Here is a 72,089-nt window from a genome sequence, read left to right on the forward strand (position 1 = left end):
AAGCCCTGCAACAGATCGTCAAAGTGCTAGAGGGCCAAAGGAAATTCGTTAATGGTCAGGGTGAGATTGAAAAGGCCCGAATCACCGACCGCCAACCTGTTCTGCTGAGACCGATCTCCGAGCAAGTGGTGTGGTGCAAAACAAGAATTGGTCCAGGGGAAAGAGACTACGAGGCTCTGGTGGAACCCTGTGACTGGGATGGACAACAGCCGTTCGCTGTGGCGAGGACACTATCCAAAGTGGTACGCGGGAGGGTACCAGTCCGTCTTCTGAACCCACACTCGTACGCCATCAGACTCTATAAGTACTGCCCGGTGGCAAAGGTCAGTTGGATCGACTTCCAAGACATCGTGGGACAGGGTGTAACCGTGGCTCAATCAGGAGTGGCAGACGGAGAAACGTCTGCGACTGAGGAAGAACCCCCATGGTGGGCCAAGATCCAGATCGGTGATGTTGACACCCCCACCGATAAAAGAGATGGAGTATTACAGATTGTGCGACGCAACGCTGCTCCGTTCAGCCAACACTCTTCTGATTTTGGGCAAGCGGACGAAGTGTATCATCACATGCCCACTGGGACAACCCCTCCTATCAAGGAACGACACCGACTCCTCCTCCCAGCCATGTACCAGCCAGTGAGGAACATGATCGCAGAGATGAAAGAGGCTGGAGTTATCCGTGCATCTTGACCGACCAAGGCCCTGCCTTTGAGTCGCAGCTGTTTCACTGTCGCAGCTGTTTCAGTGTTCCTACTACGGCTGTCGAAAAGCTCGGAAAACAGCCTATCACCCGCAGGGGAATGGATTGTGTGAACGAGCTAACCAGACCCTCATCGGGATGCTCCGGAGCCTGCCGGCAGAAGATCGCACCAAGTGGCCGACCGTACTCCCCGAATTAACCTATCTCTACAACAACACTGAGCATTGCTCCACCGGCTTCACGCCGTACTACCTCATGTTTTGCCGACGCGGCAAATTACCCCAGGACCTGGAATTAGCCCCTGCTGTGGCCCTGCCCGTCGACCCAAAGACCGACTGGGTCCGTGAGCACCAGCGGAGGATAGAAGCTGCCCGAGAAATTGTAACAAAAAGAGTGAGCATGCCCAGCATCGCCAGGAGGCAAACTACAATGCCCACATCCGACCTGAAGCACTGAAGACTGGAGACCTTGTCTGGAAGAAACGGAATCACTGCACCAGCAAGCTTGACGTTATGTGGGAGAGTTGCCCGTACGTCGTGGTCAGTGTTCCCGAGGGCGAACGATATACCTACAAAATCCGTAAGGGCCTGGAAAGTCCGGTCAGCATTGTACAGAGAGACCAACTCAAGCTCTGTACCGGAGAGTTACCGACGAGAAGCGCAGATCCACCTGTAACAGAGGGACAGGAGACCCTGGGGGGCATACCCTTACGCGATCCCATGGAGCTCTCAGTGTTCATGGGTGGCTGTCACGATCCGGGTATCTGGACGCCATTTCTTACCCATCAGATGCCTCCTAAGGCTGGCTCAGCGCTCCAGGACCGGATCCCATCTGTTATCCTAATGTTCACATTCCTGCATCCTCTCCTGTCTCTCTGAGACGCTGTCACAGTAACGCCTTATTACATCTGGCATGGCGTCTCCCGCGGCCTCCGCCGCCGTCCCTGAGCTTCTGCATGCAGAGTGTCAGAGTGGCGATTACGTCAGCCGCGGCCTCCGCTGTGTCCGCGTGGTTGGATGTGCACTTGTCAGCCTGGCGTCTCCTGTCTCCAGTGGCCGGCGCCGCCATTACTGTTTTCATTACCACATGGATTACAAACCAAACTTCCCTCCAAGTGTCTGCATGGGCGCAGCCATCTTGGATTCTGTCAGCTGATCATTTCCTCCAATCTGTTGTCAGTATTTTTAATCTGCATAATTGCCAAGCCAATCCCTTCCTTGCTGCAGGTATAAATACACTGTGCCTGAGCAAGGAAGGCGTCAGTGCTTTGGTTGTCAAACCTAGTTCCTGTTTGTCTCTCTCCTGTGATTGTCTTCCAGGTTCCAGCTCCTGTCTCAAGACTTCCACCATAGAGACCCGCACCAGCATTCCACCTGCGGTGTAGCCTGACTCTCCAATCCATTGTGGATTCATCTGTTTCCAGCTACAACATTACCTGCTTCCAGCTCAGCTTCCAGCAGAGTACAGCTTCCCTTAAAGGGCCGGTGTCCTTTCTACACTTTACCACTCTCCACCGGTATTATTATTTCTCCGCTCTCAAGTTCTACATTTCAGTTCATATTTCATCGCTCCCAAGTTCATTTATTATTTAACTGGTTCCAGCCAGTATCCACTCCGTGCTAACAACAGTCTGGTTCCAGCCAGTATCCACAGCAGCTGTTTTATCTTCAGCAACCCAGCTTTTCCTGGAACACCAGCTGGCACAATCCTGGGTTATCTCCATTGCTACAGTCGGGCCTGGTAAGGACTTTCCATCTAGAAGATCATAAGAACTATCTCACACTACCAGTGCCCTGTGGCTCCTGCCATCCTGTAGTACCCAGGAACTGTATTTATTCTTTGCTGACTTTTACGTTTTCTTTTACTGCTGCTGTGTTGCGGAGTTGTCATAATAAACATCATTGACTTTTATCCAAGTTGTCGTGGTCACGCCTTCGGGCAGTTATTATTCATGTTACTTACATGTCCAGGGGTCTGATACAACCTCCCAGGTTCCGGTACATCTCAGCCCCTACAACTGAGGCTGCCTCCCGTCAGCTCAGGCCCTCAGTTGTGACAGTAAGCACTGACCTAATGAATCCAGCCGGAGACCAGGATCAAGCGGCCAGGCCGATGCAAGAACTGGCAGCCCGACTTGAACATCAGGAGGCTGCACAGGGCCACATCATCCGCTGTCTCCAGGATCTCTCTACTCGGCTGGATGGGATTCAGACAACTCTCCGTGGATCAGGCGCGTCTGGTGCGTCAACCACAGTGACTCCAGCTATAACCCCACCCACCTTACCCATTTCTGCTCCACGTCTTCATCTTCCAACGCCAGCAAAATTTGACGGATCTCCAAGATTCTGCAGGGGATTTCTCAACCAGTGTGAGATTCAGTTTGAGCTACAACCTGGCAATTTTCCCAGTGACCGTACAAAAATTGCCTACATTATTTCTCTTCTCAGTGGCTCAGCCCTTGATTGGGCATCACCGTTATGGGAGAGGTCCGACACCCTGCTATCTTCCTACACTGCCTTCGTGTCAACATTCAGGCGCATCTTCGACGAGCCAGGCCGGGTAACCTCAGCTTCATCCGAGATTCTCCGTTTACGCCAGGGGTCACGTACTGTAGGACAATATCTGATTCAGTTCCAGATCCTGGCATCCGAACTGGCATGGAACGACGAAGCCCTGTATGCTGCATTCTGGCATGGCTTATCTGAGCGTATTAAAGATGAGTTAGCTACCAGAGACTTACCTTCTAAGTTAGATGAGCTAATCTCACTCTGCACGAAAGTGGATTTACGTTTCAGAGAGAGAGCAACTGAGCGTGGAAGATCATCTGCTCCAAAATCTTCCGCTCCTCCTCCTCGTCAACTGTCACCATCTAAAGATGAGCCCATGCAACTTGGCCGTTCCCGTTTAACTCCTGCTGAGCGCCGAAGACGTCTCTCCGAGTTTCTCTGTCTCTATTGTGCAGCTCCGTCTCACACCATTAATGCCTGTCCCAAACGTCCGGGAAACTCCAAATCCTAGCTCGCCAAGGAGAGGGCCGGCTAGGAGTAATGATCTCCTCTCCATCTCCTCAAGATTGTAATCTCCCAGTCTCGCTTCAAGTTGCTCAACGTTATCGGAACGTCATTGCCCTCCTTGATTCCGGAGCAGCTGGGAACTTTATTACCGAAGCCTATGTTAAACGGTGGTCCCTACCCACCGAGAGACTTCCTTCGTCCATTTCTTTAACTGCCGTGGATGGCAGCAAAATTTTTGATGCAGTTATTTCTTTAAGGACTCTACCAGTTCGTCTGAGAGTGGGAGTTCTTCATTCCGAACTTATTTCTTTTTTAGTGATTCCAAGAGCCACACATCCTGTGGTCCTGGGCCTTCCATGGCTCCGTCTTCACAATCCTACAATTGATTGGACGACTACGCAAATCCTGGCATGGGGTTCCTCCTGTGCTGAGACATGTTTGTTTAAAGTATTGCCTGTCTGTTCTTCCTCCCCCAGGTCGTCTGATGTTCCACCTCCTCCATATCAAGATTTCACGGATGTGTTCAGTAAAGCTTCTGCTGATATCCTTCCTCCTCATAGAGAATGGGACTGTCCGATTGATCTCGTTCCAGGGAAGGTTCCACCTCGAGGCCGAACTTATCCGTTGTCTCTGCCTGAGACGCATTCTATGGAGGAATATATTAAAGAGAACCTAGCAAAGGGGTTCATTCGACCTTCTTCTTCTCCAGCCGGCGCAGGCTTCTTTTTTGTAAAAAAGAAAGATGGTGGTCTGCGGCCGTGCATCGACTACAGAGGTTTGAACGACATTACCATCAAGAACCGTTATCCTTTACCCCTGATTACTGAGCTCTTTGACAGAGTTAGCGGAGCTACCATCTTTACAAAGCTGGACTTGCGAGGTGCATACAATCTCATCCGGATCCGTGAGGGTGACGAGTGGAAGACCGCCTTTAACACCCGTGACGGACATTATGAGTACCTCGTCATGCCCTTCGGATTGAGCAATGCTCCAGCTGTCTTCCAGCATTTTGTCAATGAGATCTTCAGAGACATTCTATACCGTCATGTCGTGGTCTATCTAGACGATATCCTCATTTTTGCCAACGATTTAGAGGAACATCGTTTTTGGGTTAAAGAGGTTCTGTCCCGTCTCCGTGTCAATCATCTCTATTGCAAATTAGAAAAATGCGTCTTTGAAGTCAAGTCCATTCCGTTTCTAGGGTACATTGTGTCCGGTTCCGGACTAGAGATGGATCCTGAGAAACTACAAGCAATCCAAAATTGTCCGGTACCCTTAACCCTCAAAGGGGTCCAGAGGTTCTTAGGGTTCGCCAACTATTACCGAAAGTTTATACGAGACTTTTCCACCATTGTGGCGCCTATTACTGCTTTCACTAAGAAGGGTGCTAACCCGTCCAAGTGGTCTGAAGAAGCCATGCAAGCATTTCATCTTTTAAAACAAAGGTTCATCTCTGCACCTGTTCTGAAACAGCCTGACATCGACTCTCCTTTCATCTTAGAGGTGGATGCCTCCTCCGTTGGAGTAGGAGCGGTGTTATCTCAGAGGGCTAAAGATGGCCATTTACACCCTTGCAGTTTCTTCTCCCGGAAGTTCTCCCCAGCTGAGCGCAACTATGCCATTGGCGACCAGGAGTTGCTAGCCATCAAGCTCGCTCTAGAAGAGTGGAGGTATCTGTTGGAGGGAGCTTCTCATTCAATCACCATACTTACAGACCACAAGAACCTTTTATACCTGAAGGGCGCACAATGTCTCAACCCTCGTCAGGCCAGATGGGCACTTTTCTTTTCCAGGTTCGACTTTAAACTCCAGTTCTGTCCGGGCTCTCAGAATCGCAAGGCCGATGCCCTTTCCCGCTCATGGGAGCAAGAAAATGAGTCAGAGTCTTCAGACAAGCATCCTATTATAAATCCGTTGGCATTCTCCACGGTAGGGATGGACTCTACGCCCCCATCAGGGAAAAGTTTTGTGAAGCCGATGCTAAGGAAGAAGCTCATGCATTGGGCCCATGCTTCCCGTTTTGCCGGACATACAGGTATCCAAAAAACCCTGGAGTTTATCTCTAGGTCCTATTGGTGGCCAACTCTGAAAAAGGACGTCTTGGAGTTTATTGCATCTTGCCCAAAGTGTGCCCAACATAAAGTATCCCGCCAGTCGCCTGCGGGGCAACTGGTTCCACTATCCGTTCCCCGTCGACCATGGACCCACTTGTCGATGGATTTCATTACAGACTTACCCATGTGCAACAAGTTCAATACCATCTGGGTGGTAGTTGACCGGTTCACCAAGATGGCACACTTCATTCCTCTCACCGGTCTTCCGTCAGCTTCCAAGTTGGCTCAAGTATTCATACAAGAGATCTTCCGACTCCATGGTCTTCCTGAAGAAATTATATCAGATCGAGGAGTTCAATTCACAGCCAAATTCTGGCGAAGTTTATGTCAAGTCCTCCAAGTCAAGCTAAAGTTTTCCACGGCTTACCATCCTCAGACCAATGGTCAAACCGAGAGGGTGAATCAGGACTTGGAGGCCTTCCTCCGCATCTATGTGTCCTCCTCTCAAGATGACTGGGTTCAATTACTTCCCTGGGCCGAGTTCTGTCATAACAACCAGTATCATTCTTCATCTGCTTCAACACCATTCTTCACTAACTTTGGATTCCATCCTAAAGTCCCTGAGTTCCAACCGCTTCCAGCAACTTCTGTTCCCGCAGTGGATATCACCTTGCATCAGTTTGCCAATATCTGGAAGAGCGTACGATCAGCTCTGCTCAAGGCATCGTTCAGGTACAAGAAGTTTGCGGATAAGAAGCGTCGAGCAGTTCCTGCTCTCAAGGTGGGTGATCGGGTATGGTTATCCACGAAGAATTTGAGGTTAAGAGTTCCCTGTATGAAGTTTGCACCTCGCTATATCGGTCCTTTCAAGATTGAACAAGTCATCAATCCTGTTGCTTACAGACTCCAGTTGCCTCCCTTCTTAAAAATACCCAGGACATTCCATGTTTCCCTGTTGAAACCGCTGATCTTGAATCGGTTTCATTCCTCACTTCCTCCAACTCCGAAAGTCCAAACTCAACGAGGCGTTGAGTATGAAGTGGCCAAGATCCTGGACTCACGTCACCGTTACGGTCAACTACAATATCTTATTGACTGGAAGGGTTATGGTCCTGAGGAACGTTCATGGACCAATGCTTCTGATGTCCATGCTCCTGCCTTGGTCCGGAGATTCCATTCTAAGTTTCCTCAAAAGCCAAAGAAGTGTCCTGGGGCCACTCCTAAAGGGGGGGGTGCTGTCACGATCCGGGATTCTGGACGCCATTTCTTACCCATCAGATGCCTCCTAAGGCTGGCTCAGCGCTCCAGGACCGGATCCCATCTGTTATCCTAATGTTCACATTCCTGCATCCTCTCCTGTCTCTCTGAGACGCTGTCACAGTAACGCCTTATTACATCTGGCATGGCGTCTCCCGCGGCCTCCGCCGCCGTCCCTGAGCTTCTGCATGCAGAGTGTCAGAGTGGCGATTACGTCAGCCGCGGCCTCCGCTGTGTCCGCGTGGTTGGATGTGCACTTGTCAGCCTGGCGTCTCCTGTCTCCAGTGGCCGGCGCCGCCATTACTGTTTTCATTACCACATGGATTACAAACCAAACTTCCCTCCAAGTGTCTGCATGGGCGCAGCCATCTTGGATTCTGTCAGCTGATCATTTCCACCAATCTGTTGTCAGTATTTTTAATCTGCATAATTGCCAAGCAAATCCCTTCCTTGCTGCAGGTATAAATACACTGTGCCTGAGCAAGGAAGGCGTCAGTGCTTTGGTTGTCAAACCTAGTTCCTGTTTGTCTCTCTCCTGTGATTGTCTTCCAGGTTCCAGCTCCTGTCTCAAGACTTCCACCATAGAGACCCGCACCAGCATTCCACCTGCGGTGTAGCCTGACTCTCCAATCCATTGTGGATTCATCTGTTTCCAGCTACAACATTACCTGCTTCCAGCTCAGCTTCCAGCAGAGTACAGCTTCCCTTAAAGGGCCGGTGTCCTTTCTACACTTTACCACTCTCCACCGGTATTATTATTTCTCCGCTCTCAAGTTCTACATTTCAGTTCATATTTCATCGCTCCCAAGTTCATTTATTATTTAACTGGTTCCAGCCAGTATCCACTCCGTGCTAACAACAGTCTGGTTCCAGCCAGTATCCACAGCAGCTGTTTTATCTTCAGCAACCCAGCTTTTCCTGGAACACCAGCTGGCACAATCCTGGGTTATCTCCATTGCTACAGTCGGGCCTGGTAAGGACTTTCCATCTAGAAGATCATAAGAACTATCTCACACTACCAGTGCCCTGTGGCTCCTGCCATCCTGTAGTACCCAGGAACTGTATTTATTCTTTGCTGACTTTTACGTTTTCTTTTACTGCTGCTGTGTTGCGGAGTTGTCATAATAAACATCATTGACTTTTATCCAAGTTGTCGTGGTCACGCCTTCGGGCAGTTATTATTCATGTTACTTACATGTCCAGGGGTCTGATACAACCTCCCAGGTTCCGGTACATCTCAGCCCCTACAACTGAGGCTGCCTCCCGTCAGCTCAGGCCCTCAGTTGTGACAGTGGCCTACCACCACCACATTCAGCTCCACCCGTAGCTCCAGACCCGGTGTTTGACAGGCCTGTTGAAAGCCTGGATCGGCCTAGCCTAGTTACCGCTCCTAGCGGGAGCGACATTCCTGTAGTCGAGACCAGAAGGTCGGGACGTAGCACACAAGGCATTCCGCCTTTAAGGTATAGAGAGTGAATTGTTAACTGTTTTACAATGTATACTTATACCTGATTCGTTTACATTTGTTTAATGTTATTTTTGAATTGAGACTCATGTTAGAGACTTTGGCTCCTTGACCCATGCGTGAGGACACGCATTCTTCCACCAGGGGCACGTGGTACCCGAGTGTGGGATACCCCTACTGTCCCCCTCCTAGTGCTAATAACAGCCAGTGCTAACTGCGGGGACCCGGCAGCTACACAGGCGCTGACAGCATTGAGATCCCTTGCCCCGTTGCCTAGCAACGACATCCGGGAAGGGCCGAGATGGAGGGCACCAGGACCTAAGAGAGCCGTACTGGCGGCTTGCCCAGCCGCGGGAACCCGGAGCGTCAGGATTGGACGGGAGAGCCACACGCCAAGAGAGGAGGAGGAGACAGGGAGGAGAGCACCTGAAGGGAGCCGCTAGCCGGGGCTGGAGATCCATAGAAGGAGCTGCAGGAGGAGCGGTGCGAGACCAGAAGCACTGCAGCGTGGAAGACGGGGAAGACGCGGCCAGCCACAGTGCAGCACAGGGCTCAGCTGCTGCGCCAGGGGGGAGAGCGGAACGTCCAGCCAGCCTTTACCCACAAGAATCTTGAGACTCCCCACAGCCTGCCGACCTACAGGAGAAGCATCCGTAGCAGCCACTGGAAACAGGTACCAAGTCTCCCTGCACTCCAGCAGACGTGCCTGTTATAGGGACTCTCACTGACAGTGTCCCCCGGTTAAACAAAGGGAATGCCACTGACCCTCAAAGAGCCAATATAGGTCTGCTCAAGTTCCCCCCGTTTGTCTCCCTCCAAGCAGAACTCTGGTCTCTCCCCATCCATGTATATAGGTGGGCAAGGGAAATCTGATAGAGTGCTGAGCCTTAGAGAGAGATAGTCGCACTCATGCTGACCCCTGTATGAACACTGAGGCATGTAATCCAATAATCACCTTACCTTTCTGTGGATACCAAAACCTCTCCAGTCATAGAGGCGCCTGAAATTGACGAACTACTTACCTTTCCGTGGATACAAATACGGTTAGTACCGTTATTCATTGTCGCTGTGTTATATTGCAAATAATCCAACCTGCACACCTGCCCACAAATACTTACCTCACGTCCACTGATGCCTTCCCAGAAGTTCTCTATTAAAGTGCAAGTAATCTTTTAACAGGAGACATTTACCCACAACGTCAACTGAGGCGCAGGAACTGAATGTTAGTGTATGAGGTGCAGCACCATCCTATGGACAGTTTAGGAACAGTATCCAAATTACTATCAGGACATTTATTACCCTAAATTATAGTGACATACCGAATGATTACTGTTGCATGTAATGTATTTGATTGTTTGACCAAGTTATTATCATGCCTTGGAGCCATATATGAGTTGTGGTAAATGCTATAGACAGGGAAAGACTCAGGGTAATGTAGTAATGTTCAACCTATGCAACTGCATTTAATGAGCATTGAATTATAGCGGTGACTGACTCTTTCAGTTCAATAAATGGTTGTCACCGTCTCCATGTATAGTGGTCCTTGAGCATATTGTGTTTGAGTTGTCCTCCCGGGGGTTCTCCTGGTCCATCTGCCCCAGCCTTACATGTGACGGGAAGAATAGTCGCTGGCCTCGACATCGTTGAAGAGTGAGATACGGCCGGCCATGAAAACGACAGAGTTTCAGGTACGAACCCACTTCATAGCGATATTACACTTGGCGTCACGAACAGGATCGTTTCAAGATGTCGAACTCTGACATTCCTGAGTCATCCTTGGGACAGGGACAACCACCAGCAGCACCCAGAAACCCGACAGGGACAACGGCATCACCTATCACCATGCCATATTACTTTAGGGCCCCATGGTTGCCGACATACGCAGGAAAACAAGTCCCTGGCTCAAGTACTTTCAAGGCATTCAAAGACAAAATGCTCTCCATGTTTCGCCTATATACGCTCACGGAAGAATAAAAAGTAGAGATCCTAAAGGGACAATTAACAGGCCCAGCACTGAGAGAAGTAGAAGCATGGGAGGATAATGAGAAGAAGAGTGCAGATTGCATACTCCAGAAGTTAAGGAACAGATTTGAATGCAAAACGGTAGCAGAACTAAAGAGCCGTCTGTATGCGAGAAAGCAATGACCAGGTGAATCTCTACGGGAATTTGCACTAGGCCTACAGGAAGCTTCGAGGGCTGTACGAGCACTGGACCCACTGGATGTCGGACTGACTGATGACACCCTAATTAATTTATTTATTGAGGGAGCGCAAGGCGAAGCAATTCGGTCACAATTATGAATGTGGAGACGCCAAAAGCCAGACAGTTCTTTCTCTGCGTTTAAAGAAGATGTTCTACAGATATTAGGATTGAATCAGGGTGACAGGACTGAAGACGATGAGGCACCAAGGAAAGTGGACGAAGAAAGCCTCCAGAGCATCAATCCGTACAAAAATGTAGATGCAACCACCCGAGCGGGGGCAGTCCTTCAGCAGGCACAGGCCCCACCAGGGCCAGACCCTATCGAAGCCCTGAATCGACAGATGTCAGAAGTGACGCTCAGCCTGTTGCGGATGAGCCAGAGGCTAGAAGAACTCGGCAAAGAACCAAGTGGAAGCCGACGCAGAGAATGGCATCAGGAACGCGGTGGAAGAAGCCACCCTCGATGGGAAGTCACGAGAGAATCAGGCCGACGGCCTATCGATCGGTTTGACCCACGGTTTGTAGGGGATGTCACCAGAGTGGACACATCGAACGGAACTGCCCGCTTGACCCTTTAAATGGGGGGACCCCGAGGCGAGGGACCGACCCTAGGGAGGAGAACCACTGACAGGTCCGCCGTCACCGGAGTGGTGGCCCCAGTATGTAGGAGAGTGCCCCCACCTGAACATCTGCATCAATGGGATCGAGATACCGGCTCTCTTGGATACGGGCTCACAAGTCTCTACAATCCGACTCACGGAGTTCCTTCAATACTGGGACGAAGCCACCATTGTGTCCCCACCCGCTACATGGCTCCACCTGCTAGCCAGCAATGGACAACCCATCGCCTTCCAGGGCTACTGGGAAGCCGATGTGGAAGTAGGAAATGCCGCCTTGACCCGCCAAGGATACCTCATCACCACCGCGCCCTTACCACACGTGATGCTAGGCATGAACATTCTGAGAAATTGTCCAGAAGAGCTAGTAGAAGCCCTACGGCACGAGATGAAAGCCGCGGCCCCTATAGAACGAAAAGCCCTGCAACAGACCGTCAAAGTGCTAGAGGGCCAAAGGAAATTCGTTAATGGTCAGGGTGAGATTGGAAAGGCCCGAATCACCGACGGCCAACCTGTTCTGCTGAGACCGATCTCCGAGCAAGTGGTGTGGTGCAAAACAAGAATTGGTCCGGGGGAAAGAGACTACGAGGCTCTGGTGGAACCCTGTGACTGGGATGGACAACAGCCATTCGCTGTGGCGAGGACACTAGCCAAAGTGGTACACGGGAGGGTACCAGTCCGTCTTCTGAACCCACACTTGTACGCCATCAGACTCTATAAGTACTGCCCGGTGGCAAAGGTCAGTTGGATCGACTTCCAAGACATCGTGAGACAGGGTGTAACCGTGGCTCAATCAGGAGTGGCAGATGGAGAAACGTCGGCGACTGAGGAAGAACCCCCATGGTGGGCCAAGATCCAGATCGGTGATGTTGACACCCCCACCGATAAAAGAGACAGAGTATTACAGATTGTGCGACGCAATGCTGCTCCGTTCAGCCAACACTCTTCTGATTTTGGGCAAGCGGACGAAGTGTATCATCACATCCCCACTGGGACAACCCCTCCTATCAAGGAACGACACCGACCCCTCCCCCCAGCCATGTACCAGCCAGTGAGGAACATGATCGCAGAGATGAAAGAGGCTGGAGTTATCCGTGCATCTTGACCGACCAAGGCCCTGCCTTTGAGTCGCATCTGTTTCACGAACTGTGTTCCTACTACGGCTGTCGAAAAGCTCGGACAACAGCCTATCACCCGCAGGGGAATGGATTGTGTGAACGAGCTAACCAGACCCTCATCGGGATGCTCCGGAGCCTGGCGGCAGAAGATCACACCAAGTGGCCGACCGTACTCCCCGAATTAACCTATCTCTACAACAACACTGAGCATTGCTCCACCGGCTTCACGCCGTACTACCTCATGTTTGGCCGACGCGGCAAATTACCCCAGGACCTGGAATTAGCCCCTGCTGTGGCCCTGCCCGTCGACCCAAAGACCGACTGGGTCCGTGAGCACCAGCGGAGGATAGAAGCTGCCCGAGAAATTGTAACAAAAAGAGTGAGCATGCCCAGCATCGCCAGGAGGCAAACTACAATGCCCACATCCGACCTGAAGCACTGAAGACTGGAGACCTTGTCTGGAAGAAACGGAATCACTGCACCAGCAAGCTTGACGTTATGTGGGAGAGTTGCCCGTACGTCGTGGTCAGTGTTCCCGAGGGCGAACGATATACCTACAAAATCCGTAAGGGCCTGGAAAGTCCGGTCAGCATTGTACCGAGAGACCAACTCAAGCTCTGTACCGGAGAGTTACCGACGAGAAGCGCAGATCCACCTGTAACAGAGGGACAGGAGACTCTAGGGGGCATACCCTTACGCGATCCCATGGAGCTCTCAGTGTTCATGGGTGGCCTACCACCACCACATTCAGCTCCACCCGTAGCTCCAGACCCGGTGTTTGACAGGCCTGTTGAAAGCCTGGATCGGCCTAGCCTAGTTACCGCTCCTAGCGGGAGCAACATTCCTGTAGTCGAGACCAGAAGGTCGGGACGTAGCACACAAGGCATCCCGCCTTTAAGGTATAGAGAGTGAATTGTTAACTGTTTTACAATGTATACTTATACCTGATTCGTTTACATTTGTTTAATGTTATTTTTGAATTGAGACTCATGTTAGAGACTTTGGCTCCTTGACCCATGTGTGAGGACACGCATTCTTCCACCAGGGGCACATGTGGTACCCGAGTGTGGGATACCCCTACTGTCCCCCTAGTGCTAATAACAGCCAGTGCTGCCTGCGGGGACCCGGCAGCTACACTGGCGCTGACAGCATTGAGATCCCTTGCCCCGTTGCCTAGCAACGACATCCGGGAAGGGCCGAGATGGAGGGCACCAGGACCTAAGAGAGCCGTACTGGCGGCTTGCCCAGCCACGGGAACCCGAAGCGTCAGGATTGGACACGAGAGCTGCGCGCCAAGAGAGGAGGAGGAGACAGGGAGGAGAGCACCTGAAGGGAGCCGCTAGCCGGGGCTGGAGATCCATAGAAGGAGCTGCAGGAGGAGAGGTGCGAGACCAGAAGCACTGCAGCGTGGAAGTCGGGGGAAGACGCGGCCAGCCACAGCGTAGCACAGGGCTCTGCTGCTGCACCAGGGGGGAGAGCGGGACATACAGCCAGCCCTTACCCACAAGAATCTTGAGACTCCCCACAGCCTGCCGACCTACAGGAGAAGCAGCCGTAGCAGCCACTGGAAACAGGTACCAAGTCTCCCTGCACTCCAGCAGACGTGCCTGGTATAGGGACTCTCACTGACAGTGTCCCCGGCTAAACAAAGGGAATGCCACTGACCCTCAAAGAGTCCAATATAGGTCTGCTCAAGTTCCCCCCGTTTGTCTCCCTCCAAGCAGAACTCTGGTCTCTCCCCATCCATGTATATAGGTGGGCAAGGGAAATCTGATAGAGTGCTGAGCCTTAGAGAGAGATAGTCGCACTCATGCTGACCCCTGTATGAACACTGAGGCATGTAATCCAATAATCACCTTACCTTTCCGTGGATACCAAAACCTCTCCAGTCATAGAGGCGCCTGAGGTTGCCGAACTACTTACCTTTCCGTGGATACAAATACGGTTAGTACCGGTATTCATTCATTGTCGCTGTGTTATATTGCAAATAATCCAACCTGAACACCTGCCCACAAATACTTACCTCACGTCCACTGATGCCTTCCCAGAAGTTCTCTATTAAAGTGCGAGTAATCTTTTAACAGGAGACATTTACCCACAAAGTCAACTAAGGCGCAGGAACTGAATGTTAGTGTATGAGGTGCAGCACCATCCTATGGACAGTTTAGGAACAGTATCCAAATTACTATCAGGACATTTATTACCCTTAATTATAGTGACATACCGAATGATTACTGTAGCATGTAATGTATTTGATTGTTTGACCAAGTTATTGTCATGCCTTGGAGCCATATATGAGTTGTGGTAAATGCTATAGACAGGGAAAGACTCAGGGTAATGTAGTAATGTTCAACCTATGCAACTGCTTTTAATGAGCATTGAATTATAGCGGTGACTGACTCTTTCAGCTCAATAAATGGTTGTCACCGTCTCCATGTATAGTGGTCCTTGAGCATATTGTGTTTGAGTTGTCCTCCCGGGGGTTCTCCTGGTCCTTCTGCCCCAACATTACAGGTGATGGGAAGAATAGTCGCTGGCCTCGACATCGTTGAAAAGTGGATACCGCCGACCACGAAAACGACAGAGTTTCAGGTACGAACCCACTTCATAGCGATAGTACATACTCGTATAGCTGTGTAGTGCCCAGTGTACTCGTATAGCTGTGTAGTGTCCAGTACAGTGTACTCGTATAGCTGTGTAGTGCCCAGCCCAGTGTACTCGTATAGCTGTGTAGTGCCCAGCCCAGTGTACTCGTATAGCTGTGTAGTGCCCAGCCCAGTGTACTCGTGTAGCTGTGTAGTGCCCAGTGTACTCGTATAGCTGTGTAGTGCCCAGCCCAGTGTACTCGTATAGCTGTGTAGTGCCCAGCACGGTGTATAGCTGTGTAGTGCCCAGCCCAGTGTACTCGTATAGCTGTGTAGTGCCCAGCACGGTGTATAGCTGTGTAGTGCCCAGCCCAGTGTACTCGTATAGCTGTATAGTGCCCAGCATGGTGTATAGCTGTGTAGTGCCCAGCCCAGTGTACTCGTATAGCTGTGTAGTGCCCAGCACGGTGTATAGCTGTGTAGTGCCCAGCCCAGTGTACTCGTATAGCTGTATAGTGCCCAGCATGGTGTATAGCTGTGTAGTGCCCAGCCCAGTGTACTCGTATAGCTGTATAGTGCCCAGCATGGTGTATAGCTGTGTAGTGCCCAGCCCAGTGTACTCGTATAGCTGTGTAGTGCCGAGCACGGTGTATAGCTGTGTAGTGCCCAGCCCAGTGTTCTCGTGTAGCTGTGTAGTGCCCAGCCCAGTGTACTCGTATAGCTGTGTAGTGCCCAGCCCAGTGTACTCGTATAGCTGTGTAGTGCCCAGCCCAGTGTACTCGTATAGTGGTGTAGTGCCCAGCACGGTGTATAGCTGTGTAGTGCCCAGCCCAGTGTACTCGTATAGCTGTGTAGTGCCCAGCTCAGTGTACTCGTATAGCTGTGTAGTGCCCAGCCCAGTGTACTCGTGTAGCTGTGTAGTGCCCAGTGTACTCGTATAGCTGTGTAGTGCCCAGCCCAGTGTACTCGTATAGCTGTGTAGTGCCCAGCCCAGTGTACTCGTATAGCTATGTAGTGCCCAGCCCAGTGTACTCGTGTAGCTGTGTAGTGCCCAGCCCAGTGTACTCGTATAGCTGTGTAGTGCCCAGTGTACTCGTATAGCTATGTAGTGCCCAGCCCAGTGTACTCGTGTAGCTCCCAGCCCAGTGTACTCGTGTAGCTGTGTAGTGCCCAGTGTACTCGTATAGCTATGTAGTGCCCAGCCCAGTGTACTCGTGTAGCTGTGTAGTGCCCAGTGTACTCGTATAGCTGTGTAGTGCCCAGCCCAGTGTACTCGTGTAGCTGTGTAGTGCCCAGCCCAGTGTACTCGTATAGCTGTGTAGTGCCCAGTGTACTCGTATAGCTGTGTAGTGCCCAGCCCAGTGTACTCGTGTAGCTGTGTAGTGCCCAGCTCAGTGTACTCGTGTAGCTGTGTAGTGCCCAGCCCAGTGTACTCGTGTAGCTGTGTAGTGCCCAGCCCAGTGTACTCGTATAGCTGTGTAGTGCCCAGCCCAGTGTACTCGTATAGTGGTGTAGTGCCCAGCACGGTGTATAGCTATGTAGTGCCCAGCCCAGTGTACTCGTATAGCTGTGTAGTGCCCAGCCCAGTGTACTCGTATAGCTGTGTAGTGCCCAGCCCAGTGTACTCGTGTAGCTGTGTAGTGCCCAGTGTACTCGTATAGCTGTGTAGTGCCCAGTGTACTCGTGTAGCTGTGTAGTGCCCAGCACAGTGTACTCGTGTAGCTGTGTGGTGCCCAGCCCAGTGTACTCGTGTAGCTGTGTAGTGCCCAGCCCAGTGTACTCGTGTAGCTGTGTAGTGCCCAGCTCAGTGTACTCGTATAGTGGTGTAGTGCCCAGCACGGTGTATAGCTATGTAGTGTCCAGCCCAGTGTACTCGTATAGCTGTGTAGTGCCCAGCCCAGTGTACTCGTATAGCTATGTAGTGCCCAGCTCAGTGTACTCGTATAGCTGTGTAGTGCCCAGTGTACTCGTATAGCTGTGTAGTGCCCAGCCCAGTGTACTCGTATAGCTATGTAGTGCCCAGCCCAGTGTACTCGTATAGCTATGTAGTGCCCAGCCCAGTGTACTCGTGTAGCTGTGTAGTGCCCAGCCCAGTGTACTCGTGTAGCTGTGTAGTGCCCAGCCCAGTGTACTCGTATAGTGGTGTAGTGCCCAGCCCAGTGTACTCGTATAGTGGTGTAGTGCCCAGCCCAGTGTACTCGTATAGTGGTGTAGTGCCCAGCACGGTGTATAGCTGTGTAGTGCCCAGCCCAGTGTACTCGTATAGCTGTGTAGTGCCCAGCTCAGTGTACTCGTATAGCTGTGTAGTGCCCAGCCCAGTGTACTCGTATAGTGGTGTAGTGCCCAGCCCAGTGTACTCGTATAGTGGTGTAGTGCCCAGCACGGTGTATAGCTGTGTAGTGCCCAGCCCAGTGTACTCGTATAGCTATGTAGTGCCCAGCTCAGTGTACTCGTATAGCTGTGTAGTGCCCAGCCCAGTGTACTCGTATAGCTATGTAGTGCCCAGCCCAGTGTACTCGTATAGCTATGTAGTGCCCAGCCCAGTGTACTCGTGTAGCTGTGTAGTGCCCAGCCCAGTGTACTCGTGTAGCTGTGTAGTGCCCAGCCCAGTGTACTCGTATAGTGGTGTAGTGCCCAGCACGGTGTATAGCTATGTAGTGCCCAGCCCAGTGTACTCGTATAGCTGTGTAGTGCCCAGCTCAGTGTACTCGTATAGCTGTGTAGTGCCCAGCCCAGTGTACTCGTATAGTGGTGTAGTGCCCAGCCCAGTGTACTCGTATAGTGGTGTAGTGCCCAGCACGGTGTATAGCTGTGTAGTGCCCAGCCCAGTGTACTCGTATAGCTATGTAGTGCCCAGCCCAGTGTACTCGTGTAGCTGTGTAGTGCCCAGCACGGTGTATAGCTGTGTAGTGCCCAGCTCAGTGTACTCGTATAGCTGTGTAGTGCCCAGCTCAGTGTACTCGTATAGCTGTGTAGTGCCCAGCCCAGTGTACTCGTATAGCTGTGTAGTGCCCAGCCCAGTGTACTCGTATAGTGGTGTAGTGCCCAGCACGGTGTATAGCTGTGTAGTGCCCAGCCCAGTGTACTCGTATAGCTATGTAGTGCCCAGCTCAGTATACTCGTATAGCTGTGTAGTGCCCAGCCCAGTGTACTCGTGTAGCTGTGTAGTGCCCAGCCCAGTGTACTCGTGTAGCTGTGTAGTGCCCAGCCCAGTGTACTCGTATAGTGGTGTAGTGCCCAGCACGGTGTATAGCTATGTAGTGCCCAGCCCAGTGTACTCGTATAGCTGTGTAGTGCCCAGCTCAGTGTACTCGTATAGCTGTGTAGTGCCCAGCCCAGTGTACTCGTATAGTGGTGTAGTGCCCAGCCCAGTGTACTCGTATAGTGGTGTAGTGCCCAGCACGTTGTATAGCTGTGTAGTACCCAGCCCAGTGTACTCGTATAGCTATGTAGTGCCCAGCTCAGTGTACTCGTATAGCTGTGTAGTGCCCATCCCAGTGTACTCGTATAGCTATGTAGTGCCCAGCCCAGTGTACTCGTGTAGCTGTGTAGTGCCCTGCCCAGTGTACTCGTGTAGCTGTGTAGTGCCCAGCCCAGTGTACTCGTGTAGCTGTGTAGTGCCCAGCCCAGTGTACTCGTATAGTGGTGTAGTGCCCAGCACGGTGTATAGCTATGTAGTGCCCAGCCCAGTGTACTCGTATAGCTGTGTAGTGCCCAGCTCAGTGTACTCGTATAGCTATGTAGTGCCCAGCCCAGTGTACTCGTATAGCTATGTAGTGCCCAGCCTAGTGTACTCGTGTAGCTGTGTAGTGCCCAGCCCAGTGTACTCGTATAGCTATGTAGTGCCCAGCCCAGTGTACTCGTATAGTGGTGTAGTGCCCAGCACGGTGTATAGCTATGTAGTGCCCAGCCCAGTGTACTCGTATAGCTGTGTAGTGCCCAGCTCAGTGTACTCGTATAGCTATGTAGTGCCCAGCCCAGTGTACTCGTGTAGCTGTGTAGTGCCCAGCCCAGTGTACTTCTGTAGCTGTGTAGTGCCCAGCCCAGTGTACTCGTGTAGCTGTGTAGTGCCCAGCCCAGTGTACTCGTATAGTGGTGTAGTGCCCAGCACGGTGTATAGCTATGTAGTGCCCAGCCCAGTGTACTCGTATAGCTGTGTAGTGCCCAGCTCAGTGTACTCGTATAGCTGTGTAGTGCCCAGCCCAGTGTACTCGTATAGTGGTGTAGTGCCCAGCCCAGTGTACTCGTGTAGTGGTGTAGTGCCCAGCACGGTGTATAGCTGTGTAGTGCCCAGCCCAGTGTACTCGTATAGCTATGTAGTGCCCAGCCCAGTGTACTCGTATAGCTATGTAGTGCCCAGCCCAGTGTACTCGTATAGCTATGTAGTGCCCAGCCCAGTGTACTCGTGTAGCTGTGTAGTGCCCAGCACGGTGTATAGCTGTGTAGTGCCCAGCTCAGTGTACTCGTATAGCTGTGTAGTGCCCAGCCCAGTGTACTCGTATAGCTGTGTAGTGCCCAGCCCAGTGTACTCGTATAGTGGTGTAGTGCCCAGCACGGTATATAGCTGTGTAGTGCCCAGCCCAGTGTACTCGTAAAGCTATGTAGTGCCCAGCTCAGTGTACTCGTATAGCTGTGTAGTGCCCAGCCCGGTGTACTCGTATAGCTATGTAGTGCCCAGCCCAGTGTACTCGTATAGCTATGTAGTGCCCAGCCCAGTGTACTCGTGTAGCTGTGTAGTGCCCAGCCCAGTGTACTCGTGTAGCTGTGTAGTGCCCAGCCCAGTGTACTCGTATAGTGGTGTAGTGCCCAGCACGGTGTATAGCTATGTAGTGCCCAGCCCAGTGTACTCGTATAGCTGTGTAGTGCCCAGCTCAGTGTACTCGTATAGCTGTGTAGTGCCCAGCCCAGTGTACTCGTATAGCTATGTAGTGCCCAGCCCAGTGTACTCGTATAGCTATGTAGTGCCCAGCCCAGTGTACTCGTGTAGCTGTGTAGTGCCCAGCCCAGTGTACTCGTGTAGCTGTGTAGTGCCCAGCCCAGTGTACTCGTGTAGCTGTGTAGTGCCCAGCCCAGTGTACTCGTATAGTGGTGTAGTGCCCAGCCCAGTGTACTCGTATAGCTATGTAGTGCCCAGCTCAGTGTACTCGTATAGCTGTGTAGTGCCCAGCCCAGTGTACTCGTATAGCTATGTAGTGCCCAGCCCAGTGTACTCGTATAGCTATGTAGTGCCCAGCCCAGTGTACTCGTGTAGCTGTGTAGTGCCCAGCCCAGTGTACTCGTGTAGCTGTGTAGTGCCCAGCCCAGTGTACTCGTGTAGCTGTGTAGTGCCCAGCCCAGTGTACTCGTATAGTGGTGTAGTGCCCAGCACGGTGTATAGCTATGTAGTGCCCAGCCCAGTGTACTCGTATAGCTGTGTAGTGCCCAGCTCAGTGTACTCGTATAGCTGTGTAGTGCCCAGCCCAGTGTACTCGTATAGTGGTGTAGTGCCCAGCCCAGTGTACTCGTATAGTGGTGTAGTGCCCAGCACGGTGCATAGCTGTGTAGTGCCCAGCCCAGTGTACTCGTATAGCTATGTAGTGCCCAGCCCAGTGTACTCGTGTAGCTGTGTAGTGCCCAGCCCAGTGTACTCGTATAGTGGTGTAGTGCCCAGCACGGTGTATAGCTGTGTAGTGCCCAGCCCAGTGTACTCGTATAGCTATGTAGTGCCCAGCTCAGTGTACTCGTATAGCTTTGTAGTGCCCAGCCCAGTGTACTCGTATAGCTGTGTAGTGCCCAGCTCAGTGTACTCGTATAGCTGTGTAGTGCCCAGCCCAGTGTACTCGTATAGCTGTGTAGTGCCCAGCTCAGTGTACTCGTATAGCTATGTAGTGCCCAGCCCAGTGTACTCGTATAGCTGTGTAGTGCCCAGACCAGTGTACTCGTGTAGCTGTGTAGTGCCCAGCCCAGTGTACTCGTATAGCTGTGTAGTGCCCAGCTCAGTGTACTCGTATAGCTGTGTAGTGCCCAGCCCAGTGTACTCGTATAGCTGTGTAGTGCCCAGCTCAGTGTACTCGTATAGCTATGTAGTGCCCAGCCCAGTGTACTCGTATAGCTGTGTAGTGCCCAGCCCAGTGTACTCGTGTAGCTGTGTAGTGCCCAGCCCAGTGTACTCGTATAGCTGTGTAGTGCCCAGCCCAGTGTACTCGTATAGTGGTGTAGTGCCCAGCACGGTGTATAGCTGTGTAGTGCCCAGCCCAGTGTACTCGTATAGCTATGTAGTGCCCAGCTCAGTGTACTCGTATAGCTGTGTAGTGCCCAGCCCAGTGTACTCGTATAGCTATGTAGTGCCCAGCCCAGTGTACTCGTGTAGCTGTTTAGTGCCCAGCCCAGTGTACTCGTATAGTGGTGTAGTGCCCAGCACGGTGTATAGCTATGTAGTGCCCAGCCCAGTGTATTCGTATAGTTGTGTAGTGCCCAGCCCAGTGTACTCGTATAGTGGTGTAGTGCCCAGCACGGTGTATAGCTATGTAGTGCCCAGCCCAGTGTACTCGTATAGCTGTGTAGTGCCCAGCCCAGTGTACTCGTGTAGCTGTGTAATGCCCAGCACAGTGTACTCGTGTAGCTGTGTAGTGCCCAGCACAGTGTATGGTCAGGTAGTGCCCAGCACGGTGTACGGTCGTGTAGTGCCCAGCACGGTGTATGGTCAGGTAGTGCCCAGCACGGTGTACGGTCTAGTATGTGTACAGTCACATAATGTAAGGTCTTACAATGCCCAGAAGAGTTGCCCGCCAGGACTTGGTGCTGCCCTGAAATGTTACTGTATAGAGAATGGCCTGACCTACTCCTGACCAGTAAGTCATCATATCAGCCATGTATGTGCTATCCTATGCACTCCTCATAGAGAACACAATACACACCAAGGGCTGTGATTCCCACATCCAGCAACAGACGCCCCTGACTAGTGTGGGAGGGGCCGCTTACCTTGTGGTTGCACGTCCTTACGTCACGTGAACGCCTCTGACACTACGCTAGGTGCACATACAGCTCAGAGTACTGGCACAACTCACTTACCTGAAACCTTCCATCACGCCCATTGCTGGGGGTACTTCCGGTGAGTAATGAGAATGGAGGTCTGCAGCCTCCTGCAGCAGAACCCTGATAACAGAGAACCGCAGCTTGTACTCAGCAATTCTGACAGTGACAGACGCCACAAGCACCGCCATGGCACGAGACCTGTTATATGTATAACTGGTATTAGTAGCTACTTCATTTGCTGCTTGTATTTAGCTTTTCTAATCCTCTAATATGGGGAATAAAAGATAAAATGCAGTAAGTGTAAATGTGTATTTGCCTGACACGATTTGTGGGATGATAAATCCATCCTCGTTACTAAGGCCCCGCCGTGTCTCCTTCTGGACCGATTTCGTGGAGGGGGAAAATAATTCTCTATGTAACATCTCGGCTCTTCCGATCATTCACGCTTCTTAATTCAATAAGGTGAGAAGGAGCATAATCTGATCATATTTGTTTTGCATCACTGCAAAAACAGAAAATGAGGGGCTTGTGTGGAGCCGCACCAATTTACTCCATCCGACCTTGATTAAAAGGAAATTAATTGCCACATCTTGCAGGAACATCACAGGCGGCAGCCAATGGCTCTTTAGAATACTTCAAAAAAATGAAGAAAGAGGAAAGGAGAGCCGCGCTTTACCCTTTTATCTTCTCTCTGGAAAATGAGTCTGACCGCCACAAAACAGAAAAATCCACCCGATAAGGAGAAGACGAGAAGCGTAGAAGCAGTGAAACATCGGTGATGTACAACGCACGTCTCTGCCGCGGGTCTCAGCTCTGCAGCTTGTGCAGCTGGAACCTGGGGTTCCGAGGGATCAGATAAATTACTGACCGGCCAATCACTGCCCTTATATGTCTCATATTGTCCTCGTAAACATGCCACCACTTCATGGAAGTAGACTGGTAAAAAACTAGGAATGATTAAGGAACATCTGATAACAAGAAGACATTTACCAGTTCTTACATTACGGCTACATATTCTTTTCCTAAATACACAGAAGGTTAGGTGCATTGGCGCTCATAGGGCCTAATTCAGACCTAATCGCTAGACAGTGTGCGTATTTTGCATCTCTGCGATCAGGTATTCGCCGCCTACAGGGAAGAGGGGGAAATCGCTGTGCATGGGTGCGATCACATGTGCAGGAGAGGAGTGCAGTCTCTGCACAGTTCAGGACTTTTTCTTCCAGTGCAATGATCGGGGCCGGAGCTGACGTCAGAAATTCTCCTTTCAAACGCCTGGTCCCTCCTGCGTTTCTCTGGACACTCCCTGAAAACGGTCAGTTGCCACCCACAAACGGCCTCTTCCTGATGGTCATTCCGAGTTGATCGCTCGTTAGCAGTTTTTAGCAGCCGTGCAAACGCTATGCCGCCTCCTACTGGGAGTGTATTTTAGCTTAGCAGAAGTGCGAACGAAAGGATCGCAGAGCGGCGACAAAGTTTTTTTGTGCAGTTCAGAGTAGCTCAAACCCTACTCAGCGCTTGCGATCACTTCAGACTATTCAGTTCCGGATTTGATGTCACAAACACGCCCTGCGTTCTCCCAGCCACGCCTGCGTTTTTTCGAACACTTCCTGAAAACGGTCAGTTAACACCCAAAAACGCCCTCTTCATGTCAATCACTCTGCGGCCAGCAGTGCGACCGTAAAGCTTTTCTAGACCCTGTGTGAAACTACATAGTTCGTTGTAATAGTATGTCGCGCGTGCTCATTACGCCGCATACGCAGAAGTGCCGTTTTTTTGCCTCATCGCTGCACAGCGAACGAATGCAGCTAGCGAACAACTCGGAATGACCACCCCTGTCAGTCACCTTGCGCTCGCCCATGCGATTGGTTTTTACGCCCATCCAGTCGGTATGCACCGATGCCCGGTGCAGTCGTCCGACGCGCCGGTGTATACGCATGCGTAGTACAGACCCGATTGTCTGAATTAGGCCCATTGTTCTCTTCTGTATTTATCTATTACCAAAACTATTAGCAGGCTATTTAACCTGTGGAGTGCCGGAGGATCTGAAGCGGCCGGGTACAGGCGTGTTCCTCTTCAGCAGTGACAAAGTTACGTCATTTCTCGGAAAGAGATTAGGGGCAGATGGTACAAGCAGTGTAAAAGTAGAGGAGAGTATCAGTGGGGAAATTGCCCCTAGCAACCAATCAGCTTATACCTATGATTTTTCAGACTGTACGAGGATAAATGCTACCTGAAAACTGATTGGTTGCCGGTCTATAAGAATGTAGCGTCACATAGGGAACTGAGGCTGCAGTCTGTAGCACTAGTGTAGGTCTGGCTGAGCCCAGTGTATTCCAGGGGGGGTTACTCATTAAGAATTATCCAGGGATCGTTTCAGACAGAAGGAAATGTCTCCAGAGGAGCCGATCGGATACAGATGTGGAAAGTGATATTACTTCTTGCTATCTGTCATTCCGTCTCTGCTATTTATTACATGTTGCAATGTTATAATCTGATACAAGAAGGTTCCTTCTGGTTTACGTTTGTTCTGCATTTTCTGATATTTAGGACTTTCTTGCACAATAATATTTGGAGCCACGGTACGCCGCTCTGCTTCCTTATATCTGTAGAGGCTTAGGGATTGAGGGCGCCGTTGTTGGGGGTTTTATACGTATCGCCTGCTCCATTCAGAATGTGATTATTAAGTACAGAATAAATGTAGCAATTGCAGCTTTGTGACCCAAAGGAGACCTGGCTGGATACACCCTGAGGAACGTCAGCTGCGGGAGGGCCACGCTGCACTTATACGGCTGCAAAGGATCTTTGCACCGGTTTGGAGGACATGGACTGACCACACGGCAAGATTTAGCGCACCGACGTCATGGAACGCAGCCTGAGGTCGATGTGCTCTGCCGCCAGCTCTGGTACCAGGGTAAATGATTTCTTCTTTGCTCCCAGTAACAACCACAGCACATTTTACTAAAATAAATGAGTACCGGTAAGTGGTCGTTACTGGCTTTCCCCCATGAATGTCTGTACACAGTATAATAAGAAGGATCACTAAGACATATACAGGTCTCTGTACTCTGCAACTCAGGATCATTATGTGGCCTCTCCTCACCTCCATGGGAACTCCAGGACCAGGCCTACTACCCCTCCAGCTGAGAACATCGGGACTGCCCCCGGCCGGAGCTGTGGGGTCAGAGCACCAGGACCAGGCCTAATACCCCTCCGGCTGAGAACATCGGGACTGCCCCCGGCCGGAGCTGTGGGGTCAGAGCACCAGGCCTACTACTCCTCCAGCTGAGAACATTGGGACTGCCCCCGGCCGGAGCTGTGGGGTCAGAGCACCAGGCCTACTACCCCTCCAGCTGAGAACATTGGGACTGCCCCTGGCCGGAGCTGTGGGGTCAGAGCACCAGGCCTACTACCCCTCCAGCTGAGAACATTGGGACTGCCCCCGGCCGGAGCTGTGGGGTCAGAGCACCAGGCCTGCTACCCCTCCGGCTGAGAACATCGGTACTGCCCCAGTCGGAGCTGTGGGGTCAGAGCACCAGGACCAGGCCTAATACCCCTCCGGCTGAGAACATCGGGACTGCCCCCGGCCGGAGCTGTGGGGTCAGAGCACCAGGACCAGGCCTACTATCCCTCCAGCTGAGAATATTGGGACTGCCCCTTGCCGGAGCTGTGGGGTCAGAGCACCAGCACCAGGCCTACTACCCCTCTAGCTGAGAACATCGGGACTGCCCCGGCCGGAGCTGTGGGGTCAGAGCACCAGGACCAGGCCTACTACCCCTGCAGCTGAGAATATCGGGACTGCCCCCGGCCGGAGCTGTGGGGTCAGAGCACCAGGACCAGGCCTACTACCCCTCCGGCTGAGAACATCGGGACTGCCCCCGGCCGGAGCTGTGGGGTCAGAGCACTAGGACCACGCCTAATACCCCTCCGGCTGAGAACATCGGGACTGCCCCCGGCCGGAGCTGTGGGGTCAGAGCACCAGCACCAGGCCTACTACCCCTCCAGCTGAGAACACCGGGACTGCCCCCGGCCGGAGCTGTGAGGTCAGAGCACCAGGACCAGGCCTATTACCCCTCCAGCTGAGAACACCGGGACTGCCCCCGGCCGGAGCTGTGGGGTCAGAGCACCAGGCCTACTACCCCTCCAGCTGAGAACATTGGGACTGCCCCCGGCCGGAGCTGTGGTGTCAGAGCACCAGGCCTACTACCCCTCCAGCTGAGAACATTGGGACTGCCCCCGGCCGGAGCTGTGGGGTCAGAGCACCAGGCCTACTACCCCTCCAGCTGAGAACATTGGGACTGCCCCCGGCCGGAGCTGTGGGGTCAGAGCACCAGGCCTACTACCCCTCCAGCTGAGAACATCGGGACTGCCCCCGGCCGGAGCTGTGGGGTCAGAGCACCAGGACCAGGCTTACTGCCCCTCCAGCTGAGAACACCGGTACTGCCCCTGGCCGGAGCTGTGGGGTCAGAGCACCTGGCCTGCTACCCCTCCGGCTGAGAACATCGGGACTGCCCCAGCCGGAGCTGTGGGGTCAGAGCACCAGGACCAGGCCTAATACCCCTCTGGCTGAGAACATCGGGACTGCCCCCAGCCGGAGCTGTGGGGTCAGAGCACCAGGACCAGGCCTACTACCCCTCCAGCTGAGAACATTGGGACTGCCCCTTGCAGGAGCTGTGGGGTCAGAACACCAGCACCAGGCCTACTACCCCTCTAGCTGAGAACATTGGGACTGCCCCCGGCCGGAGCTGTGGGGTCAGAGCACCAGGACCAGGCCTACTACCCCTCCAGCTGAGAACATCGGGACTGCCCCTAGCCGGAGCTGTGGGGTCAGAGCACCAGGACCAGGCCTACTACCCCTCCGGCTGAGAACATCGGGACTGCCCCCGGCCGGAGCTGTGGGGTCAGAGCACCAGCACCAGGCCTACTACCCCTCCAGCTGAGAACATCGGGACTGCCCCTGGCCGGAGCTGTGGGGTCAGAGCACCAGGACCAGGCCTACTACCCCTCCAGCTGAGAACATTGGGACTGCCCCTTGCCGGAGCTGTGGGGTCAGAGCACCAGGACCAGGCCTACTACCCCTCCAGCTGAGAACATTGGGACTGCCCCTGGCCGGAGCTGTGGGGTCAGAGCACCAGGACCAGGCCTACTACCCCTCCGGCTGAGAACATCGGGACTGCCCCCGGCTGGAGTTGTGGGGTCAGAGCACCAGGATCAGGCCTAATACCCCTCTGGCTGAGAGCATCAGGACTGCCCCTGGCTGGAGCTGTGGGGTCAGAGCACCAGGCCTACTACCCCTCCAGCTGAGAACATTGGGACTGCCCCCGGCCGGAGCTGTGGGGTCAGAGCACCAGGCCTACTACCCCATCAGCTGAGAACATCGGGACTGCCCCTGGCCGGAGCTGTGGGGTTAGAGCACCAGAACCAGGCCTACTGCCCCTCCAGCTGAGAACACCGGGACTGCCCCTGGCCGGAGCTGTGGGGTCAGAGCACCAGGCCTACTACCCCTCCGGCTGAGAACATCGGGACTGCCCCCGGCCGGAGCTGTGGGGTCAGAGCACCAGGACCAGGCCTAATACCCCTCTGGCTGAGAATATCGGGACTGCCCCAGCCTGAGCTGTGGGGTCAGAGCACCAGGACCAGGCCTACTACCCCTCCAGCTGAGAACATTGGGACTGCCCCTGGCCAGAGCTGTGGGGTCAGAGCACAAGCACCAGGCCTACTACCCCTCCAGCTGAGAACACCGGGTCTGCCTCCGGCCGGAGTTGTGGGGTCAGAGCACCAGGACCAGGCCTACTACCCCTCCAGCTGAGAACATTGGGACTGCCCCTGGCCGGAGCTGTGGGGTCAGAGCACCAGGACCAGGCCTACTACCCCTCCGGCTGAGAACATTGGGACTGCCCCTGGCCGGAGCTGTGGGGTCAGAGCACCAGGCCTACTACCCCTCCAGCTGAGAACATCGGGACTGCCCCCGGCCGGAGTTGTGGAGTCAGAGCACCAGGATCAGGCCTAATACCCCTCTGGCTGAGAGCATCGGGACTGCCCCCGGCCGGAGCTGTGGGGTCAGAGCACCAGGCCTACTACCCCTCCAGCTGAGAACACCGGGACTGCCCCCGGCCGGAGCTGTGGGGTCAGAGCACCTGGCCTACTACCCCTCCAGCTGAGAACATCGGGACTGCCCCTGGCTGGAGCTGTGGGGTTAGAGCACCAGGACCAGGCCTACTGCCCCTCCAGCTGAGAACACCGGGACTGCCCCTGGCCGGAGCTGTGGGGTCAGAGCACCAGGCCTACTACCCCTCTGGCTGAGAACATCGGGACTGCCCCCGGCCGGAGCTGTGGGGTCAGAGCACCAGGACCAGACCTAATACCCCTCTGGCTGAGAACATCGGGACTGCCCCGGCCTGAGCTGTGGGGTCAGAGCACCAGGACCAGGCCTGCTACCCCTCCAGCTGAGAACATTGGGACTGCCCCTGGCCAGAGCTGTGGGGTCAGAGCACAAGCACCAGGCCTACTTCCCCTCCAGCTGAGAACACCGGGACTGCCCCCGGCCGGAGCTGTGGGGTCAGAGCACCAGGACCAGGCCTACTACCCCTCCAGCTGAGAACATTGGGACCGCCCCTGGCCGGAGCTGTGGGGTCAGAGCACCAGGACCAGGCCTACTACCCCTCCAGCTGAGAATATTGGGACTGCCCCTGGCCGGAGCTGTGGGGTCAGAGCACCAGGCCTACTACCCTTCCAGCTGAGAACATCGGGACTGCCCCCGGCCGGAGCTGTGGGGTCAGAGCACCAGGCCTACTACCCCTCCAGCTGAGAACATCGGGACTGCCCCCGGCCGGAGCTGTGGGGTCAGAGCACCAGGACCAGGCCTACTACCCCTCCAGCTGAGAACACCGGGACTGCCCCCGGCCGGAGCTGTGGGGTCAGAGCACCAGGCCTACTACCCCTCCAGCTGAGAACATCGGGACTGCCCCCGGCTGGAGCTGTGGGGTCAGAGCACCAGGACCAGGCCTACTACCCCTCCAGCTGAGAACATCGGGACTGCCCCGGCCGGAGCTGTGGGGTCAGAGCACCAGGACCAGGCCTACTACCCCTCCAGCTGAGAACATCGGGACTGCCCCGGCCGGAGCTGTGGGGTCAGAGCACCAGGACCAGGCCTACTACCCCTCCAGCTGAGAACATCGGGACTGCCCCGGCCGGAGCTGTGGGTCAGAGCACCAGGACCAGGCCTACTACCCCTCCAGCTGAGAACATTGGGACTGCCCCTGGCCGGAGCACCAGGTCCAGGCAGGATGTACTTCATGTGGATCTTTCCATACAGGGTATAACATACTACACACATGTCAGTTTTCCCATATATGTATTGGGCTTGTATGGCTTACCTCCCCCAGTGTAACCTTCGCGGCGCACCCAACATGGCTGCCTCATCTGGTACGCTTGTGGATGGGATGAAAAATACATGGACCTGACGGTTTTGCTGGAACCCTACTGCAAGCGTTAAGATGCTGCAATCACTCCATTTTGTATCATCTCTTCTAGGGGTAGACTATACCATCCAAGGTAATACTACTCAGCGCGCCCAAAAATAAAATTTTACGCTTACCGGTAAATCTATTTCTTGTAGTCCGTAGAGGATGCTGGGACTCCGTAAAGACCATGGGGAATAGACGGGCTCCGCAGGAGACATGGGCTCTTTAAGAAAGAATTTAGTTCCTGGTGTGCACTGGCTCCTCCCTCTTTGCCCCTCCTCCAGACCTCAGTTAGAGAAACTGTGCCCAGAGGAGATGGACAGTACGAGGAAAGGATTTTTGTTAATCCAAGGGCAAGATTCATACCAGCCACACCAATCACACCGTATAACCTGTGATAAACTACCCAGTTAACAGTATGAACAAACAACATAGTCTCGGTCCAAACCGATGAACTATAATATAACCCTTATGTAAGCAATAACTATATACAAGTCTTGCAGAAGAAGTCCGCACTTGGGATGGGCTCCCAGCATCCTCTACGGACTACGAGAAATAGATTTACCGGTAAGTGTAAAATCTTATTTTCTCTTACGTCCTAAAGGATGCTGGGACTCTGTAAGGACCATGGGAATTATACCAAAGCTCCCTAATGGGCGGGAGAGTGCGGATGACTCTGCAGCACCGATTGAGCAAACAGGAGGTCCTCCTCAGCTAGAGTATCAAACTTATAGAACCTTGCAAAGGTGTTTGATCCCGACCAAGTAGCTGCTCGGCACAACTGTAATGCCGAGACCCCTCGGGCAGCCGCCCAAGAAGAGCCCACCTTCCTAGTGGAATGGGCCTTACCCGATCTTGGCAATGGTAATCCTGCCGAAGAATGTGCTTGCTGAATCGTGTTACAGATCCAGCGAGCAATAGTCTGCTTTGAAGCAGGTGCGCCAACCTTATTGGCTGCATACAGGATAAACAGCGCCTCTGTCTTCCTGACCCTAGCTGTTCTGGCCACATAAATCTTCAAAGCCCTGACCACATCAAGTGACTCGGAATCCTCCAAGTCTCACGTAGCCACAGGCACGACAATAGGTTGGTTCATATGAAAAGATGAGACCACTTTAGGCAGGAATTGAGGACGAGTTCTCAATTCTGCCCTATCCACGTGAAAAACCAGATAGGGACTTTTATATGACAAAGCCGCTAATTCCGAAACACGCCTTGCAGAAGCTAAGGCCAACAACATGACCACCTTCCAAGTGAGATATTTCAACTCCACTGTTTTGAGTGGTTCAAACCAAGGTGACTTGAGGAAACTTAATACCACGTAAAGATCCCAAGGCGCCACCGGAGGTATAAATGGAGGCTGAGTATGCAGCACTCCCTTCACAAATTTCTGTACTTCAGGAAGAGAAGCCAATTCTTTTTGAAAGAAAATGGACAAGGCCGAAATTTTAACCTTTATGGATCCTAATTTTAGGCCCAAATTCACCCCTGTTTGAAGGAAGTGGAGTAAACGGCCCAAATGGAACTCCTCCATAGGAGCAGTCCTGGCCTCACACCAAGAAACATATTTTCGTCATATGTGGTGATAATGTTTCGATGTCACGTCCTTCCTAGCCTTAATCAGGGTAGGAATTACCTCCTCCGGAATACCTTTTTCCGCTAGGATCTGGCGTTCAACCGTAATGCCGTCAAACGCAGCCGCGGTAAGTCTGTGAACAGACAGGGCCCCTGTTGCAGCAGGTCCTGCCTTAGAGGAAGAGGCCACGGATCTTCTGTGAGCAACTCTTGCAGATCCGGATACCAAGTCCTTCGTGGCCAATCTGGAACAATGAGGATTGTTCTCACTCTTCTTTGCCTTATTATTCTCAACACCTTGGGTATGAGAGGCAAAGGAGGGAACACATAGACCGATCTGAACACCCATGGTGTCACCAGAGCGTCTACAGCTACCGCCTGAGGGTCTCTTGACCTGGCGCAATATCGCTTTAGCTTTTTGTTGAGACGGGACGCCATCATGTCTATCTGAGGCAGTCCCCACCGACCCGCGATCTGTGCGAAGACTTCTTGATGAAGTCCCCACTCTCCCGGATGCAGGTCTGCTGAGGAAGTCCGCTTCACAGTTGTCCACTCCCGGGATGAACACTGCCGACAGCGCGCTTACATGATTTTCCGCCCAGCGAAGAATCCTGGTTGCTTCTGCCATGGCCACTGTGCTCCTTGTGCCGCCTTGGCGGTTTACATGAGCCACTGCTGTGACATTGTCCGACTGAATCAGAACCGGTTTGTCCCGAAGTAATGCCTCCGCTTGACGTAGGCCGTTGTATATGGCCCTCAACTCCAGGACGTTGATGTGGAGACAAGTCTCTAGAGTTGACCAGAGACCTTGGAAATTTCTTCCCAGTGTGACTGCTCCCCAACCTCGGAGGCTTGCGTCCGTGGTCACCAGGATCCAATCCTGAATGCCGAACCTGCGGCCTTCCAGGAGGTGAGCACTGTGCAGCCACCACAGGAGAGATATCCTGGCTCTGGGAGACAGGGTGATCCTTTGATGCATTTGTAAATGAGACCCGGACCATTTGTCCAGTAGGTCCCATTGAAAAGTCCTCGCATGGAACCTGCCGAAGGGGATGGCCTCGTACGATGCCACCATCTTCCCCAGGACACGTGTGCAGTGAAGCACTGAAACCTTTTTTGGCTTTAATAGGTTCCTGACCAGAGCTATGAGCTCCTGAGCCTTTTCCATCGGAAGAAAAACCTTTTTCTGTTCTGTGTCCAGAATCAGGCCCAAAAAGGTTAGACACATTGTAGGAACCAGCTGGGACTTCGGAATACTGAGAATCCAGCCGTGCTGTTGCAACGTCCTTACAGACAGTGACACGCTGTCCAGTAACTTCTCTCGAGATCTCGCCTTTATGAGGAGATCGTCCAAGTATGGGATAATTGTGACCCCCTGCTTGCGCAGGAGCACCATCATTTCCACCATTACCTTGGTGAAAATTCTCGGGGCCGTGGAAAGCCCAAACGGCAACGTCTGAAATTGGTAATGACAGTCCTGTACTGCAAATCTCAGGAACGCCTGGTGAGGAAGAAAAATCGGAACATGAAGGTAATCATCCTTTATGTCCAGGGAAACCATCCAATCCCCCCCCTCCAGGCTGGCGATGACCGCTCTGAGCGATTCCATCTTGAACTTGAACTTTTTCAAGTACAGGTTCAGGGATTTCAGATTCAAAATGGGTCTGACCGAACCGTCCGGTTTCGGAACCACAAACAGGGTTGAGTAATACCCCTTTCCTTGCTGGAGAAGAGGAACCTTGACTATCACCTGTTGCAGGTACAATTTTTGAATTGCAGTTAACACTAACTCCCTTTCTGACGGAGAAGCTGGCAGAGCCGATTTGAAAAACCGGCGAGGAGGCATCTCTTCGAATTCCAGCCTGTATCCCTGAGAAACAATCTCTATTGCCCAGGGATCCACCTGTGAGTGAACCCAGACGTGACTGAAAAATCTAAGACGTGCCCCCACTTGATCTGACCCCCCCAGGGAAGCCCCAGCGTCATGCGGTGGATTTTGCAGACGTAGGGGGGGACTTCTGCTCCTGGGAACTAGCTGTGTGCAGCTTTTTTCCCTTGCCTTTACCTCTGGCAAGAAAGGACAATCCCCGTACCTTTTTGCTTTTATTTGAACAAAAGGACTGCATTTGGTAATGAGGTGCCTTCTTAGTATGTTGTGGGGGAACATAAGGTAAACAATTCGATTTACCAGCCGTAGCAATAGAGACAAGGTCCGAGAGACCTTCTCCAAACAACTTCTCCCCCTTGTAAGCCAACGACTCCATATGCTGCTGTGAGTCGGCATCCCCCGTCCACTGTCGGGTCCACACGAGTCGCCTAGCAGAAATAGACATAGCATTTATTCTGGAGCTTAGTAAACAAATGTCTCTTTGAGCATCCCTCATATATAACGCAGCATCCTTGATATGCTCTAGGGTCATTAGAATGGTAACCCTATCTAGGGTCTCAATCTCCGTAGACAAGGAATCTGTCCATGCTGCGACATCACTACAAACCCAGGCCGATGCCATAGCCGGCTTAACAATAGTACCAGAATGTGTGTAAATGTGCTTCATGGTAACTTCCTGCTTACGATCCGCAGGATCCTTGAGGGTAGCAGTATCCTGGGAAGGCAGTGCCACCTTCTTGGATAAGCGTGTCAACGCCTTGTCTACTTTAGGCGAAGATTCCCATCGTATCCTGTCCTTTTGTGTGAAGGGATACGCCATAAGAATCCTTTTGGGAACTTTTAGTTTCCTGTCTGGAGATTCCCAAGCCTTTTCGCACAATTCGCTTAGCTCAAATGAGGACGGAAAGGTGATCTCAGGCTTTTTCCCTTTATACATTTGTACCCTCGTGTCAGGGACAGGGGGTTCCTCAGTAATATGCAAAACCTCTTTAATAGCAATAATCATGTACCGAATACCTTTAGCCACTTTTGGCTGTAATTTTGCATCCTCATAGTCGACACTGGAATCTGAATCCGTGTCGGTATCTGTGTCAGTGATCTGGGATAATGTGCGTTTCTGAGACCCAGAAGGTCCCGGTGCCACTGGGACAGGCATGGTCTGACTACCTGACTGATCCCTAGCCTCAGTCTTGTCTAATCTCTTATACAATAAATTTACATTAGCATTCAAGACATTCCACAAATCCATCCAGTCCGGTGTCGGCGTTGCCGACGGCGACCTGACAATCATGCACTCCCCCTCCTCCTTAGGCGAGCCTTCATCGTCAAATATGTCGACACACGCGTACCGACACACTCCACACACACAGGGAAAACTCCTTTCTGAAGACAGGTTCCCCTTTAGACCCTTTGGAGAGACAGAGAGAGAGTATGCCAGCACACACCCCAGCGCTATATGACCCCGGAGAAAAACACAGAATGTTTACCCAGTAGCGCTGCTGTAATGTATAATCGCCAATTATGTGCCCCCCCTCTACTTTAAAACCCTCTTTCACCGTGTGTCAAGCAGGGGAGAGTCCGGGGAGCTTCCTCTCAGCGGTGCTGTGGAGAGAAAATGGCGCTGGTGAGTGCTGAAGGAGAAGCCCCGCCCCCTCGGCGGCGGGCTTCTGTCCCGCTCAAACTTCGTAAAACATGGCGGGGGCTCTTTTATATACATGTACAGTGCCCACCTGTACATGTATATAGGTCATTTTGCCATAGGAGAGGTATTCATTGCTGCCCAGGGCGCCCCCCCTGCGCCCTGCAGCCTTACAGTGACCGGAGTGTGTGAGGTGTATGGGAGCAATGACGCACAGCTGCGGTGCTGTGCGTTACCTCAGTGAAGCACCCGAAAGGCTTTTGCCGCCTCAGAGTCTTCTTTCTTCTTTTCTTCCGGCTCTGTGAGGAGAACGGCGGCGCGGCTCTGGGATGAACGCCCAGGACGAACCTGTGTTCCACTCCCTCTGGAGCTAATGGTGTCCAGTAGCCGAGGTAGCAGAGCCTATCATTTAAGTAGGTCTGCTCCTCTCTCCTCAGTCCCTCGATGCAGGGAGTCTGTTGCCAGCAGTGCTCCCTGAAAATAAGAAAAAACCTAACAAATATGCTTTCTTAGCAGGAAACTCAGGAGAGCTCCCTGCAGTGCACCCATTCTCCTCTGGGCACAGTCTAAAAACTGAGGTCTGGAGGAGGGGCATAGAGGGAGGAGCCAGTGCACACCCAGAATCCAAAGTCTTTCTTAAAGTGCCCATGTCTCCTGCGGAGCCCGTCTATTCCCCATGGTCCTTACGGAGTCCCAGCATCCTCTAGGACGTTAGAGAAATGGTTGCTTCACATGGTACCTTGAGAGGTTGGAATACACAACCCGTGGAAGTTATTACTCAAAATGGCGACACCAGCTCTGCATTATGCTTTCTGTGTGCTCTAGGTTTTCTTTTTCTATGTCTGTTTGGTTTGTCTATCGATGTATTCTGATCCAGGACAGCTACCAGCGATAAGCAGGTACCATGGACGTGACAGAATAAATGACTACAGATAAAAGGTAAGACATAAAGATGTCTGAAGCTGTGCTATGTGAATGATAATAATAGAGCGTGTATAATGTGTTGTGCCGTAGTCACAGAAGTGAGCGTGAGTGACACAGAAGTGTAAGCGCCTCTCAGCAGTTACTGCAAATGATGTCTCTCTCAGTAGCCGGAACGTCTCTATGTAGCGCATTTACTGATGAGGAACTCCTTCCTTTTAGCTCTGGCGAGTATTTCGGGAATGGGAGCTTGGTAGCAGCACCCAGCGGGTTGGCAGAACACATCTCGCCTGCGTTGTGACAAGCAGCGCTAATGTTCCAATCTCTTGTGTGTCACAGGTAGCCTGGATGTTCACATCTCCATTCCTCCGCGCCTGCCTGGCACTGATAGGACGAGGACAGGACTGAGAACTCCCAGTTGTGAAATATTTATTACATTGTGACATTACAGAGTATTGAGAGAAGGAAGGCTGGTTCCTCTGTCTCACAGCAGCACAGTTATCCACACTGCAATGTACTGGGCGTCAGCCGCTGTCAGGAGAGTCAGGAGCGTTTCAGCTTTAATAGCAATGAATACAACGTCTTCATATCCAGGATGCTGTCTGTCTTCTACTGGTCGTCTTCACGAGACACCGGCTGTATTTCCAGAAGAGAGGGGCTGATCTAGTGGTGCGCTGGCCTTTACATGCTGCACACACATGCGGGCAGTGGTGTATCTACAATGGGTGCGCATTGGGCCTAATTCAGGTTGGATCGCAGATCGCAATCCAACCGCAAAAAATTTAAAAAAGATGCAAGCGGATGCGCAGCGCCCATCCTACGCATGAGCGCTATTTTCTGCGGGGGACCGCAGAAAATGCGATCGCCTCTGCTTGTCAATCAAGAAGAGGTGGACGCAGGCGGGGGGGGGGGGGTCAGCAACGCTCTGTTTCCAGGATGGAGATGGAGCATTGCGAAGGGGAGGTGCAGCACGAACGGGTGCTTGATCGCGGTGGCTGCGCGGCGTCACACCCAGCCGCTGCAATCGGAAACATGGCAGCAGGCTCCTGTTGCAATTTCTGCTTGTTAACGCGGGGGGGGGGGGGGGGGGGGGAGGTGTCGGTCAGCATCTGGGACGGCCTTGTCCTATAATGGACGGACCCCAGCATGCTAGCAAAAGGATTGCACATTCTGCTAACTATTCTGCTAATTAGGAGAATTTGCAATCCTTACTGAATTAGGCGCAGTGTCCTGAATTTGGGTGAAGCAAACATTGTCATCTCCTGCAGCGTGGCCTGGCTTTTACACTGGTACAACACAAAAGAGACACAATGAATGCCGTACTACAAGACCCCAATATAAAGTGTGGAAATAGTGACCACATCTTATCACATGTACATGTGAATGATATAACACGGAGTCAGCTGGGAGAATATGAGTGGATAATACACACGTCTCATATATAATGACCCAGGTTACCCTAGCCCTTGGTGCAACATGGCTAATGCACATCAATTTCCTCTGTGACACTCTCCTTGGCTTGGTAACATCACTTTCTTCCTGACATGCTGAAGAGTAAAGGGGGGGGGGCTGCAATCATTTTTCCAATTAATATTTTTACATGGCTCCACTTAGACACGCGCACATTCTTATATACAGGCAGCTAGCTGACATTGCACCGTCAGACAATGGAAGTCTGAGAACGATCACAGTGTCGCTGTACTAAACAGTCTCTTCACCGCTACACTAACACACGATTCAAGAGACAAGCAGGTGACGGCGAAAACAATTCCACTAGAAACCAGCGTCCCTTATGTGATACTGAATAATGATAATGTGATGATAGGATATTCTGCCCCGGAGTTACAGCTCATTGCGTGACCATACACTGTGTTTTCTGTTGTTCTGTAAAACAGACCCTATAGCTGAGACAACAAAGGTCACAGGTAGTCAACATCATCAATGGTTCTGTAATTGAAAGTGTGCTTACCAGGAGCCCTCCGTATTTATACAAGACTGAGAATTATACAGGAATGGTGGGGACGGCAGCGCTCCAGAAGTAAAAATGGACTCAGGACAGTGTAAATAACTATATACAGTTATAGTCTCCCATAGACAAAATGCTTGGGACCAGCAGTATTTAGGATATCGGGTTATTCTGTACTTTGGAATATCTGCATGCCATAATGAGATGTCTTGGGCATGGGACCCAAGTCTAAGCACAGAATGCATGTATGTTTCATATATACCTTATACAAAGTGGCGTATCTATAATGGGTACAGTGTGTGCGGTGCCCCATACACAAAATGCCACACAGTAGTAGTGCCACATACAAATTATGCCCACAGTAGTGTTCCTTACACATTATGCCCACAGTAGTAGTATTTCCTCTTACACATTACGCCCACAGCAGCAGTACTTCCTCTTGCACATTATTCCCACATTAGTAGTACTTCCTCTACACATTATGCCCACAGCAGTAGTACTTGCCCCTACACATTATGCCCACAGTAGCAGTACTTCCCCTTACACATTATGCCCACATTAGTAGTACTTCACCTTACACATTATGCCCACAGTAGTAGTACTTCCTCTTACACATTATGCCCACAGTAGCAGTACTTCCTCTTACACATTACGCCCACAGTAGTAGTACTTCCCCTTACACATTATACCCACAGTAGCAGTACTTCCTCTTACACATTACGCCCACAGTAGTAGTACTTCCCCTTACACATTATGCCCACAGTAGTAGTACTTCCTCTTACACATTATGCCCACAGTAGCAGTACTTCCTCTTACACATTATGCCCACAGTAGCAGTACTTCCTCTTACATATTACGCCCACAGTAGTAGTACTTCCCCTTACACATTATGCCCACATTAGTAGTACTTCCCCTTACACATTATGCCCACAGTAGCAGTACTTCCTCTTTCTCCTCTTACACATTATGCCCACATTAGTAGTACTTCCCCTTACACATTACGACCACAGTAGTAGTACTTCCTCTTACACCTTATGCCCACAGTAGCAGTACTTCCCCTTACACATCATGCCCACATTACTAGTACTTCCCCTTACACATTATGCCCACAGTAGTAGTACTTCCCCTTACACATTATGCCCACAGTAGTAGTAATTCCCCACACATTATGCCCACAGTAGTAGTACTTCCGCTTACACATTATGCCCACAGTAGTAGTACTTCCTCTTACACATTATGCCCACAGTAGCAGTACTTCCTCTTACACATTATGCCCACAGTAGTAGTGCTTCCTCTTACACATTATGCCCACAGTAGTAGTACTTCCTCTTACACATTATGCCCACAGTAGTAGTACTTCCTCTTACACATTATGCCCACAGTAGTAGTACTTCCTCTTACACATTATGCCCACATTAGTAGTACTTCCTCTTACACATTATGCCCACAGTAGTAGTACTTCCTCTTACACATTATGCCCACATTACTAGTACTTCCCCTTACACATTATGCCCACAGTAGTAGTACTTCCCCTTACACATTATGCCCACAGTAGTAGTACTTCACTTACACATTACGCCTATTCGCCCACACAATAGGAGTGTCCCTTATACATTATGCTCACAAAGTAGTAGTGCAACTAATGTCACACAGTAGTAGTAATAATAATAATAATAATAATAATAATAATAATAATAATAATGTTATTTATATAGCACTTTTCTCCTAGTTTGGTTAATAGCCTTGTGTGTAAGTAACAGTATTTTATATTGAATACGGTAGAATACAGGTAACCAATGGAGGGACTGACATAGTGGGTCTGCAGACGATGAACGTCTAGCGAGAAATATTAGCCTCCCAGCTGCATTCAGAATGGATTGTAGTGGTGAGAGCCTATGTTTGGGAAGAGACAATAATCAATGCGGGAGATAATGAGAGCATGGATTAGAGTTTTAGCAGCGTCTTGTGTAAGGTATGAGCGTATTTTGGATATGTTTCTTAGATGTATGTAACATGATTTTGAGACAGATTGAATGTGGGGAGCAAAGGACAGTTCTGAGTCATGTATGACACCTAGGCAGTGAGCTTGTGGTGTATGGTTGATTGTAGAGTTCTCAACAGTGGTAAAAATATCAGGTTGGTAACTGCAATTGGCCGGTGGAAATATAATTAACTCTGTTTAAGAAATGTTGAGTTTGAGGTGGCGAGATGACATCCAAGATGAAACAGCAGAAAGGTATTCAATGACACGGCCCAATACAGATAGGGACAAGTCAGGGAAGGATAGGTAGATTTGAGTATCATCTGCGTAAAGATGATACTGAAATCCGAAAGAGCTGATTAGTTTCCCAAGAGATGAGGTATAGATTGAGAAAAGCATAGGACCTAAGACCGAGCCTCGTGGTACTCCAACTGAAAGAGGCAGCGAAGAGGAGGTAGATTCAGAGAAATAGACACTAAAGGTGCGATTAGATAGGTAGGATAGGAACCAAAAGAGAGCCGTATCCTGAAGACCTAGGGATTGCAGTGTTCATTAGAAGGGAGTTGTCAACAGTGTCAAAAGCAGCAGAGAGATCTAGAAGAATAAGTAGTGAGTAATGGCCTTTAGACTTCGCAGTGACCAGATCATTCTCTACTTTAATCAGTGCTGTCTCTGTGGAGTGTTGGGATTGAAAGCCTGATTGATGTGGGTCCAATAAGTTCTTTGAGTTAAGAAAGTGTGTGAGGCGAGTGTAGGCAAGTTTCTCAAGTAGCTTGGAGAGACATGGAAGCTGAGAGATGGGACGGGGGAGAGAGACATGGGTGCTGAGAGTACTGAGGTACTTAGATGGTTACAGGGGATAAAAGGTTTTCCACCTCGCTTCCTCCCGACTGCCCCGATGAGTTTTTGGTTTAAATGCCAAGGGACTTTAGAATGGATGCCTGTGCTGGATTAATAAGAACTGCCTCTCGTGGTGGGTGGAGTGAAAGTATAGAGCTGGAGGTGTACAAATACATTGGGTCATCAATGACAGAGCAAGTATGAATTGCATTAGATGATGAGAGAAGATTAAACTGTTTTTTTCTCAATTCTGTGAGTGATCCAGAAGTTACAATATAAAGGGATTCAAGAACAGAGTCTGATTAAAATTGGCTATTGCTATATCCAGTTGCTCCTCTTGTATTTTGAACAAGGGTTAATGAAATAAATTACAGGTATTTTTTTTTCCAGTTGCTGATTTAGGCACGCAAGTTATTCCAGTGTTGTCCCATTACACATAATGCCCACACAGTAATGCCCCTTACACATTATGCCCACAGTAGTATTACTGCCCCTTACTCATTACACCCACACCACACAGTAGTAGCGCCAATTACACATTATGCCAACACAGTAGAAGTGCCCCTTACACATTATGCCCACACAGTAGTAACGGCCATTATACATTATGCCCACACAGTAATTGTGAGCATACAGGGTGACATGGGTATCCCGGGGGTTCAGAGATCACACAGTGCAGCGTTACAATGAAGAGAAGGTGAGCTTTATTCAAGGAGAATCAGAAATTCACCAAACAACAAGCAGGATTACACTAATAAAGTCCACTTCTTTCCAGCAGCTCTATATCTCCTCCAGCCCTGGCCAGCGATAACAGCTGTAGCAGGGCACATGCAGCGGCTGACCACCAATGACACTGAAAGGGGATGATACCACAAACTCCAGTAAGTCTAGCTGTGTACCCTCACATCCCCGCAACAGTTTCTTTCACCCTGATATATCCTCACTTCCACAATTCTCCCCTGCTGGTTCTCCCTAACTCCTCCGTTTTGATTGGTGGACCCCTTGGTCAGTCTTTCCAAAGGGAAGGAGGAGGGTTTTTCTAGAAGGAACACTTCCTTGCTGTCTGCTTCTGGTAGACTTCCTGTGTGGGACTTCTGCAGACTGAGGGCTTCAATTTAAGAACACAGAACTTGGGCCATAGGGTTAACCTCTTCATTTCTAACATGCAGGCAAGTCCTAGAGGTCCCTTTCCTGTGCCTCATCACATACTGTACTGACCGTCGACTAGGCCCAAAGATCTGCGAAGCATGGCATTAATTTTCTCAAATCTGCATACCCTGCCAGCGCTGTGATGGTCCAGTCCCTTTTTGTGAGAAATGGAAAAGTTGAAACCTTGTAACGCCAAACTCCACCTCAACAACCTCTTATTTTTCCATGAGGTTCTATTTAGCCAATTTAACAGTTTATGGTCAGTAACAACAATTACTTTTTTTACCCATAGAGATAAGGTTGAAGCTTCTTTAAGGGCCAGGCTATGACTAGACAACTCATTTATGATAGTGGTATAGTCTATCTCTCAGTCAGCTAGCTTACGAGATAGATACACAAATGGATATTCCCTAACATCTTCTCCAACCTGGCTCAACACTGCCCCAAGTCCACACCCCGAAAACGTCTGTCAGCACAATTAACTTTCTAATGTAGTCATGAACAGCCAACATCAGGGATCAAGTCAGTGTGTCTTTTAAGGTGTCAAAGGCTTGCTCACACTCAACAGTCCATTGAATCTTCCGAGAGTATCTCTCTTTTTGGTCAAGTCTGTCAGAGTCTTGGCCACGGTGCTGTAATGTGGTATAAATTTCCTGTAATAGCCAGCGACTCCAAGAGAAGCCCACATGTGCTTCTGGTTGACAAGTCGGGGGCAATTGGCAATTGCCTCCACCTTCGTGGAATCCAGTCCGATAGCCCTTCCTCTAGCCCAATGTCTTAAGTACTGAACCTCAGCCATCCCAATCTGACAATTATCTGGGTGTATGGTGAGCCCGGCCTGTCTGATCCTCTTGAGCACTTCTGCCACTTGAGGTAAATGCTCCTCCCAGGTACGGCTGAATATGGAGATGATCGAGGTACAGTAAGCATGGGCAAAGTCTTGACATCCCTCCAGTAGGTCATTCACCATTCCCTGAAACGTAACAGGGGTAGTAGTATCCTTACACAGTCTTATGGGCGTGATGAAGGCATCTTCAATAAGAGAGGAAAACACTGAGAGAACGATTAGCTAAGTAGGATGAGGCCCAGGATAGGACAGTGCCCTGAGGACCTAGGGATGTAGTGTCTGTATGAGGAGAGGTCACAGTGTCACATGCAGCAGAGACCCAGATAGGGGAACACTGAGAGAGCAATTAGATAAGTAGGATGAGACCAGGATAGGAAAGTGTCCTGAGGACCTAGGGATGTAGTGTTTGTATGAGGAGAGGTCACAGTGTCACATGCAGCAGAGACACCAGAGAAGGGAACACAGAGCGATTAGATAAGTAGGATGAGACCAGGATAGGACAGTGTCCTGAGGACCTAGGGATGTAGTGTCTGTATGAGGAGAGGTCACAGTGTCACATGCAGCAGAAACACCAGAGAGGGGCACACAGAGAGCGATTAGATAAGTAGGATGAGACCCAGGATAGGACAGTGTCCTAAGGACCTAGGGATGTAGTGTCTGTATGAGGAGAGGTCACAGTGTCACATGCAGCAGAGACACCAGAGAGGGGAACACTGAGAGAGCGATTAGATAAGTAGGATGAGACCAGGATAGGACAGTGTCCTGAGGACCTAGGGATGTAGTGTCTGTATGAGGAGAGGTCACAGTGTCACATGCAGCAGAAACACCAGAGAGGGGCACACAGAGAGCGATTAGATAAGTAGGATGAGACCCAGGATAGGACAGTGTCCTGAGGACCTAGGGATGTAGTGTCTGTATGAGGAGAGGTCACAGTGTTACATGCAGCAGATACCTAGAGAGGGGAACACAGAGAGCGATTAGATAAGTAGGATGAGACCCAGGATAGGACAGTGTCCTGAGGACCTAGGGATGTAGTGTCTGTATGAGGAGAGGTCACAGTGTCACATGCAGCAGAGACACCAGAGATGGGAACACTGAGAGAGCAATTAGATAAGTAGGATGAGACCCAGGATAGGACAGTGCCCTGAGGACCTAGGGATGTAGTGTCTGTATGAGGAGAGGTCACAGTGTCACATGTAGCAGAGACTCCAGAGAAGGGAACACAGAGAGCGATTAGATAAGTAGGATGAGACCCAGGATAGGACAGTGTCCTGAGGACCTAGGGATGTAGTGTCTGTATGAGGAGAGGTCACAGTGTCACATGTAGCAGAGACTCCAGAGAAGGGAACACAGAGAGCGATTAGATAAGTAGGATGAGACCAGGATAGGACAGTGTCCTGAGGACCTAGGGATGTAGTGTCTGTATGAGGAGAGGTCACAGTGTCACATGCAGCAGAGACACCAGAGAGGGGAACACAGAGAGAGTGATTAGATAAGTAGGATGAGACCAGGATAGGACAGTGTCCTGAGGACCTAGGGATGTAGTGTCTGTATGAGGAGAGGTCACGGTGTCACATGCAGCAGATACCTAGAGAGGGGAACACAGAGAGCGATTAGATAAGTAGGATGAGACCCAGGATAGGACAGTGTCCTGAGGACCTAGGGATGTAGTGTCTGTATGAGGAGAGGTCACAGTGTCACATGCAGCAGAGACCCAGAGAGGGGAACACTGAGAGACCGATTAGATAAGTAGGATGAGACCCAGGATAGGACAGTGTCCTGAGGACCTAGGGATGTAGTGTCTGTATGAGGAGAGGTCACAGTGTCACATGCAGCAGAGACACCAGAGAGGGGAACACAGAGAGACCGATTAGAGAAGTAGGATGAGACCCAGGATAGGACAGTGTCCTGAAGACCTAGGGATGTAGTGTCTGTATGAGGAGAGGTCACAGTGTCACATGCAGCAGAGACACCAGAGAGGGGAACACAGAGAGAGATTAGATAAGTAGGATGAGACCAGGATAGGACAGTGTCCTGAAGACCTAGGGATGTAGTGTCTGTATGAGGAGAGGTCACAGTGTCACATGCAGCAGAGACCCAGAGAGGGGAACACTGAGAGACCGATTAGATAAGTAGGATGAGACTGTGATGTTAGTGTATTAGAATGCTTAATATTTGTAGACACTCCCTTACTAATATGTGTAAGCCTGAATCTTCAGTGATGGTCCCTGGGACCAGGCGGATGCTGGGAAGTGGGTGGTCCAGTGTGCAGTGTGTCTGGTGTTGTTGATGGAATAAACAGCACAGCAGTGAACTCACATGTCTCTGTATCCTTATGACTGGATTTACAAACATATGAACAAAACATGGTGTCAGAAGAAGTTTAACTTGGACTGCTAGTGCTCTCAGAGTGTGAAAGAAGTCTGTAAGGCTGTGATAGTGTCTGCAAAGCCTGCCGGGTGCTCCTCTCTTCAAACAGTGAGTAACTGTCACGATCCGGGTATCTGGACGCCATTTCTTACCCATCAGATGCCTCCTAAGGCTGGCTCAGCGCTCCAGGACCGGATCCCATCTGTTATCCTGATGTGTACATTCCTGTATCCTCTCCTGTCACTCTGGGACGCTGTCACAGTAAACGCCATATTACACCTGGCATGGCGTCTCCCGCGGCCTCCGCCGCCGTCCCTGAACTTCTGCATGCAGAGTGTCTGAGTGGCGATTACGTCAGCTGCGGCCTCCGCTGTGTCCGCGTGGTTGGATGTGCATCTGTCAGCCTGGCGCCTCCTGTCTCCGGTGGCCGGCGCCGCCATTACTGTTTTCATTACCACATGGATTACAAACCAAACTTCCCTCCAAGTGTCTGCATGGGCGCAGCCATCTTGGATTCTGTCAGCTGATCATTTCCACCAATCTGTTCTCAGTATTGATAATCTGCATAATTGCCTAGCCAATCCCTTCCTTGCTGCAGGTATAAATACACTGTGCCTGAGCAAGGAAGGCGTCAGTGCTTTGGTTGTCAAACCTAGTTCCTGTTTGTCTCTCTCCTGTGATTGTCTTCCAGGTTCCAGCTCCTGTCTCAAGACTTCCACCATAGAGACCCGCACCAGCATTCCACCTGCGGTGTAGCCTGACTCTCCAATCCATTGTGGATTCATCTGTTTCCAGCTACAACATTACCTGCTTCCAGCTCAGCTTCCAGCAGAGTACAGCTTCCCTTAAAGGGCCGGTGTCCTTTCTACACTTTACCACTCTCCACCGGTATTATTATTTCTCCGCTCTCAAGTTCTACATTTCAGTTCATATTTCATCGCTCCCAAGTTCATTTATTATTTAACTGGTTCCAGCCAGTATCCACTCCGTGCTAACAACAGTCTGGTTCCAGCCAGTATCCACAGCAGCTGTTTTATCTTCAGCAACCCAGCTTTTCCTGGAACACCAGCTGGCACAATCCTGGGTTATCTCCATTGCTACAGTCGGGCCTGGTAAGGACTTTCCATCTAGAAGATCATAAGAACTATCTCACACTACCAGTGCCCTGTGGCTCCTGCCATCCTGTAGTACCCAGGAACTGTATTTATTCTTTGCTGACTTTTACGTTTTCTTTTACTGCTGCTGTGTTGCGGAGTTGTCATAATAAACATCATTGACTTTTATCCAAGTTGTCGTGGTCACGCCTTCGGGCAGTTATTATTCATGTTACTTACATGTCCAGGGGTCTGATACAACCTCCCAGGTTCCGGTACATCTCAGCCCCTACAACTGAGGCTGCCTCCCGTCAGCTCAGGCCCTCAGTTGTGACAGTAAGCACTGACCTAATGAATCCAGCCGGAGACCAGGATCAAGCGGCTAGGCCGATGCAAGAACTGGCAGCCCGACTAGAACATCAGGAGGCTGCACAGGGCCACATCATCCGCTGTCTCCAGGATCTCTCTACTCGGCTGGATGGGATTCAGACAACTCTCCGTGGATCAGGCGCGTCTGGTGCGTCAACCACAGTGACTCCAGCTATAACCCCACCCACCTTACCCATTTCTGCTCCACGTCTTCATCTTCCAACGCCAGCAAAATTTGACGGATCTCCAAGATTCTGCAGGGGATTTCTCAACCAGTGTGAGATTCAGTTTGAGCTACAACCTGGCAATTTTCCCAGTGACCGTACAAAAATTGCCTACATTATTTCTCTTCTCAGTGGCTCAGCCCTTGATTGGGCATCACCGTTATGGGAGAGGTCCGACACCCTGCTATCTTCCTACACTGCCTTCGTGTCAACATTCAGGCGCATCTTCGACGAGCCAGGCCGGGTAACCTCAGCTTCATCCGAGATTCTCCGTTTACGCCAGGGGTCACGTACTGTAGGACAATATCTGATACAGTTCCAGATCCTGGCATCCGAACTGGCATGGAACGACGAGGCCCTGTATGCTGCATTCTGGCATGGCTTATCTGAGCGTATTAAAGATGAGTTAGCTACCAGAGACTTACCTTCTAAGTTAGATGAGCTAATCTCACTCTGCACGAAAGTTGATTTACGTTTCAGAGAGAGAGCAACTGAGCGTGGAAGATCATCTGCTCCAAAATCTTCTGCTCCTCCTCCTCGTCAACTGTCACCATCTAAAGATGAGCCCATGCAACTTGGCCGTTCCCGTTTAACTCCTGCTGAGCGCCGAAGACGTCTCTCCGAGTTTCTCTGTCTCTATTGTGCAGCTCCGTCTCACACCATTAATGCCTGTCCCAAACGTCCGGGAAACTCCAAATCCTAGCTCGCCAAGGAGAGGGCCGGCTAGGAGTAATGATCTCCTCTCCATCTCCTCAAGATTGTAATCTCCCAGTCTCGCTTCAAGTTGCTCAACGTTATCGGAACGTCATTGCCCTCCTTGATTCCGGAGCAGCTGGGAACTTTATTACCGAAGCCTATGTTAAACGGTGGTCCCTACCCACCGAGAGACTTCCTTCGTCCATTTCTTTAACTGCCGTGGATGGCAGCAAAATTTTTGATGCAGTTATTTCTTTAAGGACTCTACCAGTTCGTCTGAGAGTGGGAGTTCTTCATTCCGAACTTATTTCTTTTTTAGTGATTCCAAGAGCCACACATCCTGTGGTCCTGGGCCTTCCATGGCTCCGTCTTCACAATCCTACAATTGATTGGACGACTACGCAAATCCTGGCATGGGGTTCCTCCTGTGCTGAGACATGTTTGTTTAAAGTATTGCCTGTCTGTTCTTCCTCCCCCAGGTCGTCTGATGTTCCACCTCCTCCATATCAAGATTTCACGGATGTGTTCAGTAAAGCTTCTGCTGATATCCTTCCTCCTCATAGAGAATGGGACTGTCCGATTGATCTCGTTCCAGGGAAGGTTCCACCTCGAGGCCGAACTTATCCGTTGTCTCTGCCTGAGACGCATTCTATGGAGGAATATATTAAAGAGAACCTAGCAAAGGGGTTCATTCGACCTTCTTCTTCTCCAGCCGGCGCAGGCTTCTTTTTTGTAAAAAAGAAAGATGGTGGTCTGCGGCCGTGCATCGACTACAGAGGTTTGAACGACATTACCATCAAGAACCGTTATCCTTTACCCCTGATTACTGAGCTCTTTGACAGAGTTAGCGGAGCTACCATCTTTACAAAGCTGGACTTGCGAGGTGCATACAATCTCATCCGGATCCGTGAGGGTGATGAGTGGAAGACCGCCTTTAACACCCGTGACGGACATTATGAGTACCTCGTCATGCCCTTCGGATTGAGCAATGCTCCAGCTGTCTTCCAGCATTTTGTCAATGAGATCTTCAGAGACATTCTATACCGTCATGTCGTGGTCTATCTAGACGATATCCTCATTTTTGCCAACGATTTAGAGGAACATCGTTTTTGGGTTAAAGAGGTTCTGTCCCGTCTCCGTGTCAATCATCTCTATTGCAAATTAGAAAAATGCGTCTTTGAAGTCAAGTCCATTCCGTTTCTAGGGTACATTGTGTCCGGTTCCGGACTAGAGATGGATCCTGAGAAACTACAAGCAATCCAAAATTGGCCGGTACCCTTAACCCTCAAAGGGGTCCAGAGGTTCTTAGGGTTCGCCAACTATTACCGAAAGTTTATACGAGACTTTTCCACCATTGTGGCGCCTATTACTGCTTTCACTAAGAAGGGTGCTAACCCGTCCAAGTGGTCTGAAGAAGCCATGCAAGCATTTCATCTTTTAAAACAAAGGTTCATCTCTGCGCCTGTTCTGAAACAGCCTGACATCGACTCTCCTTTCATCTTAGAGGTGGATGCCTCCTCCGTTGGAGTAGGAGCGGTGTTATCTCAGAGGGCTAAAGATGGCCATTTACACCCTTGCAGTTTCTTCTCCCGGAAGTTCTCCCCAGCTGAGCGCAACTATGCCATTGGCGACCAGGAGTTGCTAGCCATCAAGCTCGCTCTAGAAGAGTGGAGGTATCTGTTGGAGGGAGCTTCTCATTCAATCACCATACTTACAGACCACAAGAACCTTTTATACCTGAAGGGCGCACAATGTCTCAACCCTCGTCAGGCTAGATGGGCACTTTTCTTTTCCAGGTTCGACTTTAAACTCCAGTTCTGTCCGGGCTCTCAGAATCGCAAGGCCGATGCCCTTTCCCGCTCATGGGAGCAAGAAAATGAGTCAGAGTCTTCAGACAAGCATCCTATTATAAATCCGTTGGCATTCTCCACGGTAGGGATGGACTCTACGCCCCCATCAGGGAAAAGTTTTGTGAAGCCGATGCTAAGGAAGAAGCTCATGCATTGGGCCCATGCTTCCCGTTTTGCCGGACATACAGGTATCCAAAAAACCCTGGAGTTTATCTCTAGGTCCTATTGGTGGCCAACTCTGAAAAAGGACGTCTTGGAGTTTATTGCATCTTGCCCAAAGTGTGCCCAACATAAAGTATCCCGCCAGTCGCCTGCGGGGCAACTGGTTCCACTATCCGTTCCCCGTCGACCATGGACCCACTTGTCGATGGATTTCATTACAGACTTACCCATGTGCAACAAGTTCAATACCATCTGGGTGGTAGTTGACCGGTTCACCAAGATGGCACACTTCATTCCTCTCACCGGTCTTCCGTCAGCTTCCAAGTTGGCTCAAGTATTCATACAAGAGATCTTCCGACTCCACGGTCTTCCTGAAGAAATTATCTCAGATCGAGGAGTTCAATTCACAGCCAAATTCTGGCGAAGTTTATGTCAAGTCCTCCAAGTCAAGCTAAAGTTTTCCACGGCTTACCATCCTCAGACCAATGGTCAAACCGAGAGGGTGAATCAGGACTTGGAGGCCTTCCTCCGCATCTATGTGTCCTCCTCTCAAGATGACTGGGTTCAATTACTTCCCTGGGCCGAGTTCTGTCATAACAACCAGTATCATTCTTCATCTGCTTCAACACCATTCTTCACTAACTTTGGATTCCACCCTAAAGTCCCTGAGTTCCAACCGCTTCCAGCAACTTCTGTTCCCGCAGTGGATATCACCTTGCATCAGTTTGCCAATATCTGGAAGAGCGTACGATCAGCTCTGCTCAAGGCATCGTTCAGGTACAAGAAGTTTGCGGATAAGAAGCGTCGAGCAGTTCCTGCTCTCAAGGTGGGTGATCGGATATGGTTATCCACGAAGAATTTGAGGTTAAGAGTTCCCAGTATGAAGTTTGCACCTCGCTATATCGGTCCTTTCAAGATTGAACAAGTCATCAATCCTGTTGCTTACAGACTCCAGTTGCCTCCCTTCTTAAAAATACCCAGGACATTCCATGTTTCCCTGTTGAAACCGCTGATCTTGAATCGGTTTCATTCCTCACTTCCTCCAACTCCGAAAGTCCAAACTCAACGAGGCGTTGAGTATGAAGTGGCCAAGATCCTGGACTCACGTCACCGTTACGGTCAACTACAATATCTTATTGACTGGAAGGGTTATGGTCCTGAGGAACGTTCATGGACCAATGCTTCTGATGTCCATGCTCCTGCCTTGGTCCGGAGATTCCATTCCAAGTTTCCTCAAAAGCCAAAGAAGTGTCCTGGGGCCACTCCTAAAGGGGGGGGTGCTGTCACGATCCGGGTATCTGGACGCCATTTCTTACCCATCAGATGCCTCCTAAGGCTGGCTCAGCGCTCCAGGACCGGATCCCATCTGTTATCCTGATGTGTACATTCCTGTATCCTCTCCTGTCACTCTGGGACGCTGTCACAGTAAACGCCATATTACACCTGGCATGGCGTCTCCCGCGGCCTCCGCCGCCGTCCCTGAACTTCTGCATGCAGAGTGTCTGAGTGGCGATTACGTCAGCCGCGGCCTCCGCTGTGTCCGCGTGGTTGGATGTGCATCTGTCAGCCTGGCGCCTCCTGTCTCCGGTGGCCGGCGCCGCCATTACTGTTTTCATTACCACATGGATTACAAACCAAACTTCCCTCCAAGTGTCTGCATGGGCGCAGCCATCTTGGATTCTGTCAGCTGATCATTTCCACCAATCTGTTCTCAGTATTGATAATCTGCATAATTGCCTAGCCAATCCCTTCCTTGCTGCAGGTATAAATACACTGTGCCTGAGCAAGGAAGGCGTCAGTGCTTTGGTTGTCAAACCTAGTTCCTGTTTGTCTCTCTCCTGTGATTGTCTTCCAGGTTCCAGCTCCTGTCTCAAGACTTCCACCATAGAGACCCGCACCAGCATTCCACCTGCGGTGTAGCCTGACTCTCCAATCCATTGTGGATTCATCTGTTTCCAGCTACAACATTACCTGCTTCCAGCTCAGCTTCCAGCAGAGTACAGCTTCCCTTAAAGGGCCGGTGTCCTTTCTACACTTTACCACTCTCCACCGGTATTATTATTTCTCCGCTCTCAAGTTCTACATTTCAGTTCATATTTCATCGCTCCCAAGTTCATTTATTATTTAACTGGTTCCAGCCAGTATCCACTCCGTGCTAACAACAGTCTGGTTCCAGCCAGTATCCACAGCAGCTGTTTTATCTTCAGCAACCCAGCTTTTCCTGGAACACCAGCTGGCACAATCCTGGGTTATCTCCATTGCTACAGTCGGGCCTGGTAAGGACTTTCCATCTAGAAGATCATAAGAACTATCTCACACTACCAGTGCCCTGTGGCTCCTGCCATCCTGTAGTACCCAGGAACTGTATTTATTCTTTGCTGACTTTTACGTTTTCTTTTACTGCTGCTGTGTTGCGGAGTTGTCATAATAAACATCATTGACTTTTATCCAAGTTGTCGTGGTCACGCCTTCGGGCAGTTATTATTCATGTTACTTACATGTCCAGGGGTCTGATACAACCTCCCAGGTTCCGGTACATCTCAGCCCCTACAACTGAGGCTGCCTCCCGTCAGCTCAGGCCCTCAGTTGTGACAGTAACCATGGATAAACTGGCTCCTCCAACCGGCATGCTGATGTCTGGTAACTTGTCTGAAAACTGTAAAAGATTTAAGCAAAGGTTTAATATATATCTTACTGAATATGGAGCTGATACAGAGGCTGACAAAACTAAGGCATCCATTTTCCTCCATGTGATAGGAGAGGATGTGCTGGACATTTATAATAGTTTTCAGTTTGATGAGGGGCAGAATATGGTGCTATCTTCTATAATGCAAAAGTTTGAAGATTACTTTGTGCCAAGGAAAAATGTAACATATGAAAGATATAAGTTTTTCACATGTGATCAGAAGTCTGTAGATGGATTTGATCAGTATGTTACAGAGCTGCAATCACTCAGTAAGACCTGTGAGTTTGGTGATTTAAAGGATTCACTGATTAGAGATCGTATTGTCTGTGGAATACCTGATAATGGACTCAGAGAGAGACTGCTGAGAGAGCAAGGCCTAACACTAGACAAGGCAGTGACTATGTGCAGATCTGCAGAAATAACTAGATTTCAAGCCAAAAAGTTACACAAGGAAGTTGATGCTGCTGTCCATGTAGTGCAGAACACAGAGCCAAGCAACCTCCATTCTCAAGAATGAAGCAGTCTAAGCCACAGTCTAATAAGGAAATGTGTAGTAGATGTGGAAATGCTCACAATTGCTAAAATGTGCCCTGCTTATGGTAAAACCTGCATGAAATGTGGTAGACTTAATCACTTTGCCAAATGCTGTAAAATCAAAAGTGAAACAACCAATGTGCATGATGTTAAGCAAACAGAGGAATTTTTTGTGGATTGCATTGAACTTTGCAGTGCAGATGAGAAAGAATGGATTGTCCCTTTAACTGTGAACAAGATTGTCATTCCCTTTAAGCTTGATACTGGCGCGAAGGTGAATTTAATATCGTTTCAAGACTATAAGACTTTTAGAGTAAAACCGAAAATTCATCCAGCCAAAGTGAAAGTTACAGGGTACACTGGGGAGGAAATTCATGTGAAAGGTACATGCTTAGTGACACTGAAATATAAGGGACAACAGTTTAAAACATCTCTACTGATTGTGGATAAAAATGTGCAACCGATTCTAGGATTAAGTTCCTGTGAGAAACTAAGCTTGCTAAAGAAAGTTTTTATGGTGACATCACAAGTAGAAGATGACTGCAAATCGATGTTTACAGAATACAGAGACTTGTTTGAAGGTCTAGGTTGTTTGCCTGGAGAGCATAAAATAAATATAGACACGCAAGTTTCTTCAGTGATACACCCCTGTAGAAAAGTGCCGTTTGCGCTGAGAGAAAAACTGAAAGAGTTAAATCGCATGGAAGCCTTGGGTGTGATACAGAAAGTTGATGAGCCTACTGAATGGGTAAGCTCCTTAGTAATTGTTGAAAAGAAAAATGGACAACTCAGAATATGTCTAGACCCCAGAGAATTAAACAAAGCTATTAAACGAGAACATTTCAAACTACCAACCAGAGACGAAATCATGTCGCAATTTGCGGGAGCAAAATGGTTCAGTAAATTGTATGCATCTTCAGGATTCTGGCAAATGACGCTAGATGAGGCCAGCTCAAAGCTTTGTACATTTAATACACCAGAAGGTCGATACAGATTTCTTCGACTACCATATGGAATATTGTCTGCTCCAGAAGTATATCACAAAAAGATACACATGATTTTTGAACATATTCCAGATGTTGAAACAATGATGGATGACATTATTGTCTGGGGATCTACAAAGGACGAACATGATTCTAGATTGAGACAAGTAATGGAACTTGTCAAGAAAGTGAATCTAAAGCTAAACAAGGACAAATGTGAATTTGGCGTGAATACACTTACCTTTATGGGCGACGTGGTCTCGGATCAAGGTGTAAAACCAGACCCAAGGAAAATATCAGCTATAGTGAACATGGAACGTCCTAACAACAAAGACGACGTCAGAAGATTCCTAGGAATGATTACTTACTTAGGAAAGTTTATTTCTCAACTCCCTGAATGAACAGTCTCTCTTAGATGGTTGTTGGACAAAGATAACGAGTGGATGTGGTCACATGAACAAGAAGAAAGTTGGCAAAACTTGAAACAGATCATTACAGAGCAACCAGTGCTAAAATTCTTTGATCCTGCGAAAAGAATAAGAATTTCAGCAGATGCTTCGCAATTTGGCCTAGGCTCAGTGCTGTTACAAGAACATGAGGATACATGGCAACCAGTAATCTATGCATCAAGAGCACTGACAAGTGCTGAAACAAGGTATGCTCAGATAGAAAAAGAACTTCTAGCGATCACATATGCATGTGAGCGATTTCATCAGTTTGTGTATGGTCAAACATTTACAGTGGAAACTGACCACAAGCCATTGGTAGCTATCATGACTAAATCATTACATGACTGTCCCATGAGAATTCAACGTATGCTTATCAGACTACAGAAATATGATGTACACTTGCTGTACTGTCCCGGCAAATACATGTACATTGCTGATACACTTTCTCGTGCTGTGGACAAAAGTGAAGGTTCCAAAAGTCTGATGGATGAAGAGATAGAAGCCTATGTTAATTTGATCGTAGCTTCTCTACCAGTGTCTCTTGTAAGACAAGAACAGATAAGAAAGAAACTGAGACAGATGACACAATGAAAGTGTTGAAAGATATAATTCTGAAAGGTTGGCCAGCAGAAAAACATGCGTGCCCACTGTCTATCCATGATTACTGGATGTACCGCAGTGACCTTACAGTTGTCGATGGTATTATTTACAAAGGCAATAGGTTTGTCATACCTGCACGACTAAGAAAAACTATGCTGTGCAAGATACTTGAAGGCCACTTAGGAGAAGAAAAATGTAAGCGGAGAGCGCGTGAAGTTATGTATTGGCCAAGAATGAACCAAGACATAGCACAGACTACAGCTACATGTGAATTATGTCTTACGTATAGATCGAAACAACGAGTCGAGCCACTGAGTCCTCACGCAGTGCCAGAGAGACCGTACCAGAAAGGTGGCGCAGATTTATTTGACTGTAATGGGAAAACGTACATTGTCGTGACTGATTATTACTCTAACTACCCTGAGGTGAAGACACTACATACAACTACTAGTAAAGCCGTAATCAGTTGCATGAAGTCAATCTTTGCAAGGCATGGTGTTCCTATGGAAGTGTTCACTGACAATGGTCCTCAGTTTTCCAGTGCTGAATTTAGACAATTTGCTGATGAGTAGGAATTTGTCCATACTACGTCAAGTCCCCACTATCCACGCTCAAATGGGTTGGTGGAAAGTTCAGTAAAAACTGTAAAGAGTCTCATGAAAAAAGCTCAAGAAGGTAAAGAAGATTTCTACAAAAGTCAATTTTAATCTACCGCAGTACACCTTTACAGAATGGACTTTCTCCTGCACAAATGCTGATGGGAAGGAGGATTAGAGCAAATCTCCCGATACATGATGAACTGCTTAATACACATAACTCAGCGTTGGTCAGACTGAGTAAGGAACGTCAACAGGCAAAACAGAAACTGTTCCATGACAGGCGAGCAAAAAGCTTATCTGATCTAAAATCGGGTGACCAAGTCCGTCTCAGAGATCACGAGAAAGGTATTTGGGTGCAGAAAGGTATTGTTCAAGCACAAGTAGCACCAAGATCTTATACTATACGTACAGAGCATGGAACGTAAGTAAGAAGAAATCGGGTGGATTTAAGATCTCAACCTAACCATAATGAAGACAACATGACTGAAGTATACCCTTCATCAGACATGTATGATGATCCTCATAATGGTGAACAAACCACGATTCTAGAAAGGTCCAACATGGTCGATGAAACACAGACTGTGTATGAAAGACCCAAAAGGGAAATACGCAGACCTGAAAGACTTATTGAAATGTGTTAGATGATGTTCTTAATATGATGTTGTTAATTGTTGCATTGAAGCGTACAGGGCTTATCTTTAAAGAAAAGAGGATGTGATGTTAGTGTATTAGAATGCTTAATATTTGTAGACACTCCCTTACTAATCTGTGTGAGCCTGAATCTTCAGTGATGGTCCCTGAGACCAGGGGGATGCTGGGAAGTGGGTGGTCCAGTGTGCAGTGTGTCTGGAGTTGGTGATGGAATAAACAGCACAGCAGTGAACTCACATGTCTCTGTGTCCTTATGACTGGATTTACAAACATATGAACAAAACAGAGAACCAGTATAGGACAGGGTCCTGAGGACCTAGGGATGTAGTGTCTGTAAGAGGAGAGGTCACAGTGTCACATGCAGCAGAGACACCAGAGAGGGGAACACAGAGAGCGATTAGATAAGTAGGATGAGACCCAGGATAGGACAGTGTCCTGAGGACCTAGGGATGTAGTGTCTGTATGAGGAGAGGTCACAGTGTCACCTGCAGCAGAGACCCAGAGAGGGGAACACTGAGAGAGCGATTAGATAAGTAGGAAGAGGCTCAGAATAGGAAAGTGCCCTGAGGACCTAGGGATGCTAGCATCTGTATGAGGAAAGAGTTGTGAGACCCAGAATAACTATAGTAGAAGTGAATAATGGGCAGTGATGAGATCATACACCACCTTAGAGCAGTCTCTGTGGAGTGTGGGACCTAAAGCACCCCTAAAGAAATTTTCAGGGGCAAAGGAGAGGACATATAGGATAGTAATTTGGCCTGTACATTTTTGCAGATGAATGAATAGTTTTTAGAAATGTGTGCAAGAAAACCAGTCCAAATGAGAACCCATCCCAAATGAACACATTTTTACAAAGGTAAAAACAACAAATTTTGGACAAGGGTAAGAGAACTCTCCAGATACCATGTTTAATTAGTGGACACCAGTGTGTGTCACTCAAAGATATAGTAATCACATTAATCCCCATAAATAAAAGGGTTCCTCTGGTCTCCACTGGACTGAAGAAACGATGTATTAGTGAAGTCCCCCTTTAAATAACGTTACTTGATATAAGATGTGATTTTCTTTAGCACTTTCTGCACCTGAAAGACACGTCTCCCTATTCCAAATACCTTACAGTATAACGGTGGGTATAGACACTCAAAAAGCACAATACATAGTGCAGTGATCCTTTATGAAAAGACACATTTAATGTACAAGTCAGGAGTCCACAAGCAAACACGAGCCACGCTTAATGCAATTCAGATTTATAGTCCTTTGTCATCGAGCGTGTGACTTCCAACTGCCACTCCACCGGGTGACACTGCAGCCCACGGGTGGGACATCTGGACAGTCCCCCAAAAATTGGACTGTCACGTGAAAATCGGGACACTTGGGAGGTATGCTGTAAGGTATTTGGGATAGAAAGACACGTATCTTTCAGGTACAAAAAGTACTAAAGAAACTCACATCTTATGTCCAAGAACATTATTTAAAGGGGGAATTCACTAATACATTGTTGCTTTAGTCCAGTGGAGACCAGAGAACCCCTTTTATTTATGCTGTACATTTTTGGTATGGAGGAAATGAAGAGACTGAGCTACAACTGACCAAAGAGCTTCACAACATAGATGTGATGTGTGAACGTTCCTGCAGATAGGGATTATGTATGTAAATGGAAGAATCATGGCTCAGCACGCAGCCATACTTTGGTGTCTCAATGAATCATTTACAAATAAATTAATCATGTCTTATATTAGTATACTCCAGCAAATGTCCCCAGTGATACCAGGGCTGCTTAGATTAACCTTTAGTCCCGATAGGGACGCTTGTTTCAGTGGCAGCTTTGTAGGCTACAAGCGTAGCTGTGACTGTGCAAACTAACAGGAAGACATGGAGCTACAGAGCAGAGACGTGCGGTAAAGATAGGCAGGGGGGGGCACTGCCTTACCTCTCATAGACTTTTTACTCCAGAGTTTTGACTATAAAAATTATTAGAATAATACAAAGAAGATATTTATAATATATTCTTCATATTTTCCAAATACTTTATAGAGTCAAAACTCTGGTTTAAACATTAGGGTGACAGGAAAGGCTCTGCCTCGCCCCACCGCACGCCACTCTCCTCCACCCACAATTCTGTCACAGATCGGGCAAAGAAAGGGTAGATTTGGCCATTGCCAGGCCCCTAAAGGAGGCCTGGGCCGAAAAAACTTTGCACCCAACCTGCCCCCTGCTTGGGCTCTTGGCTGTGACTGGCAGGGTGGTAACCAGTCACTTGTAAGGGGGGGTTACAGTACAGTACTTATGTCTTAAGAGGAGATCTTTTAAATCTCATTTGCCAGCGGCCAGCTGGGCAGTTCCTCAGAATTTTGCTTGTTAAAACTTTCATGTCTGTCTAGAAAATACAATAACGCTGGTGTATTTACTTCTGTGGGCGAACTAACATAAGACTAACATTTCCCCTTTAGGGAATAACAGATGAGAACCCCTAGCAGTGATTTGGGCCATGTACTGTATGTACTAAGCCTTGCTGGGCAGGGAGACCGGGCGTTTGGGTGTTCGGCTGATGCTGTGGGAGAGGTGACCGTGCTGGGGTGAAGCTCTATGTTTAGCAGCGTGTCTCATATTATTCCTCGGAACAAAGGATCAGCGCGGATTTAATTTTTTTCCTGTTATTATCTACACTTGATCACCAACTCAAATTTCAAAGTAAATTAGCCGGGCTGGATATTATCACAGAGCCATAATAAAGGAACAGCACATGTGAGCGGAATGTGTATATTATGTGGAATCACAAATCCCCCGCTGTACACCAGGAAGAGGTCAGTAACCGTATACACTGCGCACTGTACACACCCTTATTATCCACATTAATAGGCTATATTGTTTTTCCTAATACAGACGTTCTTCCAAGGGATTTCCACGTCTTGCTGAAGCTACTGCGGCACATTATTTGGGAGCTGTGCTATAAGGGAATACACATGCGCACGTATAGGGGACGCGTACGATACCAATGTAATAAAGTCATACAGGTTGAGTATCCCATATCCAAATATTCCGAAATACGGAATATTCCGAAATACGGACTTTTTTTGAGTGACAGGGAGATAGTGAAACCTTTGTTTTCGGATGGCTCAATGTACACAAACTTTGTTTAATACACAAATTTATTAAAAATATTGTATTAAATGACCTTCAGACTGTGTGTATAAGTTGTATATGAAACATAAATGAATTGTGTGAATGTACACACACTTTGTTTAATGCACAAAGTTATAAAAAATATTGGCTAAAATTACCTTCAGGCTGTGTGTATAACGTGTATATGTAATATAAATGCATTCTGTGCTTAGACTTGGGTCCCATCACCATGATATCTCATCATGGTATGCAATTATTCCAAAATACGGAATAATCCCATATCCAAAATACCTCTGGTCCCAAGCATTTTGGATAAGGGAGACTCAACCTGTATAAGGCAAATCGCTGCTGCAAAAATAGAGTTTGGGAGTTTTATATGGGAGAAGTTATTTTCCAGAAATGTATATAAACACAATTTAGCAGCGCTGGACAATATTAAAGAATATATATGGATTGATTGCATTAGCTGCAAATATTTGTTTGATTGATACATCATAGATATAAAAGATATATAAAATGAATAAAAAAGGTTTAAACTGTCATAAAAACAATTCATGTAATCTGGCACCTCTGCTCAGCAATATCGTTGTTGATCACCTTAATACCAACCCTTATACTTTGACTTTCACTCACTCCCTTCACACTAGCCGGATGAACTTTCTGGACTTGACCATAGAGGTGAGAAATAACATGATTGAAACGAATAACTATGTGAAAGAAGTAGGAACAAATGCCTACCTACATTATCAAAGCCAGCATTATCCACCTTGGAAAGCAAATATTCCGAAGGGTCAATTAACTCGTCTAAAAAGCAATTGTTCTAATCAAGAAAATTACCTTGCTTAACTCCTTTAGGTTTGTCTGAAGAGATGATTTTTCAGGGAACGTTTAAAGGTTTGAAGACTAGAGGTGAGTCTTATTGTGCGTGGGAGGGCATTCCACAGAGTGGGTGAAGCCTGGATAAAGTCCTGTAATTTTGAGTGTGAACAAGTAATGCGTGTTTATGAGAGACGTAGATCTTGTGCAGAGCGGAGAGGTCGGGTAGGGAGATATTTTGGCATGAGTGAAGAGATGTATGTTGGTGCAGTTTGGTTAATAGCCTTGTATGTAAGTAAAAGTATTTTATATTGAATACAGTAGAATACCGGTAACCAATGGAGGGACTGACAGAGCGGATCTGCAGACGATGAACGTCTAGCGAGGAAGATTTGCCTCGCAGCTGCATTCAAAATGGATTGTAGTGGTGAGAGCCTATGTTTGTGAAGACCGGTCAGGAGACTATTACAATAATCAATGCGGGAAATGATGAGAGCAGGGATTAGAGTTTTAGCAGCGTCTTGTGTAAGATATGGTCGTATTTTGGATATGTTTCTTAGATGTATGTAACATGATCTTGAGACAGATTGAATGCGGGGAACAAAGGACAGATCAGAGTCAAGAATGACACCTAGGCAGCGAGCTTGTGGGGTAGGGGTGATTGCTGAGTTCTCACCAGTGATAGAGATATCAGGTTGGTAACTGCTATTGGCCGGTGAAAATATAATAACTGTTTTGGAAATACTACGTTTGAGGTGGCGAGATGTCATCCAGGATGAAATGGCAGAAAGGCATTTAGTGACCCGGCCCAATACAGATGGTGACAAATCAGGGGAGGATAGGTAGATTTGAGTATTATCCACATACAGATGATCCTGAAATCCAAAAGAGTTGATTAGTTTCCCAAGACAGGAGGTATAGATAGAGAAAAGCAGAGGACCTAAGACTGAGCCTTGCGGTACTCCAACTGAAAGAGGTAGCGAAGGAGAGGTGGAATCAGAGAAACGAACACTGAAAGAGCGATTAGATAGGTAGGATTATATATATATATATATATATATATATACAATTTTTTTTTAAAATAATATATATATATATATATATATATATATATTGCTATGCAGCTGGCACCACTGAAAGTATGGGTACAGCCGAGTGTGGTCATATTTCTTTTCTGTTTAGCACCTTAAAAAGAACCTTTCCAAAATTGTACGGATCTTTAGCCTGGCATGGTTTTACTTTTGGAAGGAAGTGCTTATCTCGCTTTACATTGCAAGACTTTGCAGTACACAAATAATACATTGTCAGCTAGCAGATAAGGTCTGAAAACCTGGCATGCATGATTCCTAAGAGATGTTTTTGGACATTTTTGTGAGTTCTTGTACTTACAGAACTTTAAATTGCCCAAATGCACATGCCGGTATATGAATTCATGCAATCAGTGAAGCAACAGGTACAACTACAGGGCAGGTGAGTTATACGTTGGCCAGAGGGTCGCCATGTAGATAACGCAGAAGACAAACGGACGCTGCCAGAGAGGAAAGCTTTTTGTAGAGTATACTGAGATTTAATTATTTCCAGAAGCAACATGCAGCATCAATGGTTTTGGGTAATGAGTAAAGTATTTTCAGCTGTATGCACAAATATCTTAGTGGAATGAAATTATAAGGAATTATTAGGGTGTATTTGGCAACATGTAGCATTAAACATATTGTGTTTGAACAGTAATTAGTGGCAGTCCTGTGGGAAGCTAGGCATTAAAAGGGACAAAGCTTACACTAAGCAAAATGGCCTTTTTATTGTTCCCGGCAGACTATTTAGTGCATGGATGTCTCACACGCCTCCCATAATTTCCTTTTTGAATCATGAAGTTTGGGCTGAAAGAAACAGTTTTCTTTTGCGTTCTTAAACAAATGTGCCGTGTGCTCCTTTACCATTCAACACGTCCAACAACGTCCACTGCCGCACAACCGGTAAATGGGAAATAACGCAGAATAAAATATACATTCCACCCAGAGACACAAACATCTGCTAATAGGGCAGTAAATCTAACATACACAGAGCGGGGAAATATATAACGCTATTATATATAAAGCGTAGGGGTGTGAGGACGTATTCCCTGTCAGCGGGGCTCAAGCTGCTCTGCTGGGTCAGGTCCACAGACAATCACTCACACATGTGTCATATAGATTAGAACAATACTGGGATATATTCTGCATCAGATGGGCATTGTTTCTTGCAAATTGTTTTCTGTTTGAAACTCTTTTTTGGTCCTCTTAGGCCTTCATACCCCCCAACCTGCATAATTGTTTCCAACTTTGCATTGGCATAAACCCTGGCAGATACGAATCATGTCAGGTGCAGCGGCCGGAGGAAGTACAATGGGAGGAGGAGGATTCCACTCGCACACGCACTAACCCCCGCATTATGGACTCTTGCATTTGCATTTGGGAGCAGTCCGCTCTAACACGTACTAACCCTCGCATTATGGACTCTTGCATTAGCATTAGGGAGCAGTCCGCTCTCACACGCATTAACCCTTACAGTATGGACTCTTGCATTAGCATTAGGGAGCAGTCCGCTCTCACACGCACTAACCCTTGCATTATGGACTCTTGCATTAGTATTAGGGAGCAGTCCGCTCTCAAACTAACTAACCCCCGCATTATGGACTCTTGCATTAGTATTAGGGAGCAGTCCGCTCTCACACGCACTAACCCTCGCATTATGGACTCTTGCATTAGGGAGCAGTCCGCTCTCACACGCACTAACCCCCACATTATGGACTCTTGCATTAGCATTAGGGAGCAGTCCGCTCTCACACGCACTAATCCTCGCATTATGGACTCTTGCATTAGCATTAGGGAGCGGTCCGCTCTTACACACTAACCCTCGCATTATGGACTCTTGCATTAGCATTATGGAGCAGTGCGCTCTAATACGCACTATCCCTCGCATTATGGACTCTTGCATTAGGGAGCAGTCCGCTCTCACACGCACTAACCCTCGCATTATGGACTCTTGCATTAGCATTAGGGAGCAGTCAGCTTGCACACACACTAACCCCCACATCATGGACTCTTGCATTAGTATTAGGGAGCAGTCCACTTGCACACGCACTAACCCCCACATTATGGACTCTTGCATTAGCATTAGGGAGCAGTCCGCTTACACACATACTAACCCCTGCATTATGGACTCTTGCATTAGTATTAGGGAGCAGTCCGCTCTCACACGCACTAACCCTCGCATTATGGACTCTTGCATTAGCATTAGGGAGCAATCCGCTCTCACACGCACTAACCCCCACATTATGGACTCTTGCATTAGTATTAGGGAGCAGTCCACTTGCACACGCACTAACCCCCGCATTATGGACTCTTGCATTAGTATTAGGGAGCAGTCCACTCTCACACGCACTAACCCCCACATTATGGACTCTTGCATTAGCATTAGGGAGCAATCCGCTCTCACACGCACTAACCCCCACATTATGGACTCTTGCATTAGTATTAGGGAGCAGTCCACTCTCACACGCACTAACCCCCGCATTATGGACTCTTGCATTAGCATTAGGGAGCAGTCCGCTCTAACACGCACTAACCCTCGCATTATGGACTCTTGCATTAGCATTAGGGAGCAGTGCGCTCTCACACGCACTATCCCTCGCATTATGGACTCTTGCATTAGTATTAGGGAGCAGTCAGCTCTCACACACACTAACCCTCGCATTATGGACTCTTGCATTAGGGAGCAGTCCGCTCTCACACGCACTAACCCTCGCATTATGGACTCTTGCATTAGTATTAGGGAGCAGTCCGCTTGCACACACACTAACCCCCACATCATGGACTCTTGCATTAGCATTAGGGAGCAGTCCGCTTGCACACACACTAACCCCCACATCATGGACTCTTGCATTAGCATTAGGGAGCAGTCCGCTTGCACACACACTAACCCCCACATCATGGACTCTTGCATTAGCATTATGGGGCAGTCCGCTCTCACACGCACTAACACCCACATTATGGACTCTTGCATTAGTATTAGGGAGCAGTCCACTCTCACACGCACTAACCCTCGCATTATGGACTCTTGCATAGGGATGTGCACTTGAAATTTTTCGGGTTTTGTGTTTTGGTTTTGGGTTCGGTTCCGCGGCCGTGTTTTGGGTTCGACCGCGTTTTGGCAAAACCTCACCGAATTTTTTTTGTCGGATTCGGGTGTGTTTTGGATTCGGGTGTTTTTTTCAAAAAACCCTAAAAAACAGCTTAAATCATAGAATTTGGGGGTCATTTTGATCCCAAAGTATTATTAACCTCAAAAACCATAATTTCCACTCATTTTCAGTCTATTCTGAATACCTCACACCTCACAATATTATTTTTAGTCCTAAAATTTGCACCGAGGTCGCTGGATGACTAAGCTAAGCGACCCTAGTGGCCGACACAAACACCTGGCCCATCTAGGAGTGGCACTGCAGTGTCACGCAGGATGGCCCTTCCAAAAAGTACTCCCCAAACAGCACATGACGCAAAGAAAAAAAGAGGCGAAATGAGGTAGCTGTGTGACTAAGCTCAGCGACCCAAGTGGCCGACACAAACACCTGGCCCATCTAGGAGTGGCACTGCAGTGTCACGCAGGATGGCCCTTCCAAAAAGCACTCCCCAAACAGCACATGACGCAAAGAAAAAAAGAGGCAAAATGAGGTAGCTGTGTGACTAACTGTGTGACAGAGGTAGCTACAGCCGTGGACTACCGTACTGTGTCTGCTGCTAATATAGACTGGATGATAATGAGATGAAATCAATATATATATATATAATATCACTAGTACTGCAGCCGGACAGGTAGATATATTTATTATGTAATGACTGATGACGGACCTGCTGGACACTGTCAGCTCAGCAGCACCGCAGACTGCTACAGTAAGCTACTATAGTAGTATGTATAAAGAAGAAAGAAAAAAAAAAAAAACCACGGGTAGGTGGTATACAATTATGGATGGACGAGCGACTGCCGACACAGAGGTAGCTACAGCCGTGGACTACCGTACTGTGTCTGCTGCTAATATAGACTGGATGATAATGAGATGAAATCAATATATATATATATATATAATATCACTAGTACTGCAGCCGGACAGGTAGATATATTTATTATGTAATGACTGATGACGGACCTGCTGGACACTGTCAGCTCAGCAGCACCGCAGACTGCTACAGTAAGCTACTATAGTAGTATGTATAAAGAAGAAAGAAAAAAAAAAAACCACGGGTAGGTGGTATACAATTATGGATGGACGAGCGACTGCCGACACAGAGGTAGCTACAGCCATGGACTACCGTACTGTGTCTGCTGCTAATATAGACTGGATGATAATGAGATGAAATCAACATATATATATATATATATATATATATATAATATCACTAGTACTGCAGCCGGACAGGTATATATATTTATTATGTAATGACTGATGACGGACCTGCTGGACACTGTCAGCTCAGCAGCACCGCAGACTGCTACAGTAAGCTACTATAGTAGTATGTATAAAGAAGAAAGAAAAAAAAACCCACGGGTAGGTGGTATACAATTATGGATGGACGAGCGACTGCCGACACAGAGGTAGCTACAGCCGTGGACTACCGTACTGTGTCTGCTGCTAATATAGACTAGAGATGAGCGCCGGAAATTTTTCGGGTTTTGTGTTTTGGTTTTGGGTTCGGTTCCGCGGCCGTGTTTTGGGTTCGACCGCGTTTTGGCAAAACCTCACCGAATTTTTTTTGTCGGATTCGGGTGTGTTTTGGATTCGGGTGTTTTTTTCAAAAAACCCTAAAAAACAGCTTAAATCATAGAATTTGGGGGTAATTTTGATCCCAAAGTATTATTAACCTCAAAAAACATAATTTACACTCATTTTCAGCCTATTCTGAACACATCACACCTCACAATATTATTTTTAGTCCTAAAATTTGCACCGAGGTCGCTGTGTGAGTAAGATAAGCGACCCTAGTGGCCGACACAAACACCGGGCCCATCTAGGAGTGGCACTGCAGTGTCACGCAGGATGTCCCTTCCAAAAAACCCTCCCCAAACAGCACATGACGCAAAGAAAAAAAGAGGCGCAATGAGGTAGCTGTGTGAGTAAGATTAGCGACCCTAGTGGCCGACACAAACACCGGGCCCATCTAGGAGTGGCACTGCAGTGTCACGCAGGATGTCCCTTCCAAAAAACCCTCCCCAAACAGCACATGACGCAAAGAAAAAAAGAGGCGCAATGAGGTAGCTGACTGTGTGAGAAAGATAAGCGACCCTAGTGGCCGACACAAACACCGGGCCCATCTAGGAGTGGCACTGCAGTGTCACGCAGGATGTCCCTTCCAAAAAACCCTCCCCAAACAGCACATGACGCAAAGAAAAAAAGAGGCGCAATGAGGTAGCTGACTGTGTGAGAAAGATAAGCGACCCTAGTGGCCGACACAAACACCGGGCCCATCTAGGAGTGGCACTGCAGTGTCACGCAGGTTGTCCCTTCCAAAAAACCCTCCCCAAACAGCACATGACGCAAAGAAAAAAAGAGGCGCAATGAGGTAGCTGTGTGAGAAAGATAAGCGACCCTAGTGGCCGACACAAACACCGGGCCCATCTAGGAGTGGCACTGCAGTGTCACGCAGGATGTCCCTTCCAAAAAACCCTCCCCAAACAGCACATGACGCAAAGAAAAAAAGAGGCGCAATGAGGTAGCTGTGTGAGTAAGATTAGCGACCCTAGTGGCCGACACAAACACCGGGCCCATCTAGGAGTGGCACTGCAGTGTCACGCAGGATGGCCCTTCCAAAAAACCCTCCCCAAACAGCACATGACGCAAAGAAAAAAAGAGGCGCAATGAGGTAGCTGACTGTGTGAGTAAGATTAGCGACCCTAGTGGCCGACACAAACACCGGGCACATCTAGGAGTGGCACTGCAGTGTCACGCAGGATGTCCCTTCCAAAAAACCCTCCCCAAACAGCACATGACGCAAAGAAAAAAAGAGGCGCAATGAGGTAGCTGTGTGAGTAAGATTAGCGACCCTAGTGGCCGACACAAACACCGGGCCCATCTAGGAGTGGCACTGCAGTGTCACGCAGGATGTCCCTTCCAAAAAACCCTCCCCAATCAGCACATGATGCAAAGAAAAAGAAAAGAAAAAAGAGGTGCAAGATGGAATTATCCTTGGACCCTCCCACCCACCCTTATGTTGTATAAACAAAACAGGACATGCACACTTTAACCAACCCATCATTTCAGTGACAGGGTCTGCCACACGACTGTGACTGATATGACGGGTTGGTTTGGACCCCCCCCAAAAAAGAAGCAATTAATCTCTCCTTGCACAAACTGGCTCTACAGAGGCAAGATGTCCACCTCATCTTCACCCTCCGATATATCACCGTGTACATCCCCCTCCTCACAGATTATCAATTCGTCCCCACTGGAATCCACCATCTCAGCTCCCTGTGTACTTTGTGGAGGCAATTGCTGCTGGTCAATGTCTCCGCGGAGGAATTGATTATAATTCATTTTAATGAACATCATCTTCTCCACATTTTCTGGATGTAACCTCGTACGCCGATTGCTGACAAGGTGAGCGGCGGCACTAAACACTCTTTCGGAGTACACACTTGTGGGAGGGCAACTTAGGTAGAATAAAGCCAGTTTGTGCAAGGGCCTCCAAATTGCCTCTTTTTCCTGCCAGTATAAGTACGGACTGTGTGACGTGCCTACTTGGATGCGGTCACTCATATAATCCTCCACCATTCTATCAATGTTGAGAGAATCATATGCAGTGACAGTAGACGACATGTCCGTAATCGTTGTCAGGTCCTTCAGTCCGGACCAGATGTCAGCATCAGCAGTCGCTCCAGACTGCCCTGCATCACCGCCAGCGGGTGGGCTCGGAATTCTGAGCCTTTTCCTCGCACCCCCAGTTGCGGGAGAATGTGAAGGAGGAGATGTTGACAGGTCGCGTTCCGCTTGACTTGACAATTTTGTCACCAGCAGGTCTTTCAACCCCAGCAGACCTGTGTCTGCCGGAAAGAGAGATCCAAGGTAGGCTTTAAATCTAGGATCGAGCACGGTGGCCAAAATGTAGTGCTCTGATTTCAACAGATTGACCACCCGTGAATCCTTGTTAAGTGAATTAAGGGCTGCATCCACAAGTCCCACATGCCTAGCGGAATCGCTCCGTGTTAGCTCCTTCTTCAATGCCTCCAGCTTCTTCTGCAAAAGCCTGATGAGGGGAATGACCTGACTCAGGCTGGCAGTGTCTGAACTGACTTCACGTGTGGCAAGTTCAAAGGGCATCAGAACCTTGCACAACGTTGAAATCATTCTCCACTGCACTTGAGACAGGTGCATTCCATCTCCTATATCGTGCTCAATTGTATAGGCTTGAATGGCCTTTTGCTGCTCCTCCAACCTCTGAAGCATATAGAGGGTTGAATTCCACCTCGTTACCACTTCTTGCTTCAGATGATGGCAGGGCAGGTTCAGTAGTTTTTGGTGGTGCTCCAGTCTTCTGTACGTGGTGCCTGTACGCCGAAAGTGTCCCGCAATTTTTCTGGCCACCGACAGCATCTCTTGCACGCCCCTGTCGTTTTTTAAAAAATTCTGCACCACCAAATTCAAGGTATGTGCAAAACATGGGACGTGCTGGAATTTGCCCATATTTAATGCACACACAATATTGCTGGCGTTGTCCGATGCCACAAATCCACAGGAGAGTCCAATTGGGGTAAGCCATTCCGCGATGATCTTCCTCAGTTGCCGTAAGAGGTTTTCAGCTGTGTGCGTATTCTGGAAAGCGGTGATACAAAGCGTAGCCTGCCTAGGAAAGAGTTGGCGTTTGCGAGATGCTGCTACTGGTGCCGCCGCTGCTGTTCTTGCGGCGGGAGTCCATACATCTACCCAGTGGGCTGTCACAGTCATATAGTCCTGACCCTGCCCTGCTCCACTTGTCCACATGTCCGTGGTTAAGTGGACATTGGGTACAACTGCATTTTTTAGGACACTGGTGAGTCTTTTTCTGACGTCCGTGTACATTCTCGGTATCGCCTGCCTAGAGAAGTGGAACCTAGATGGTATTTGGTAACGGGGGCACACTGCCTCAATAAATTGTCTAGTTCCCTGTGAACTAACGGCGGATACCGGACGCACGTCTAACACCAACATAGTTGTCAAGGACTCAGTTATCCGCTTTGCAGTAGGATGACTGCTGTGATATTTCATCTTCCTCGCAAAGGACTGTTGAACAGTCAATTGCTTACTGGAAGTAGTACAAGTGGGCTTACGACTTCCCCTCTGGGATGACCATCGACTCCCAGCGGCAACAACAGCAGCGCCAGCAGCAGTAGGCGTTACACGCAAGGATGCATCGGAGGAATCCCAGGCAGGAGAGGACTCGTCAGACTTGCCAGTGACATGGCCTGCAGGACTATTGGCATTCCTGGGGAAGGAGGAAATTGACACTGAGGGAGTTGGTGGGGTGGTTTGCGTGAGCTTGGTTACAAGAGGAAGGGATTTACTGGTCAGTGGACTGCTTCCGCTGTCACCCAAAGTTTTTGAACTTGTCACTGACTTATTATGAATGCGCTGCAGGTGACGTATAAGGGAGGATGTTCCGAGGTGGTTAACGTCCTTACCCCTACTTATTACAGCTTGACAAAGGGAACACACGGCTTGACACCTGTTGTCCGCATTTCTGGTGAAATACCTCCACACCGAAGAGCTGATTTTTTTGGTATTTTCACCTGGCATGTCAACGGCCATATTCCTCCCACGGACAACAGGTGTCTCCCCGGGTGCCTGACTTAAACAAACCACCTCACCATCAGAATCCTCCTGGTCAATTTCCTCCCCAGCGCCAGCAACACCCATATCCTCCTCATCCTGGTGTACTTCAACACTGACATCTTCAATCTGACTATCAGGAACTGGACTGCGGGTGCTCCTTCCAGCACTTGCAGGGGGCATGCAAATAGTGGAAGGCGCATGCTCTTCACGTCCAGTGTTGGGAAGGTCAGGCATCGCAAACGACACAATTGGACTCTCCTTGTTGATTTGGGATTTCAAAGAACGCACAGTTCTTTGCGGTGCTTTTGCCAGCTTGAGTCTTTTCAGTTTTCTAGCGAGAGGCTGAGTGCTTCCATCCTCATGTGAAGCTGAACCACTAGCCATGAACATAGGCCAGGGCCTCAGCCGTTCCTTGCCACTCCGTGTGGTAAATGGCATATTGGCAAGTTTACGCTTCTCCTCCGACAATTTTATTTTAGGTTTTGGAGTCCTTTTTTTTCTGATATTTGGTGTTTTGGATTTGACATGCTCTGTACTATGACATTGGGCATCGGCCTTGGCAGACGACGTTGCTGGCATTTCATCGTCTCGGCCATGACTAGTGGCAGCAGCTTCAGCACGAGGTGGAAGTGGATCTTGATCTTTCCCTAATTTTGGAACCTCAACTTTTTTGTTCTCCATATTTTATAGGCAGAACTAAAAGGCACCTCAGGTAAACAATGGAGATGGATGGATTGGATACTAGTATACAATTATGGACGGACTGCCACGGTTAGGTGGTATAAAAAAACCACGGTTAGGTGGTATATATTATAATAATAATACAATTATGGATGGACGGACTGCCTGCCGACTGCCGACACAGAGGTAGCCACAGCCGTGAACTACCGCACTGTACACTGGTTGATAAAGAGATAGTAGTATACTCGTAACAACTAGTATGACACTATGACGACGGTATAAAGAATGAAAAAAAAACCACGGTTAGGTGGTATATATTATAATAATAATACAATTATGGATGGACGGACTGCCTGCCGACTGCCGACACAGAGGTAGCCACAGCCGTGAACTACCGCACTGTACACTGGTTGATAAAGAGATAGTAGTATACTCGTAACAACTAGTATGACACTATGACGACGGTATAAAGAATGAAAAAAAAACCACGGTTAGGTGGTATATATTATAATAATAATACAATTATGGATGGACGGACTGCCTGCCGACTGCCGACACAGAGGTAGCCACAGCCGTGAACTACCGCACTGTACACTGGTTGATAAAGAGATAGTAGTATACTCGTAACAACTAGTATGACACTATGACGACGGTATAAAGAATGAAAAAAAAACCACGGTTAGGTGGTATATATTATAATAATAATACAATTATGGATGGACGGACTGCCTGCCGACTGCCGACACAGAGGTAGCCACAGCCGTGAACTACCGCACTGTACACTGGTTGATAAAGAGATAGTAGTATACTCGTAACAACTAGTATGACACTATGACGACGGTATAAAGAAAGAAAAAAAAATACCACAGTTAGGTGGTATATATTATAATAATAATACAATTATGGATGGACGGACTGCCTGCCGACTGCCGACACAGAGGTAGCCACAGCCGTGAACTACCGCACTGTACACTAGTTGATAAAGAGATAGTAGTATACTCGTAACAACTAGTATGACACTATGACGACGGTATAAAGAATGAAAAAAAAACCACGGTTAGGTGGTATATATTATAATAATAATACAATTATGGATGGACGGACTGCCTGCCGACTGCCGACACAGAGGTAGCCACAGCCGTGAACTACCGCACTGTACACTGGTTGATAAAGAGATAGTAGTATACTCGTAACAACTAGTATGACACTATGACGACGGTATAAAGAATGAAAAAAAAACCACGGTTAGGTGGTATATATTATAATAATAATACAATTATGGATGGACGGACTGCCTGCCGACTGCCGACACAGAGGTAGCCACAGCCGTGAACTACCGCACTGTACACTGGTTGATAAAGAGATAGTAGTATACTCGTAACAACTAGTATGACACTATGACGACGGTATAAAGAATGAAAAAAAAACCACGGTTAGGTGGTATATATTATAATAATAATACAATTATGGATGGACGGACTGCCTGCCGACTGCCGACACAGAGGTAGCCACAGCCGTGAACTACCGCACTGTACACTGGTTGATAAAGAGATAGTAGTATACTCGTAACAACTAGTATGACACTATGACGGTATAAAGAATGAAAAAAAAACCACGGTTAGGTGGTATATATTATAATAATAATACAATTATGGATGGACGGACTGCCTGCCGACTGCCGACACAGAGGTAGCCACAGCCGTGAACTACCGCACTGTACACTGGTTGATAAAGAGATAGTAGTATACTCGTAACAACTAGTATGACACTATGACGACGGTATAAAGAAAGAAAAAAAAATACCACGGTTAGGTGGTATATATTGTAATACAATTATGGATGGACGGACTGCCTGCCGAGTTCCGACTGCCGACACAGAGGTAGCCACAGCCGTGAACTACCGCACTGTACTGTGTCTGCTGCTAATATAGACTGGTTGATAAAGAGATAGTATACAATACATACAACAATATACTACTATACTGGTGGTCAGGCACTGGTCACCACTAGTCACACTGGCAGTGGCACTCCTGCAGCAAAAGTGTGCACTGTTTAATTTTAAATTAATATAATAT

The sequence above is a fragment of the Pseudophryne corroboree genome, chromosome 10 (genome assembly GCF_028390025.1).
Source record: "Pseudophryne corroboree isolate aPseCor3 chromosome 10, aPseCor3.hap2, whole genome shotgun sequence".
Classification (NCBI taxonomy): domain Eukaryota; kingdom Metazoa; phylum Chordata; class Amphibia; order Anura; family Myobatrachidae; genus Pseudophryne; species Pseudophryne corroboree.